Below are 72,089 nucleotides of genomic sequence, written 5' to 3' on the forward strand. Positions count from 1 at the left end.
AAGGTGTTAAGTAATAAAATCCTTCATTGAATTTTTATAAAATTTCGAAAAAAATGAAGTAAAAGAACATTAGTGGACACAATTAATATTTACGGGAGAAAAATACAATGAATCAGTGCTGAAGAAGGTAAGACTGAAAATATTAAAACCAGTTTGATTGCCAGAGGAAATAGAAAGAATGCGAACTGTGATTATTATAAACACCACGAAATTTCATCGTATTGGAGTTAAGCATCGTATTAAGTTAATATTTAGAGTTAAGCTTCTCTTTGTTAGATCAGGCAATCAAACTCGTTTTGATGTTTTCAGTCCTGATTCCTTTGTTGTATTTCACTAGATCTTGAAACTATTGGTTTTTTTTAATTTTTATTTTTATTGCTTGAACATTAATCAATCATTCCTTTTTAATCCTTTGTATACACTTTTTAGCACTTTTTTTTTGCAAGATTCTAAAAATATATATTAAGGGTAGTAATTATGCAATCACTTATGTATTTAATAGCGAGAAATTTTAAAAATTCATATTAAAGTGTGTAATATAATTTTTCTGCACATTTTTTCGTTCTTTTATATTGGTGGAATAAAGTATGTAAGCAATGTATGATGAGACGAGACAAGAAACAGCACGCGCTTCTAAATCTAACTTTAATCCTCTTTGTTTACACACACACTGAACAACAAAATTAATAGAAAGAATAAAACATGAATAATAGCGCCCTCTAGTGATGAGGCAAATTGAATTTAAGGCCGAACATGCCGCCCACCTTGAAATACTATTTCAAAATTCTTAAATGTGATACAAATGCAATAAGGCATTAAATGAATTGTTTACATGAATACACTTACATAAAGACAGTACAAATTACAAATAGTATAAATTTCTGCTTATTTTGGTAAGAGACACAATTTTGTTACATTTCTTTTAAATATGCCATCTGATGTTCTAACAGTTACAACTCTAACATGGTTGTCAATACCGGGGTGTAATTGAACTACTCTGCACATTTTCCACTTGGTAGGTGGCAAATTATCATCTTTTAACAAACACAAATCATTAATTTCGATGTTTTTAGTTGGCATAAGCCATTTTGGTCGTTGTTGCAGTCTACCCAAATATTCCTTGTGCCAACGTTTCCAAAACTGCTGTACCATTTTTTGGATTATTTGCCATCTTGTTAGATAAGAAATGTTAGATTCGGTGTAATTTGGTTCGGGAATGCTTGTTAATGGTCTTCCGATTATAAAATGACCTGGTGTTAAGGCCGATAGGTCGTTAGGGTCACAAGATAAGGCAGTTAAAGGTCGAGAATTGAGACAAGCTTCGATCTGGGCTAAGAGGGTCTCAAATTCTTCGTGTGGTAATTTGATATCACCCACAACCCGTTTTAAATGATATTTCGTGGATTTAATGCCCGCTTCCCATAGGCGCCCCATGTGAGGAGCGCCGGGCACGTTTAGATGCCAACGTATTCCCATATCAGACAAAATTTTGTCAACATTTTGATTATAACCCTTTGAATTTGCTAGTCTTTCATATTCCATTAGTTTACGCTTAGCTCCAATAAAATTGGACCCGCAGTCACTGTATATGTCGCTACACTTACCCCTACGTGAAATAAATCGCTTTAGGGCTGCAATGAAGGCATCTGCAGAAAGATCAGTGACTAACTCTAAATGGATAGCTCTAGTTGTAAAGCAAATAAAAAGAGCTATATATGCCTTGAATGTTTTAGAGCCCCGTCCTTTAGCTGCTTTAATTTGGAACGGGCCTGCATAATCAACTCCACATCGTATAAATGTAGGAGCTGGTGAAATTCGACTGGATGGCAAATCACTCATCATTTGGTTAGTGACAGATGCTCTAATTCTACAACATTTAACACATTTTCTAATTAAATTTCTGATAATGTCTCTAGCACCCATGATCCAAAAAGTTTCCTGAATAGATGATAGTACAAGTTGAGCACTAGCATGTAATAAATTTTGATGATAATGTCTAATAATGAGATCAGTTAAGGCATGCCTTTTTGGCAGTAAGATGGGATGTTTTTGGTCGTATCCGATATTTGCATGTCGCAAGCGACCTCCCACCCTAAGTATACCTGAATGATCCAAAAAGGGATTGAGAGATAAAATTTTGCTTTTGCAAGATAAGGGTTGATTTTTTTGAAGAGCATTGATCTCATTATTAAACTCAACAGATTGAACTAATTTAATCAATACATTCATAGCATTATTAAGTTCATCAGTTTTTACAAAACCAGTTACCTTACTTTTGGAGTTTCTGCAATTGTGAATGAATCTTAAGCAATATGCTGTTACACGTTTAAGTTTAGAGAAAAAGGAGAATTTGTTTATCAATTCATCTGCTTCAGATGAATCTCTGATTGTAGCAATTGACTGCACAGTACACACTCTTTCTTCAGGCACAGGCTCACACATTTGAGATATGAGCATATTTGTTTGGAAAGAAATCGGTTGATACAGAAATGTTGGACCACTAAACCACTGAGATGTTAATAATGTTGATGATGACACACCACGGGTTGCGATATCTGCTGGATTTGTATCACCACTAATGTGATGCCACTGATTTGGGGAAGATAAGCTTTGAATTTTTGCTACTCTGTTGGCAACAAAGGTTTTCCATCGGCTGGATGGCGATCCCAACCAAGAAAGAACGATAGTTGAATCTGTGTAGAAGTGAGATTGGGATATTGGAATATTTAATGAACTGCACGTAAATTTCATCAGCTTTGCTAGAAGCAAAGCTCCGCATAGTTCTAGTCTTGGAAGAGATTCATTCTTTAGTGGTGCAACTCTTGTTTTGGATACAACAAGTTGAACACTGATTTGTTCATCATCTAGCACTGAGCGACAGTATATGACAGCCGCGTAAGCCTTTTCTGAAGCGTCGCTGAAACCAAATAATTGAAATTGCTTGTTAGGTGACAAGAGTCTTGGTATTTTGATGTCTTTTACGAGCATCATATCTTCTGCAAGCTTTGTCCACTCTTGTGAGATATTTGGAGAGATTGTGTCATCCCACTGCAATTTATGCTTCCACAGTTCTTGCATAATTAGCTTGCATTTAATTGTAATAGGTGCCAACCAACCTAGAGGGTCGAATGTTCTGGCAATAGTGGAAAGAAGTAGGCGTTTTGTCAAGGTACCTTCAAAGGATGTTGGAGTAACCTTAAAAAGGAACACATCGTCTGCTGGGTTCCAAAGAACACCTAAGGTCTTTATGATATTTTCACTGTCTAGATCAAGGGATGTATTTTTCAAGCACAAGTCTGCATCAATTGTCTTCAAAAATTCATTGCTGTTTGATGACCATTTCCTCAGACTGAAACCAGCGCTTGATAACATTTGCATTAATTGTGTTTGTAATTCATGAGCTTCACTGAGTGTCTCAGCTCCAGACATTAAATCGTCAACGTAGAAGTCTTTCATGACTGCATTGGAGGCCAAAGGAAAATTATCTGCTTCTTCTGCTGCTAGTTGTTGAAGACATTTTGTAGCAAGATAAGGTGCGGAAGCTGTGCCGTACGCGATTCTAGTGAGTCGATAATCTTGAATAGGCTCAAAGGGTGAGTTACGCCATACGATTCTTTGAAAGTCAGAGTCCTTCAAAATAACCTGTCTGTACATTTTCTCAATGTCTGCTGTTAGAGCAATTTTATGTGTTCTAAATCTTATGAGCAATGTTGTTAAGTCATCTTGCAACTGCGGTCCTACCATCAATTTGTCATTAAGTGAAACACCAGTTGAAGATTTTGCAGAACCATCGAAGACAACACGGAATTTATCCCCGATTTTGTTTGGAACTGGATGATGAGGGAGATAAAAACTAGATGTGGCTGGAACGTCAATGTCCGTTTCTGGTATTAATTCCATGTGCCCGAGATCTAAATAATCTTGCATGAATTTATGATACTGCATAGAAAGTGACTGATTTTTGACAAACCTACGTTCAATTTGTTGCAAACGATGAATAGCAAAATTTCTAGATGAACCAAGTTCTTCAGATGACTCACGAAAAGGAAAATTGACAGCAAATCTGCCAGTAGAGTCTCGAGAAAATGTTTCTTTAAAATGATTTTCGCATGCAATTTCTTCCTCTGAATAGGACTTTGCTTCTGTAATTTCTTCTAGCTTCCAGAATTTATCTAGCTGATACTCGACTGAGTTGAAACTAGCGTGGTTTGATACAATTGTATTAGTTATAGTCTTTGTTTTGCCTAGGATAATCCACCAAAAAATAGATTCTAGAGCTGTTAAAGAATGTTCAGGAACCGAAAAATGTCCATTTAGCATGATTTCTCCAAATACATCTGCTCCCAAGAGGATGTCTATTGGACCTGGTTGAATGCAATTTTTATCTGCTAGTGGGAGATGTTTAAAAGAAGTTAAAGCTGTCGCATCCACTCGAAATTGAGGAAGGTCACAAGTAATTTTGGGAATGATTAATGCCTCAACAGAAATACACGCGTTTTTATAAAATTGTGATGAAATTTCTAACTGAACGGAACTTGCAACCTTACCAATTTTTTGGGAACTCAAACCATCTACGTTAACATTTGTTTTAGAACGCTTTAATTGTAATAAATTTACGCAATTTTCTCTAATAAATGTGCCTTGACTAGCTGAATCAATTAAAACTCTGCATTTATTTAGCGCACCATTAATGTCTTTAACGTAAACAATCGCAGTAGGCAATAATACGCCACGAGATACAACTGTACTATTGCTAGTAATGGTGAGTTCATTGCCCTCAGTTTGCGAGTCTGATTTGTTTTCGCTCGTATTTTTTGAACATAATATTGTATTATGTGGTTTCGAACAATTTTTACACATGCTAGCTCTACATTTAGAGAGTGGATGACTTCTATTATCTTTTAAACAATTAGAACATAAACGGTTTCTTTTAATTATTGTCCATTTCTCTTTAATCGATAAATTTTTAAAGCTATCGCAATTAAATAGTTTATGATTCTCTCCTTTGCAAAACACGCATAAATTAGAGACGATCGGATGAGAAACTTTCTTCTGCCTATAACCGCAAAACGAACTTTGACCTTGTTTTTCTTTCTGGCAATTAGCCAAGGATGCGAGCACATTTGCTCTTTTTAATATAAATTCTTTAAAATATTGAAAAGAAGGTTTAATTTGTTTTGATTCTTCTAACGACCAATTTTTGAGTGTTTCGTGATCTAATTTGTTGCGCAATAGAAATATAATTATTGTATCCCAATGCTCGACAGGTTGTTTGAGAATTTTTAATGTGTCGATACATTGTTGTGTGCTGTCAATAAGTTTTCGCAAACCAGTAGCTGATTCATGCTTTAGATTAGGCTGCGAAACTAATTTGCTTAAAGCTGCATTTGTTATTTCTGATTCATTTTCGTATCTGTCTTTTAGAATTTGCCACGCTGTGTCATAATTATCATTAGAAATTTGTATAGATTGCAACAAACCAAATGCTTCGCCTTTGACTGAAAGTTTAAGATATTGTAATTTCTGACTTTTACTTAAGTTATCGTTGCCTCCAACGCAAGCTAAAAATAGATCTCTAAAGGAAATCCAATCAATGAAATTTGATGTAAAAATTGGCAATTCAACTCGCGGTAATTTTACATTGTTTTGACAGTTTGAAGTATTTAAGGATATGCCATTGTTAGATGCAGTATTGTTAATAGTTGTACTATTATTTTCGTTTAATTTTATCATTTCATCTTTTAAGGTTATTTTTAATTTATCTAGTTTTGAAAAGTTATCATGCATTTCCTCTTCATAATTGTTATAATCTGTATCTTGACATGTGCTTAGTATGTCAATATTCAATTTATCGATTTCGATGTTTATTGTGTTTACATTATTTTCATAGACTTCAATTATTGAAGTAGATATTGTTTGATTGTTAAGTAAGTCAATTTGATTAGTTAATCTAGTTAGCTTACCTTTTAGGATCCTTTTTTGCTGTAGTAATTGATCCATTGTGTTTGTGACCTTCTCAATTAACGAGTGCGATGGTTTCGCTTTCGATTTGCTTTTGGGTTTTTTTGAATGTTATTCCGTTGATTTAGAAGTTTCGTTGACTGTGTCACTGTCATTCATCTTAACAATTATATGCTGGGGCTCGGACGGACCATTTCGATGATGAGACGAGACAAGAAACAGCACGCGCTTCTAAATCTAACTTTAATCCTCTTTGTTTACACACACACTGAACAACAAAATTAATAGAAAGAATAAAACATGAATAATAGCGCCCTCTAGTGATGAGGCAAATTGAATTTAAGGCCGAACAATGTATTATTTTAGTTTCTCTTCCTTGTCCCTCCTTAGCCATTCCCAGAGAAGCGTTTTCTGAGAAGAAATTTCTACACTGCAAACAATGACGGAATTAACTTTAATTAATCTAATTATAGTTGATTAAAATATTAGAAAGCTAAATTTAAGAAAGCAAAATTTAAAAAAGTTAAGTTTTGAATAAAGTTAAACTAATAATTTGAAAGGTAAATATAATAAAGGATATTGATATAAGAAAGTCCAATTTCTTTATTACAAGAATTTACAGTCCTTGTTGTAGAAATGAGGTATTATTGATAACTAAATAGTACCAGTAATTATTCAAAATAATACAAAGGAAATATAGTTTTTACATTTCTATTAATTTTAATTATTAAAATGGTTACAAAATATTAAAGAAAAAAACTATTTTAAATAAACTGAAACTTATTCAATTAAAATAAGTTTTCAGTAATTATTTGTGGAAATAATTTCAAAAAATAAAGTTGTAAATTTAAATGTTTTTCTTAAATATTTTTTGAAAAATCAGTCAGTAATTAAAATTTATCTTTCGTTTCATCTAAGCGTAGTTACCATAAGCTAATTAGAGCAACAGTTTGAAGATAAGAAATTAAGTCATGATCAACAAATACAGTCTTCTGTAAGATATTGATTCAAAACAAAATTCATTCAAAAGTAAATTGCCCTTTCATTTTTAAAAAAGTAAGAAAAATAATGTAGAAAAACATTGAAAATATTTGCCATTTAAATTATAAATGAAGAAATTCAGATAAAAATGATAAAAAATTAAGATATTAAAAAAATTACGTTATATTATATTAGCTACATAAATTTACTTCGACGTTGTTTTAAAAGTGAAAAATATTCTGCCAACTTATCAAGCTTAATATTGTCAACATTATCTTTTTCTGCTTTGAGTAAAAGCAGTGAATTTAGGCGTTCAGTGGTCATTGTTGTTCGAAGATGGTTTTTAATCAATTTCATCTTGTTGAAAATTCCTTCATTTGTCGCAACTGTCATTGGTGCAGTTAACGCTAATAGATTTAACAATAAAAACTTATGAAAGCATTTATGCTAAAATGATTATTCTGCATTTTTAATACAAAACTGTGAATTGAATGTTTACATAATTACAGAATTATTAAGTTTTTTTTTACTAATAATTAACTTAAAGAAATGAAAAAGTGTTAACTTTAGTCAAAAAGATAATATAAAAACATTAAATACATAAGAAATACAAGAAAAGAGCTAAAAAGAATTATTTATCAAAAAAAAAAAAAACTGAAACTTTTCTATTTTTAAACACCTTACATTTTCAATAAAATAAGCATTAGTACATTTTTTTTCATAAAGGATTGCAGTTTGGACTTATAAAAACAAAGCGTACGAACAAATATAGAATATGATATTTGAAATTTCAATTAAATAAGATCTATAAAAAATAATTTCATTTGAAAAAATGTAAAAAGAAAAAAAAATGCTATTTAAAACTCAAAATAAAAAGCTTAGTAAAAAGTTGTTGTTGTTGTTGTTAATTTACGCCGCACTAGAGCTGCACAATGGGCTATTGGCGACGGTCTGGGAAACATCCCGGAGGATGATCCGAAGACATGCCATCACAATTTTGATCCTCTGCGGAGGGGATGGCACCCCCGCTTCGGTAGCCCGACGACCTGCGCGCGAAGTCGAGCACTTTACGGTAGCACAGTTTAACGAGGATCAATACCGCACACCCTCGGTCCCTACGCAGACTGATCCAAGTGGTCACCCACCCGCACACTGACCGTAGCCAGTGATGCTTGACTTCGGTGATCTGCTGGGAACCGTGTCTTAACGATCAGTCCACTGCGGGACCTTAGTAAAAAGTACAAAACGGAAAAAGAATTCCAATTTTCGGAATTCAAATGTGATTTATTGGCGATCGAAATGGGCTGCAGGTAGCGTAGAGCAGAACTCTTTTCCTATGGCAACACTTCACATGCTTTCCCCATTAGCGTGTGGAAAGTCATAGAAGAAGGAAGTACGTTAGTTTCTCTCTTGATTTTCATATAGATTGAAATCTTTTAACTTGAAAAACTATATGGAACTGAAAACTACATTAAACATAGTTCTAAAGAAAAGTATTATGGAAATTTTAAAAGATATTCTTATTAAATAAAAAGGAAAAATATTACGAAAAGGGAAAATATCGTAGTACATTCCTATACAACTGAAAAGAGGAGGAGAGGGAAGGGAGAAGGGCTAAAGGCATGAAACCGGTCTCTCCCCAGATGGCGTATTCGAGTGTTGCGATCGCGAATCTTCTTCTTGTGATTTATCTTACCCTAGCTCCTACTAATGAATGTAAATAACATAAAACTATTAATTGCTCTTTTTTCTTTCTTTTAATAATTTTACTGCACAAAAGAGATTAAAAAATAATTTTAGCTGCGTCATGAAAATCAATTTTTACCCATATATATATATATATATATATATATATATATATATATATATATATATATATATATATATATATATATATATATATATATATATATATATATATATATTTAAAAAAAAATTCTTTTTTGAGAAAGTCTTATACCTAAATTTTTAAGCAATAATTGAGGAAATAATTTAATTGGAAAATAATAACACATTTAATGCAATTTAATTAAACTTAATATTTAAGCAATAAGACTGCAAATAATAAATATGTATTCATAAAAAAAATTACACTTACATTCAAAACTTAAGAAGCTGCTGCAGATTGGAGGATCGTTGGCTTGTGAGCGGATTTTCTATGTCATTCTATATAATATGAATTTATAAAATACGCTTTGAATAGCTAAGTACCCGTACTAGACAGTTAAAGGCAGGTCAGTGAAGTAATTGGTACCACAGCTGCATGTGCATTGAGCCCCGTCCTTCCCCTTCTTAAGGCGGTCCTAAAGTGGATTCTAGCCTCAAACTTGAAAACTAGATGGCGCTGAAAATCACACCCCGCCTCAGGCTAAGATCTAGTTTAGCCTTTCCCAAAAAGATTCTTACTCATAGTTGATTGGCTACCTCAAAAAGAGCTATTCTACCTTTTAACAGTTTCTAGATGTAAATAAATCAATGTATCGCAATGATGTATATTGATGTAAACATGTAAAGAACGACTTCTAGTATCGTAAAATAAATAATCTTAGATTAATAAATGAAATGAATTTAACTGGAGAATTTAATTTACACTTAAGTTTAAAATGATTTTTAATTAAATATGAGCTGAAACACCATAAATTATTAGTAATTATTTATTCATGTTTGCATGAACCAGTTTGTTATTCTAAAACATTATCCTAAAACAACAATTTTTTATGCTTTATTCGACAACAAATATTCAGTTTGAAAAATGCGAGGAAGTTATCTAATATTTGCAATTTTGTGTGCTTAAGAAATTAAATACATCGGAAATATGTTTCTTTCCTTTGAAATAACTTCAATGTTTTTCATAAGTGAGCATTCACACTTGAATATATGTTTAAATTGATTGCTGACATTGTCTGGGCATGAATATATGGTCAAATTGATATCTCTTATTCATAATGACTAGTATAAATACATAATTCTTGTTTATGCTCAGCTGCAGCCACAGGGATCTTTTAACTTTAGAACAAACATTTCTATTCTATAAAGTAATTGTTAAAAATAATTGCGGAATTTCTACAAACTACTGTTTGTTTTTTTTGCACTACTCTTTTTTTTTCTTTTGAAAAAACACATTATGCTACAAAGTACACAAAAAGTAGCAATTATTGTACATAGTTTCACTACTTGTAGTACATTACTTCAGATCTCTGTTTTTTCCCTATAAAAATTAGGTAAATATTGTTAACCCATGTTTATTGACAGGTAGTGGTTTGTTATTTATAACTGATTGGAATATGTGATTTCTATATAGTAGATATGATTTCTTTCTACGTATCATTTATTGAATAAATAACTACTCAATTTATTGGTAATATTATTTAATATTTTTGCATGTCCTTATCAGTCTTTCATGAAAAGAAAATTTTTTGATATTTAGTTTTTTAAAAAAAAATTCTGCTTATTAAAGCTTTTCTGCTATTTGAGTGTTTTTGTGTATATTGTGCAGCTGCAATAAAGTTATAGTGTCCAATGATACATACAAGGAGATGTTCACAAAAGTGGCATAAACAATAAGACTTTGTTCTGAAGATGGTAAAAACCATAAGAAAATGATTTATTTTACAAAACAACAAAAACTATGGGAAATCTTACTTTTTTATAGAGTGAAAAAACTATACGAAAACATGGTTTTTCCTAGGACCGTAAAAACTTCATATGGTCAATACTGCTCTGAACCATGCATCTGCACAGAATCTTGCTCTCCCTACAACAATGCGCAATAAATAAAATTGCATCTTGCAAATAAAAGTTGACGAAAAAAGAGCTTTATGTTAATATATTTTTCTTAATGTTTGTGTTAGGGCACCACATAATGAATAAAATATGCTGATTATTTTAGTCTTTGGTAATTATAAAATAAATTTCTTTAAAATAGATTGTGTAGATAATTGCTTATATTTTCTTTCTTTTTAATGAAAAAAACTATCTTATGAACCAAATGATGCAATGCAATAAATTTTTATTTATTTCTTGAACATTTGTTATAAACTTTAAAAGTATTTGTACTCATGTTAAGTAAAGGAATATATTAAGTACAGAGTGTCTTTTAAATGTACAGAGAGTTCTTTTAAGCGGTTTTAGTTCTACTACTTTTAAGCATTGTTCGACAACAAATTTATGGCTTAAGGACCAAATGTATGGCATTTGAGAAATAATTACCCTTTAATTTTTTCAGGCAATTACACATATTTTTATATTTTTTAATCAAACTTCCTTGTTACAGATTTAATAAATAATATAAATTTTTCACCTAAGTAACCTAATAGAATATAATTAAATTTAAGAATATAATAAAAAGTAGCCTTACATAATGTAATTAAATATAAAAAAATCTATTAGGTGCTTTTGTAATAAATATGTAAAGCACAAGTTTGTTCATTTAATGGTTGAAATGAATAATATAATGTTATTTTTTGTAATTGTATATATGCTCTAATACCTTAATAGATTATTTTTGAAAAATCGCTTGCATGCATAAATAACAAATGATGCATTTTTTAAACTAAGCTAGATAACATTAAATTTACATAAAAAATTATGTTTCATGCCGTAACCACTCTCCTTTCCTAAGATATATGGGTTATTTAAATAAAATTTTAAAGCCATAGTCATATCGACAAAATTTCATAAGATTCATCTTTATTTTGATGAAGAAAAAAAAAATTCTAAAAAAAAAATTAATTGCACAATAAATTAAGATTACATTACACATATCTGTAAAAAGTAATTTTTAAGATATGGAAAAAAAAAATAATCATATTTTTTTAGTTAGTTGGCTATCTGTTGATCACAAAAGCAAAGTATTACAAGTGGTGAACTTCAAAAAAATTTTTTCCTGTGGTTTTTTATAAAAGAGTTTCATATTTTAATCTAAAATAATCACCCTTTCAAAAAAAGAAGGAAAAAAATGAAAAATACATAAGTTAACAATCAAACTCTATATGAGTTTCAAAAAGGAAAATTTTTAAAATTTATTCAAATAATAGAAAGTAAGAGGACACTGTCTCAAAAAATCATTAAGAATCATTAATAAGTTTTTCAAAGCTTAAAATCAGTTAGGTTAATAAAACTAATATTTTCCAGTCGGTGTCATTAACAAATCAACGAGGCTGTTTTAGAGATTTCAAGTAATCAAACTGTTTTAAAAGAAAAAAAAAATCTGATTTTTTTTAAATAAAAAATATTTTCCTCGTTTAATCATAAAAAACCATTCTAATTTCATACTACTTTATTTTCATGTGGACATAAAAGTAGAATAAATGCCTATTTTTGACCCTCGTAAGATAAGAAACTTAATTCCCACATATTAGAAATGCGAGGAACGTTCTTTGATGAAGTTTATCGAAAGAAGTAAGGTTGAGGGATTTTCGGTGGAGATCAAAGTTATTTACGAAAGTGGTACGCCCTGTTTTTTTGTCTACCAAAAATTGAATTATTTCCTTCGGTTTAAAAAAAAAACTTTTTTAAAGAATATTTTATTTATTTCTTTTTCAGTTTTGTATCTGATAGGTCGTTCATGAAGGAAATAGGTTATATTTCAATTAACAACAGAATGTAGATAAATTGTGCTCGAGGCATTTTGAAATAATTATACAATATGGGCATTTTAGCTTGTCTTAAATTTCGATTTACCATAAATATCAACTGAGAGAAGGATTCTGATTGTAACGGTCAGAAAACGAAGAATACTTGTATTATCATCTAATAAAATTTCTGAACTCTAGCTACAGGGAAAGTGATAGGAATTCCGATTGCGAGAAGCCATATATAAGTCTTTTGACAGATAAAATATGCAAAAGCGTACACGTTATCAGTTCTTTAAAAAAGTTCTTCTTTACAGGTTTTTGGTTTTTCTTAAAATTGATACACTGATTTGTAATCAAAAAATTAAATTGATTTATAGTTGTACTTTTAAACCTAGTGTGCACATAAGTTGAATAGAAATTATGTTTTTTTTTAAATTTTTAATGCGTAACTCTACCCCTTAGATTTTCAATTTAAAAACTGACACCGAATTAAGTGCATATCAGTTTCTACAAAAATAAAAGAAATGAAAAGTTATGTTTCTCATTTATTAATTTTATAAACTATGTAGTACAAGTAGTCAAAAAAAGAAAAAAATTTATTCTTTTAGACGTTAGTCACTCACTTCGAACAAACCACTTTCGTAATATATTTCTATTAACGGCGAACATTTATCCCACAATTTTTAAAAACGATTCGCCCCACATTTTTTATTTTAGATCTGATTAAATATATTTTCCCATTTTTAGCCTACTTGTTTTTAAGATATTTACTTTATTTTCCAAGTTGTAAATTATTTATTTAAAATTTTTAAGTTATTTTTTTGGATTCTCTTATAGAAATTTCATAACTCATTAGTTTGATTGAAAAGTTGTTCAAAATCTAACACAGTTCTGATTATTACTAAATATTTAGAAAACATAGATTAATTAGGCTAAGGTTGGAAGTAGAAATGTAATCGCTTCGGCTAGAGCTCCTAAAACTTAAAAGAACTTAAAGAAATTATAATTTTTTTCTGAATAATTTAAAGGAATCGCGTCAACCACTTATATATTTGTTATTTAATCATCTAATTGTGAGCCAATGGACGCTATTAACACACTCTATTACAACTTGTCAAATAAATCATACATTACATTCAAATTAAACAAAAATAGGATAATTCGTTTCAAATTAAATTTATTGTGCAAATGGGTTAAAAGAATAATTTCTAGTTTCAGGGAATAGGGACATAATTACACATCGTCTATGAATGGAATTTAAATACACTTCTCCCTCAGTGTTATTGTTCAAAAACAGGTTTTTTTACAGACATTCCACCCCACTTCCTCTGACCTCGAGGATGCTACTTGCCAAGAAATTTACCTCAAGCAAAGCTCATATTCTTTTCGTTCCTGTGTTGAACATAAATCTACCTAAAAGTACCTAGAACTTAGATTATTCGCGTGAAAGTTTTCAATAAATCAACGATTCTTTCTTTACACAATTTTTTTCCAATAAAACTTTAATAGAAAATATAATAATTTTTGTAAAAACAATTAAATAAACTATCTTAATAATTGAGTGTTAGGGTTTTAATAAGTCAAGTACAAAATTTTTTGCAAAGCCTTATAATTTAGAACTTCTAATATTTTTCAAATCGATATATAACTTAAAGTTTCTGTGTCTTTTAGTTCCAATGCTAATCGGTGGCGTAACTAACTAGTGGAGAACAAGATAGGACTCCTATCCCTGAGCACCAATATCTTGAAAATGATTAAAATTAAATTATAGACTAAAATGCTCTTTTTTAAAAGTTTAATTTGCTAATTATAAGCCTCATAACTTCTTCAAATTTCTATTTTCTTTACCAAAAAATTGAACAAGATGTTTATTATTATTGATGTTTATTTTGCATAAAGAGCATTTTCTATTATTATTTTTTACAAATTGGTAATATATTCAATGGAAAATGTCTTTAGGAAAACCGCATATCGTTCAATAAAAAATATCAAAGTATAATATAAGAAATACATCAGTATAATATACACTGTTTAATTTTAAACTAAATCGAATTAAAATTGATTAAGTTACTTAAAAATCACTGTGTAAAGCTGCAACATTTTATTCAAAGAAAAATTTAAAAAATAATTACAATTGCGTTTTATTTAAGTTTTAACCACAAGTAGTGCAAAAACTTAATTTGGCCTTGGATGCCCAGTTAGTAAAAGTTCATACGCTGGTATTTTATTAATTTCACAAAATCATATGACTCATTGAAACTAGCTTGCGTACAGCCGAGAAAATCTTTTATTATGTATTTCGATTTTTCGGAATAAAAGATACAAAATCAAATTTTGCTCAAGCAGTAATTTCTACATGAAGTAAAGATAATAAAAATTTTTTTATTTCATTCACGCTAAAAATGCATTTAAATTTTTGACGTGGCATTATTTTATTATAAATTTTAATAATGCTATTTGCTGCTGTAAAAATTACAATCCAAATATTTATATATATATCTGTGTGTACACACTATTTTTAAAAATTAAATTAAAGCAAATTTAACAAAAATGAATTTATAAACTGCCAAATTAAACGGTTTTTGCAAATAATCTGTAATGGAAATTAATTTTTCATGTAACGCTTTAGAGCAGGGTTTCTTAACCTGTGGTTCATGGACCCCTTAGGGGTCCATGCGTCATACTTTGGGGGTCCGCCGACTATTTTTAAGACGATTGGATCAATAATATTTAAATAACATTGATCTTTTTTTTCTTCTAAAAGATGAAAATACATACATATTTGAAACTAGGTGATTGAGATACCCCAAATTCAGTGCGGACCCTCTAATATCCCTGTCATATTTTTAACATTCTCCACCAACCGACTTTCAGTTTGCAGCAGCAGGGCAACCCCCTGATTACGTCCGATTTGTTATTTTTATAATCCTCTATCAACCCCTCATTTTTTATGAGCCGTCCCTTTGCTCTTAAATATGCCAGGAATCCTCCATAATGTGAGGAAAAGAACATTCGCAAACCATAAAAAAATTTCACATTTTCAAAAACACAAAGTAGCCTTCGAATTTTATTTCAATTGAAAATAAAGTAAAGTAAAAATAATTAATGATTTTTGCAATAATTTTTTTACAGGGGGTGGTCTGTGACTTCTTAAAATTTTTTAAAAAGGGTCCATTATACCAAAAAGGTTAAGAAACACTGCTTTAGAGTTTTCAACGCTAATCACATATTATGTATCCTTAGCTTCCGAGCTAAAATAATTTTGCCAATTCTAGTGTTTAATTTTTTAAGAAAATCTCTAGCTCACAAGTTATTTTCATTTAAATTCTGTAAAATATATTTTTATTCAAACTTTCTGGGTGTTCTTTGATGTTTTCTAATGTACTAATGTTTGCTAAAAATTAAGTAAAAAAGATGTTTTTATTGTGGATTTGAAGTTAATATTCATGTTTAAAAAAAAGTATCGAATTTTTATAAAAAATACAATAACATACAAAATCTCGATTAAGTATAAAAACGGAATTAATTATCAATGAAAAAAAAACAACTCTTTTCTTTTATCACCGAAAGGTTTATTATTATTAATAACTGAATTAAATTGCGATCGAAATTTATACTACTTTCCGACTAGCTACAGTACTCGTATCTCTTCCGGAGCTCCTGAGCTAATTGACAACACAAATCGTTCCCTGATCACAGCAGAGTTTATTACCATTTTATCCGCAAATAGAACAATCACCACTAAATATCTTGAACTCTTTCTGAGAACCAAAGTGCTCTAAATGCAACCATTATTCTATTGACAAAACAAGCTGCGTTATCTCCTAGATCATTGGTTCCCAAACTTTTTTGTCTCGTAGACCCCTGCTTACCTGATATTAATTTTTTGTAAATTCATCAACTTCAAATGTATTTTTGACAGCTGGTATAGTGCTACTTACTGTGACAGATATAAATTTTTAACTGTAGAGAAGTGTAGTGTGAAAAACTTAAGAAAAAACACATGTTAATTTTATACATTTATTAATTAAATTCAAATTAAAACGAGTCAAATTAAAATTTATTATCTGTTATATAAAATAACTAAGCAATAAATAAATGCTTTTAGAGGGAGGGATGAACCTGATACTTTAATAAGTAATTATCAACATTTGGCATCAGTTTAGTAAGGTTTAATCTCAAATCTCATCAGTAAATGACAGGGCCGGATTTAAGCTTGGTGGAGCCCTTATAAGTTCAATTCTATTTCTGTACACCTAAAGTAAACTGTCATTATTTTTTATTGTTGAGTATTAACATTAAATTTTTTTTAAAAATTTGAGTTTACTTTATTGTTAAATATATTAATTGTGATGAGACTATAATGTAGAACCTTTCTTTTATTGCACATATTTTTTGAACGATAGAAAAAAGTTACAACAGAAACAAATTTTAAGCACAGAGTAAAAATTTGGCATGCTGGAAGGGCCACTATATATTTAACAGAGTTTTTTTTAATTTAATTTTGAATATATTTTATTTGCAATTTTTAATGATTTTTTGCTAATTTTTTCTCAATTGTTTTTTCTTTACGATTCTCAATTGTTCACGACTACCAATGTTTAACTCGGTAGCCTTGTAATTTTGAACCGAAGCCAGAAGACAAGGGAACTGCTGGATCAGTACCCAGAGGTATTTCTTATGAGAACTTGGAGGACTTTGTGACCCCAACAGATTTAACATGCGTCAGTCACCATTTTATACATGGGTATTCTTCTGCCGGCTGGATTCAAACTCCAATTCTCACGAACACGAGTCAAGAGCCCCATCAACCAGGCTATCCCGCCCACATTTATTAATTTATTTTATAACAGTCATTGCACAGCCAATCCAGTTTCGAGTTTACGACTACTAATATTCAAATCAGTAGCCTTGTCAATTCCCAATCCAGCAGTCCCTACACCCTGGAGCAGGTGAGGGCCGTTATATTAATACTGTTTGTAAAAATAAAAAGAACATTTCGTAAGCTGATATTATTTAATTGATGTTTACATTAAAAATATTTATTCATTACTTTTGCTTTCTTTTTAATTGTTTCAAGTACATTTGTTAAATTTTAGTGCAAGAATAAAAATTGTCATTATTTATGTAAATTTTTGGCTTATATTTTTAAGGATTTATTAAAGGGTCTATTAAATATCAGAGAGAATAAATGTAATACGGGTTTGAAGTATCAGCTCGTCTCTTTGTGTATAGTGGCTAGGATGTGCAAGAGCAGCATCCAGTCAAAACGAGCATTCAACATATCAATGAAACACACTAATGCTTTATATCAATTAGTTTTAGATAATTACAATTGTAGAATATGGAATGAATTTTATTACGGAATGGAATGTTTTAAAAGACAACTATCTGTTAATGTTAAACATTTTAATCAACGAAAAAACAGAACCAATATTGAGAATAAATGTATTATTTTTAATTACTGATAAATTTTGTGACAGAAAAAAAATTAAAGCCTGATAGATTTCAGAATTTTAGAAACGCCTTCTAGTTTTACCAATCAAATAGGTTTCGATGTCTTTCATACCACCTGTCTCATTTGTGATTCAACATTATCATTTCTGTTTCGTTCTTACTTAATATTAATATGATTGCGACAGTTAATTTGCATACCTCTTTTACTACATTTTTCGAGGAGTTTAAAAATATAATATTGAGGATTTTAACTGAAATTTGCTTTTTTTGTATGCCTCTTTCATTACGTCATCATCACATCCACACGCAACTGTCTCCTCTAAATAATGCTATATAAAATGAGATTGCAAAACAAACGTGTGTAGTTATTTAATTTCATATTCAAAAGTAGTTGTTTTTTGAATTGACAATTTCAGTAATTTTAGATATTTTTAAGTGCTATTTAAAACTGCTGCATATCACATGAAAGCATTGAATATATAATTTGTACACTTTTAAAGTAAAACAAAAGCAAAATTCTGATCCTTAGAAACAGATATTAAATAGTCTAATGATCGAATGAAGGGGTTAAAAAAAAAAAAAAAAACTTTTTTATCTCTTAAACTAAAAAATTTATTTATAAATAATTTATTAATATTTAAATTGCTTGAAAGATGATATGTTTCATTCTAATGACAATGAAGTTTTTTGTTTTATTCAGTCATTTATTTATATTTATTAATATTGTATATATTATATTTATTATATTATATACTTGGGGCCCCTTGTCATCTCGGGGCCCCAAGCTACAGCTTATACGTAAATCCGGCCTTGGTAAATGATGTCCAGTCTGTTTCTTTCTTTTTTTGTTAGGAGATTAGCAATTAAATAAGAAATGTTTTAAAACATTAAGCTAATGCATTACTATATTATTTCATATTTTTAACGAAAGCTGCTTATTATTTCTTGTAACAGCATATTCCATTATTCAATATTATGAATATTTCGTTTTTTTGTTTTTTATACTTATTATTTAAAAGATAAATACAGAAAGCATCACTATTAAAGTAACTTAAAAAATTATTAAATTAAAGATATTAAAATATGAAAAAATTATCAGTTTGTGAAACTAACAAATCTTCTCTTTTTTTTTAAACTTTAATTTATTTTAAACGATTCATTTCGCAACAAGTCACTACTCACAATTATGTGAACCAAATAAATAATTAGGTGATCAGCAAATGTCGTCGAATACGGAATAAAATATTCGGAAAATCAATAAAATAATACGTTTGTTTCGTGTCCTAATTTTTTTTAAAGTACCACTTTTATTTTCGATGTTGAGCTGGAATAAAAGATTATTACTGATGTAACGAATGTTTGAATTAGAGTTGTACCATATCCTAAAATTTTACTGGGTTTGAGTTTAATTTTTATGGATTTTACTGGGCCCATAAATAAAGAAAAGAAAAGAGAGACTTTGCAGTGAACGAGCCATTAGACAATGCCAACCTTCATCTATCAAAAGGTATCTCAAAATTGAATCAAGTTATCATGTCTTATATATAAGTGAATTGATGTTAAAAAATAGTAGTGGTAGTTACGCCACAATTCATCCCCTCAGTATTTGTGAAAGACCAGGAGAGCTGGATTAAGGTCACCAGGTTTTGAGCTTTAGCCATGAGAGTTGTATTAAGTTCATGGCTGTGTGTAGTCGATGTTTAATAATCATATTGGTAGTTACACCACATGTTTTTAATAAATTTTGTGATTTAAGTCTGTTATTAAACACACCAAAATAAAATTTATAATTTTAGTTCCAAATTGCATAACCTAAGGTAAAAAATATAAATAGAGACAAGTTTCCTAATATAGTGAAGATTTCATGGAGAGGGAATCCATCAAAGCTAAAAAATAATCATTTCACAAAAAAAAAAAACAAAAAAATAAATATTCAATTTAAATATCAAAAAAAAAAAAAAATTTCAACAATTTCAGTTCAATTGTTACAACTTTGATCAAGACATAAAAAGTACATCCTAAGAAATGAGATTAGAAATATGATTTTCATAACCATATAACATATATTTTTGGTCTCAATTCCTTTAATTTAAGGAAAACATTTTAATTTAACTCATCATTTTGGGTAAAAATAAGGTAAATATTTTGAATAAGAGGTAAAAACAATCTACCATGGCAAATAATTTTAATAAAATGTTTCTGATGGTCAATTGAGCTAATACAAAAAAAAAAAAAAAAGTCAACTATATTTCTGGACTGCATTTCTTAATTAGTGGTTACATTTAAAACTTTTGTTACATTTAAAAGAATAAAGTTTTTTTTTTTAAAATAAAAACATAAAAAAATTACCAAAGGAAGTAAAATTTTAAATTATATAAAAACAGGAAGACTGAAAAAGAATTTCGTAGTTCGAATACAAAACCTAACTTTCGTCACTATTTGTATAATAACATTTACAGGATTTAGATTGGTCATTTTATTCAACTATATCACTATATAAAATTATTTTGAAAAAAGTAGTAAAGAATATTTGCAGAATTCTAATGCAAAGAGTGTTAATTTAAACCTCTTAGGCTTTGATCGAACTGCTGCAGAATTTTTAAAGTTTTTGCTATCAGATAAACAACACTAAATATGTATATAATGGTTATTAAACAACAAATTATTTAACATTATTATTTATATATGGTACAATTTGAAGGTTTCATGGAGCTTTTATTAACAAATACTAGTATCTTTTTACATTTATCAGTTAATTTTTGACATCAAATAATTTACATACATTTCTTTCCTTTTTGTTACTTTAGATACGACTTTTAATATTGATAAAATCAAAATTTAAAAAAACTTAACAACACTGTGAATATAGGGATAAATTCTGCATTAAAATTTTTCTTTTTTCTCAAATGAATGTCTCAAGAAAAAAAAGAATCATGCCAATCCTGGATAAAACTGAAGTTATATAATCGAAACTATCTAAAATAGATAAACTTTTTTTAAACATTTTCTTAATCAGATGGAATGAAAAAACAGTCATCTGCAAAAGCACTGGTAATACAATTCTATTCTACCATTTAGCAAAACTATAAAACATCAGTCATTATTAGACAATTGTGTTTCTTTTAAAAAATGATATTTTAAAATTGAAGCAATAATCAACATTTATAGACTGCATGTTTTAATATTAATTGATATTAATAATAAACAAAGGCTTTCAAACTGAAGGTATTCAAATTAGAATTTGACATAATTAAAAACCTATCTTATATAAAAGGGTTTTAATAATCTTAGTTGGACGAAAATAAAAGTATTATTCGAATTTCAAAAGCGCAAACAGAATAATCATAAATTTTTAATATATTCAATTAAATGCTACTGCTTTAATGTCACTTATTTTGAAGGATATACTTATACAAAAATCTTCTATATTACATTTAAAAGTGTAAATACTTTCAAATAATTTTTTATAATCATAAACATGGTTAATTTGAACAACCAAGGGCTGAAGGCACAAAAATCACACAGTGTGTGTGTGTACTCTACTCAATGCCATTATTTCAAAGGAAGTGTGTATACTTGTGTAGAAAATTTCTTTTAATAGGGTGCAGTAGGAATGTATACAGGAGCATGGCATACTGTCGTTTGATTGTTTTTGTTATGATAATCATAAATTAAGCATTTTTTATTAATGCAAAATTGCTCAAATTTTTTCCAATATTCATCTATATAATATAATTTAAATATAATAAAATTTAAATGGGCAAAAAATTAATAAATGTATGTGTATGCATAAGGTAACAACTCTTTATTATTATAATAAACTTTAAATTATGTTATAAACAGGGACTAATATACTGTTTGTCTACGATAGGTACTCTGTCCGCCATTCGTCTGGAGGGGTGGCGGGGACTATGGTAACGAGGTATGATTATTTCAAGTAGGGGTGCGGGGTCCCTCTTTAAGACTGGTTTCGGTGGGAGAAAAGGAGACTTCTTTCTTCGATCTATTGTATTAGCCCTAGAGTTAAGAGAAATGAGCATTCGCGCCTGAAACATCGTTTAGAGCGTGTGATTCCTTTTTTTTAATCTTTTCTCTTTTTCAAACGCTTCTGTTTTAGAAAAAAAAATTTAAAAAATTTATATGTATGTATGGAATATGTATGGAAATTGTATAAAATTGTTTAAAGCAGCTCAATGTTTTATTAATAAATAACTCATCTATAAATTTATCATGCGTAGTAAATTGGTTATTAAGAAAAATATAAATTTGCTAATAAAAACTGTTTTTAATAAATAGTGAAAAAAACTGTACAGGTTACAATAAAATATGAATAAGAAAACGTAATTTAAGCAAAAAAAACTTCTGATAATTTCAGATGGTTTGATGGGTGCTGATAAAAATCATCGTTGATAGTTTTAGATTTCATCCTAGTTGCGGTCACTTGCTTTCAGTTTCAAAAAAAAAAAAATAAATAAATAAATAAATAAAATATTTAAAAATTAATAATCAAAACAAAGATATTTAATATTTCTCCGGCACAGATAACGTGAACTATTTTTATTTTCAGCAAAAGTTTTATCTCCTTTTAAAATCAGAGTTATTAAGTTTAAGCTCTTCACTTTTTCCAGAAAATTCAAGTAATAAAAGAAATTAACTGCTTTAAAAAATGTGCAAGTTTAGAAATTAAACCATCTAACAATCAATGAACATTCATAACAAATATCGTAAAATTAAAAAGTAATATTAAAAAAACCTGTACTACCCTTAATGTTAGAATTTGTTCCCTTTTTTTCCTTTGTATTTAAAAAATAACAACTGATTGAATCGAGAGAATTATTTTAAGTAAGAAAGAAATATTCATGCGAATCTCAAAAAAGTTCTTGAATCAGATTAAATAAGTCTCCTACTGGTGGCTGAGTCAGCCAATCTGGTATACTCCCCATACAAGCTATCATCGAAGCCACCCTCCCTAAAATGCTCTCTTCTTGTTTCCATAGCACCAGACTGCCGCAGACTTTGTGGCGGACAGAGTACCTATCGTAGACAAACAGTAGGGGATATCTTTATATCTATGGTTATAAAACAAACAAATAAATAAAAAGAGTGAAACCACTGTAACCAGGTTCTAGTTAAAATTAGTTGCAGTCAAAATAAATTGCAAAAGTTCAACATGCTATTTTCAGAAGAAAAAAAAAGAAAGATCATATTTATAAAATTTGTAAATTTTAGTTCTCTCAAATTGCAAAATTTGCCATCACAATACTGCTTTTTGAATAAATAAAATACTCAAAAGTAAAGCTATATTTTTTAATTAAATTATCCGTACTCAAAACTCTAGTAGATGCTTTTGAAGAAAAAATGCTTGCAAATTTTAAAATTCTTTTGAGAAATTCCAGTTATGTCGTAAGTGGCATCAACACTTAATACACAAAAAGTGAATTTAACACTTTAATCGTTATATATATATTTTTAAAAAATTATTAATAATAGGTCATTAATTAACAGGATCATCTATTTTATTTGATAATAATAATTTCCAAATAATGCAAGATTGAAATTGATTTTTTGTGTACTTACTAACATTAAATACAATTTTTTAAACTTCCGATTCTTGAGAAAACAAAAAAAATATTGAGCTCTTATTCGTTTAGAAAATATAACGATTTTGATAGATATATTTTAGTAGCGTATAAATATTAGTAAAACTAACTAGCAGATAATTTTATTTTGAGACATTTGCCAGAAATTTCAACAGAGTATGTAGATTAAATTATTCTTATGTCTCTAAGTTTTAACACCTTTGCATCTAGATTTCCAACGATTTTTCTTTGGTTCAACTTTCAAGTTTATTTCGAATTTAAATGTGAAGAAACAACATAAATGAAAGATCCGTGATATCAATGTATTGTAAACATTAAAATTGCTGATGCTAGTCGCTAAATCCTGAATAACTCTCTTTCAAGCGCGTTCGTAAACAACTGAAAAAACAAAATATTCTGATTTTCGATGCTGGAAAAATTATTAATTAGTGACTTTTCTCCCGAACAGTTAAACAAATTAAATACTGAATAAAATGTTTTAAAACTGCTATTGGAATAAAGCTAACAATCTGTATTAATACCTAAAACAAAAAGAATTTGCAATTAATGAGAATATAAATAAGTATTTTATGCTTTTTTTCGCAAATTGTCCTCACTAGCGGTAAATTCACATTTTTCGTAGCCTTGTAGCGCCATCTAATTTCCAGAACCAGAACTACAAAATCAAATGTAACAAAACTTTTATATGCTTTTAAAAATAATTCACAACCTAATTTTCCAAAAATAAACATTTTAGGTTCTGGCTAACAAGATTCTTGAATGTCGTGAAAAATTTCGAGACCCTTAGAACGCTATTTAATCTGTGTAACTGTTCGGCGGTTTTTAACATTACAGGTATACGGCTTTAGGACCACCTTAACGACATGGACAAAGATATTGTCTTTATTCTTAGAAAGAGTAAGAGAAAATATAGCTTAGGGCATTTCTAGCTAACCACTTTTAAAACCCCCTCTATTTTTCAAGCTGACAGAAATATCCGGGGTTTTGTCTCCTGCTTCACAAGATAAGAGTCGCCGGACCATCCTTTTTTTTTGCGCCTTTTCATAGTGCCGGTAACGGCTTGTTCAAACAGAATTGCCACTTTTCTGTGAATACTCGGAATCGAAGAACCGTATTTTTATTGAAATAATGAATCCAAAACTACAACATTTAATACTTTGAACTCGGCAACCATCCACAAATTGTGTGAAATGATTGAAGTGTCGATTCGGTTGAGTATAACTCAATTTAATGTTTCAGATTTCTTAGGATTCTTGAAAAAGAATATTAAAAGTAAAATATAATATTTTATTTTCAAAACAGAAATTTTTATAAAGGTGAATTGAGGATCACATATATGATTACTATTTTCCATAGAGAATATCAAATTTTGTTGTGATGATTAATTATTCTAAAGATATGAATTGGTCCATGAACAATTTATTTTAGGTTAAAAAATTTTTAACTCAAATAATAATCCCATCATCATAGAATTTTAAAAGTTATGAACTGAAGGGTTGTTAACCAATTAAAAGCTTTTTTTTTTTTTTTTTAAAATGATTAAAGTCCTTTGGAGTTAGTAAAATTCTTCATAGTAGAAAAATAGCTTTTACTAATTGAAAATATAAATAATTTAATAATTTGTGTTGTTCAAACAGAATTCAACAATTTAAATAAGATATTGTGAATAATAAAAGTACTCTTATTTGCAATTTTCCCCCAATATTTTGAAAATAAAAGAAGAAAAAAAATAGGTTGCATTATCGACACGATTATTTCATTTAAAATTTATTAATTCTTTAAATGTTTCTGGGATCCCGAAATGGACGAAACTCAGATAACATTGAAATCCGTTTAAATCTCATCACCAATGAAATATCCGATAATAAAAGAATTTAGGCAAAGTCGGGATTTTGGCTTGTATTATCGGTCATCTTGGTTTGAATTATTATAAATGACTACTCTTGGAGGAAAAAAAAACTAAATTTAAGAGCAAACAATCTTTAATAAAAAATAAGAAAAAACAAGCATTAGAGATTTGTCAGAGAAACTAAAGCAGAAAAAATGAAATGATAAGATGAAATTAGCTGTAAACCTCAGAATAAAGTCTTAAAATCTGTGATGAAACTACTAATTACCAGCATAGAGGGAGGGAAATGAATAATAATATCAAGAATTATAAATAGCTATATTTTCTGATAATTACGTTAAGTTAAAAAAAAAAAACTTTACCTTGAAATATAAACTCTATTACCGGTAATCGTGATTTCTCCATTTTGAAATAATTTTTACGAACAGAAATCGGGTTGGAGCACTATTCATTATGGTATGTATGATAGATAATCTGATTTTTTGTTTCAATTTTGCATGTATAGCCATCGATATTGATACAACTATTTTGCATTGCAGAAATATTGTTTACAGATATTCTATGTACTATATTTGTTTATACATCTATATACTGTCTGTTTGAATGTATAATCTTGATAACGATAATTTTTTGCACTTGATAAAATTTTGTAACAGAAACTTGTCTCAATCTGTTGTTAGTTTTAATGAAAATCAATAAATGCTTTTTCTTTCACAAAATTTTGATATCGTAATTTTTTTATTTTATTTACATCGATTATTTTGATACATCTTCATATTTATTACAGTGAGCAGCCTCATAAATCTAAATCTTGAAATATAAAAAAACATAGAATTGTTTTATTTTGTTGTTTTTAAGGATTCTTCGAAATGATCTATTATGTTATTATGTTATAATTTATTTTTACAACAGAAAATACTATTTATGAACCAGCAAGACTGAAATGAAAGAATTAAATCAATTTTCCTATAATTTTACTTTTACGTTTAGAAAATTACACAGCTTATCAAAGATAGCTTTTCGAAATAAGTTATTCCTTTGAAATTTATTTATTTGTCATGTCTTTTTTTAACGGTATTTACAAATAAAGTGCTTTTATTATCCACTTTTAGCATTATTCTCTGTTATAATTATTATGGTTATTATAATTTTAACTTAAATGCCTAAAATTAAAAATGACGTTCCTTCATTATATAAGTAATCACAAGACATTACTTAATAATTTAGTACTATTTGATAAAAATATTAATACCGTTTAACAACAAAAAGCAATAAGTTATATTTTTTAAAAAAAATAGGCTTCATATAAGACTATGCTCTCTCAAAATATGCAGTGTAATAAATTTATAATAAATAACTGTTTTAGATCAGTAAAAAAAAAAAAAAATCTTATTATTGTTAAATAATATTTTTGGCGATAAGTTTTTAATGTAACAAGTTACTTAACACCCCAGTACACGTATCCCCCACCAAAAAAGTAGGGGAGACAGTGAAACGGGTTTTCAATTTGACAGCTTTGAATTATTACTCTCGCGGAAGGAGGCTGGAGGTGCACTATATTTTTGTTGCCACTCTTACTGAAGACTAAAATGGAAAAGATCGGGCCTCTATATTCTGGTGGCCAAGGTTAGAGGATTACTCAGACGATGAATCTTTAAAAGCTACTTCTTAACTTAACTCTGATTGGATGAATGAATTCTGTAAACGAATAAAAGTTTTAATTATTTTAAAGCAGGTAAACTTGAACCAATCAACACCTACCATTTCTTCAGCATTGATACTCTATAATCTTAGCTGTCAAGCAAGTTGTTTATGTTATTCTTTTGGATTTTCAAAACTTGCAATGCATCTTTGATTAAAACATTCCAGCTTGATCTTTGATGAGCGATGGCGGATTTGGTAGATGAATTTTTACGTTATGGTTTGTTTTTTGGAGCTATATTTCAGTTAGTTTGTATTGCAGCTGTGATTTTTATTCCACCTAAAGAGGAAGGCCGGGTAAGTTCTATTTGTGCTTGAAGAGGTAAAATGACAGGTCTTTATTATTGAGTTATTATTATGGTAGCTTGCTTTCATTAATTAAGTTAATTTTTTTATTACATATAAAAACTGAAAACTGCAATTATTTTATTACAGTTTAAGCAATTATTTTATATTATTTATTTTGGATTAATAAAAAGGAATGTTTTTAAATGAATAGCACATTTTTCAATTTCCATGGGCTTGATACAATAGTAGTGCAGCATTTTTGTGTAGCTAATTCAGTTCTACGCATTATTATTGTATTGCTGATTTGCTAGTTGTGCGTTATGAATGAGGAATAAACAAATGTAGCCTGAAAAGATTGTCTGAAAGTACTTTTATGAAATGACACTTCAATTAATAATTTTAACTTGTAGTTTTATTCTGGAACAATGAATACTATATTATGCTTAATTTCCACCATCTAATTAAATTTATTTAAAATTTTTATTTAATATTTAAAATTTTTATTTAATGTTAAAGCAAAACAGCATGAATTATGCCCGAAAAAAGGATATACTCAGAGCCGGCTTATGCATGTCGCGGCCCCTAGGCAATGCTCGTCTTGGCCCCCCCCCTACCGTCTTCTAACTTCCTAATATATTTTTTCGTTAACACAACACTTTATTCATAATTACGCTGTTTTTTACTACATAGGTATATTATCACATTATTCAATGAAAATATTGAATCAAACGAAAAGAATATAAGTAATTAATATATGCATTTAAAAAAAATCATACAATAAGCTTAATTTAAGCTTATTGTATAGTTTTTTTAAAATTATTAGGTAATAGAATATGTAAAAAATAATAAACTTACGTATAGTAATTTTAACTTCAGTTTACACTACACGGATTTTTACTCGTCGTTTCACCGATTTTCTCGAAGCCCGAAGCACTTCTGCAGTCTTTATAAATAAATATCCAATACTTAGCTCTAAATTCGTAAGTTTTGAAACACAAACTGTAAAACTCTCTTTTCATTCACAGCCGTAAAACTCGCAAACAAATTGCACGAAGTGAAAATTCAACGATTATATCAAAAATGTTGTCTATGACACAATACAACGTATGTATTTAGCGGATCGGGGAATTCCCCAGTCATGCGACGAAAGAACCAGTACTGCAAACCTTATTTTTACATACTCTTTGGTAGCTTGGCCATAGAATATACACACCTATGGTAGGTACCAGAACAGTAAGTGTGCATTCACAACGTAGAATTTTGCGCGTTTTTCAAGCGTGTTGTGTTAAAAAAGCTGCTCTTGCTGTATAGTCATCTGATTAGTCGGCGTTAAAATTACCGCGATAAAATTGCTTGCGATTATATTACTGCGTTATATGTGAACTAACTACCATAATATTAATATCTAATTTGGAATGTGTTCAGAAATGTACTAAAATAGCGTCGATGTAATGTACCGAGCAAGACAATCGTCATTGAAATTTCGAATTAAATTTTTACTGTTTAAGAAACATTGTCAATTTTTTCCTCTGTAGCACAGGGCCCCTGAACGTGGCGGGGCCCCTAGGCAGTTGCCTACAGTGCCTAATGGATAAAACGGCCCTGGATATACTACAGTTTTATGGCTCAAAATGACAGGAAGAAGTTACAAGATAAACTCAAGTACTCTTCGAGGAGTTAAAAAGTAGGATAACTTTTCATCCACTTCGTTTTTAGAAGATGGACAGTCAGCTTTTGATGATAAGTTACCCTTAGTAATTGGCAACGATGACAAAGGAAATTTAAAGCTTGAAGGAAGCGGCGTATCTCTATGGAATTACAGATATTTACAGTAATGAACAGGCTTCACCCAGAGACAGAATTCTCATAAACTGTCTTGGGTATAATTTAAAATTTTTTTTTTTTAATTTTCTTTACAAGTAGGAATTAGAGAACGTTATATCAATTTTTTTTTTCATGTACGTCCTTTAATTGACCTAAATTTATTATTCGTTTATGTATTTTATTGGTACTCTATCTGGCCAAAAATATCTGGACACCCAGTGGTATGGACTTAGAGTGTCCTGAGGCTCATATTAATATGATATTTGTCCCCCTTTTGCATCGATGACAGTCTGCGCAAGTCTTGGAGGATTTTTCTCCAGTTTTTGTTTGGTGGCCATAGGAATTGACCAAGCCCCGATGTGTGAAGGGAGCAGTTATCCTGCTGGAAGAGAAATGGACTTATCCTGAAATATTTCCATAGAGTTGGGACTGCAGCATTGTCCAGAATGTTCACATGCACCTCAAAGTTCATGTTTCCAACAGCAGGAACTAATAGCCAAACCATGAGAAGCACGCCCACACCATTATGCTTCCACCACCATAACAATCGATTCTCTGGATACTTTTGGTCAGATAGTGTTTCCGGTAACTTCGCTGCATAATATATTTGTTTCTGTTCAATATGGCTTCATACCTGTCTTTGTGTTACGTAATAAATAAATCAAATCTCTCTTTAGGAAAGAATATTAAGTATGTCATTCATCAGATTTTTTTTTATTGAAGTAACAACACTCTAGTAAAATTGTTTTCTTTTTGCTGTGGGAAATATTGGGACTATTTAAGATTAATATTTATTTTCATTTGAGATATGAAGTTTATTTTGTTTCATAGGATTGTGGGGACTCTAGTGATGAAGATATTTTACCAGATGGCCCTATTCACCAACCATCTCACCGACATCATAGTCATCATGTAGGTCGCCGTAGTCGGCAAGAAAAGAAGAAGCGAAGATAATTTTTGGTGTGTAATTGTCAAGGTAGGGTAGTAAGTTTTCTAACATAGAGCCTTTCTTCAAGCACATTGCAGAGCTGCCAACCTGGAAGTTTTAGCTCTGTATGTTATTTAAAGTGGTTGTGAAATTTCACCAATGGTTCTTAAAATTTCACCATCACCTAACGACATACTGTTTGCTTTTCCAACATTATATATATATACCTTTCAACTATTTATTGTGGTGATCAGAAACTTTTTAAATCAAATCTTAAAACAGAATTTCTGCTTTCACTTTAAATACTTGGAAAAAATCTCTGGCTAAAAACCGGGGAAGTTGGCAGGTCTGACATTGGCTATAAATAAGTAAAATTACTACTTTAAAGAGTTGTGTGGTTATTAGGAATGGGTTTATCAGTATATTTAATATTTTTTATATTGCATTTACAATACCGATCATAAGTACAGACTCGTATTTATTTCAAAACTTTCAAAAATAGTTAAATAATTCTGACTTAAACGTATAATAATATATCAAACATAAACATCAACAAACTTTGCAAAACACTTTCCACATAAAAAAACTGTTCATTATTTTTTCATGTGCTTATTTTGAAGTTGATCACAAAATGAATGAAAATGCCTGCAAATACCTATTCTATAAAAATTTAATTTATTTATAAAATTTCATTGATTTGTAGTTAATAAACAATTAATTTATTTTTGTCTTCTTTTCTAAGGTTAATTTGGTAAGTTCATGTACACGACATATTTAAATTATGTCATTATAGCATGCTTTTGCAAGAATAACCGGTATATATTAAAAACAAATGTTATAATTTTTTTGCTCAATCTATTATATAAATATGGGTCAAAAATCAGAAATAAGTGTTAAAACACATGGAGTTATTGCTGCACTTCATGAAGAAGGCAAGCCGACAGATTGTCTCTAAAATTTTTGTTTTTATGACCTCTGTTCTCAGAGCATTGAATATGAAGAAAGAAACTGACCAAATTAACAGCCTCTAAGGCTTAAGGAGACTTGGAATAATATTCAAATGTGAGGATAAGTTCAGCTGCAGTTAAAGTAAGCGGCAGCAGATTTGGACAGCTCTAGTAATCTGCAAGTAATTCAATGGTACTAGGCAGAAAACTGTTAGTTACTTCTGTATAACGTCAACTTTGTGACTATGGTTTAAAAAGTTGTGTAGCTGCTAGAAAACCTCTCTAGAGATAACAAAACATAGTTAAGACTGCAATGAACCAAAAAACATGTTAACTGGTCTTTAGAACAGTAGTTTGAAGTTTTGTTTACTGACAAGTCAAAATTTGAATTTTTTGGAAACAAATAAAGGCAGTATGTTTGTCGTTTCGTTGCTGGGCGTATGACAAATTAATGTATGCTCCTAACTGTGAAGCATGGGGGAGATTCAGTCATGGTTTGAAGATGTTTTGCTGGTGACAAAGTTGGAGATAAGAATAAACTTGTGACATCTCTCTTTTGTGAAATGTTTTACCTTGGTTCGCTCAATTATTCACTTGCAAGTATAACAAGAATTTTTTATATATAATATTTTAATTTAGCATTCTTGATTATCTACATATTTACAATTAAATATCAACAGGTACATAAACTACATTACATAACTCCCAAGCTCCATTGCTCCCTACTGCCTCTCTACTCTCTCTCTCTCGCCCAATCTCTCTTCTCTCCACATTCCATTCATATTTAATAATCCTTTTTTTCACAAAAAATGTCCTTCACTTCTTACTCCACCCCCACTCTGGGGAACAACACTTCTTGTGTCCGTCACCCTCTGACCTTCAGGTCAGGGGTCAATCAAATGCATGGGAGAGGAATCAGAATCCTGACAAAAAGGAATTAATATTATCGTAGAATATTGCAGTGTTATGCTTTCTCATGTGGACAGAGGATTGTGAGTCAAGGATTTATTTTTCAGCACCCAAACATTCATCAAATTGTGTAGAAACTGAATTGCATCAAAAGTACTAAAATATATAAACACCAAGTACTGAAATATATGGAGTGACCCCACTCAATTCCCTGTTCTTGATCCCCTTCAACTATAATTTTGCCATTTACCTTCCATAATTATGTGCATTGCTTAAGAAATAAAAGGACCATCCTAAATAACTTTTGATCTAATGATTGGATCTTCACGTTCTAGGACTCAATCTTAATTGTTCAAGGGGGGTGACCTCAAATATGCTAATTACTTAGTGTAGAAAATATTTTAAGTTACCAAATCAAACACAAAAATGTACTTTCTCTGAATAAACATATTTTTTTCAATGATTTTAGATTTTTCATAACTTAAAATATTGTCCGCAGTAATGAATTAGCATATTTGAGGTCACCCCCTCGAATCATTAAGATTGAGTCCTAGAATGTGAAGTAGTGTTCTCCCTAAGCATTTTTAGACAGGCACCCTGTCTGCCCTTTGATCCATATAAAATATGCACCCTGCTTGACTTCTTTGTGAAAACAAGCCGTCATCCCTTCAAAGCACTGCCTTTTTATTTTATTTTTTCAGGAAAAGGCTGTTTTCTTAAATTTTTTTGTTATTTTGAAAATGAGTGAGAATTATTTTGTGAAATATATACATAAAATAGTATAAAAAGGTAATTTAAAAATTGAGCATCAAATTCAGTTATTGCAAACAGTGGTAGGTGAGTGCCCTTTAAAAACTCCAAGTGCCTTTTTCTGTGAAGTAGCACCATGCCCTCTTTTATTCATAGGAAAAACTCTGCTTGAAGATTAGATCAAAAGTTATTTGGGGGTCATTTTTTTGGCACACTGTACTATTTTAATATAATCTGATAAATTCTAAGTTAATTTTTTTGAATAATTCTGAACATTAAACTCTGTTTAACTTTAGGAAAAGTTTGTGTTATTTATGAAATAAGTTATTTCCATGTACTGATTTTATGGCTTTGATAAAAGTTACCATTTAAAATATTCTATCTTGTAATACTTCTTTGTGTGCTAATTTTTTTTAAAAAAAAGTAATTCTTATTATGTTTAAATTATATTTAAAAAGGAGTTTATACTATCAGTTTTTTTTTTAAATGTTGGAGAGTTATTATTTGAAGTAAGACATAGCTTTGGTTCTGCTTTATCACAAACATTTATAAATTGAGTTGCTTCCTCTATAAATGTTATATTTTGGTGGTTTGTTAAATTAGTTATATCATCTTCTAATAACTTTAATATTCAACCTGCAAAATTTTATACAAGACTTTTCTCAAATACTTATAAAATGAATTCTTATTTTTTTCTCATTTTCTTTTACAATAACTTCTGTATGTTTTTTTTTTCTTAATATTTTGATAAAAATGACCATACATTTCATGCATTTTTTCCTCAATGGCCAAGAGCCCAGAATGACATTTGGCTTTCTCAAAAATTTTTTTTTTTGGATGCAGTCTTCATCCATTCTAGCAACGTAGCGTGCCTATTTTATTAATTGTTTGGGGAAATTAATGATATCAAGTTCAGTAAATGAGTGATAAAGTTCTAAATTTATTCTTCTTAGCCACATGCTATTTTTTTAAAATTCCGTCAAAAATAGCTCTTTTTGACGATACCAATCATGTTTTCATCAGAATCGGACATGGACCAAGCATCACAAGCATAAGTTAAAATAGATTTTATGAGACTTTTGTATTAAAACCTTTGTTTTCTTTTGATTACATTCGATTTCGGATATATTTATATTCCATTAAAATATCTGTTGGCTCTAATAGTTTCTCTTTTGTGATTTCAGTTGTAGTATAAATTTTTTTTTTTTGGTTTCAGATCCTAAATAAGTGAAGCTGTCAGCAGCCTCAAAATTTTACTCTTCAATTTTAAAGTGGGTAATGTTTTAATTAGATTTTGTGCAAGGCATGTATTTGGTCTTATTCTGAATTATTATCAGATCCTTGTTGGAATCTTACCGCTTTTCCTAATTCTGGAGGAAGGCACAGAAGGAAAGGTGTTCATCACGCTGTTGAACACTTTTTTTTTACCATAGGATGTGATAGATTATTCTGTATTTTGACCTTAATTTTAGCTTCATTTTATGTCAGGCTTAGCAATCATATTAAATAGTTAGGAGTTTTAAACTTTCTCATGGCTGTGATAAGAGCCTTTCTATTAATACTATCATAAGCGTTTTTGAAGTCAATATGCAGGTAGTGTGTATCAATTTTAAAATATTTTGTCTGTTCCAAAATCTCTTAAATGTTGAATGTTGTTCAGTGGTGCTCCTTTCCTTTCAAATTCTGTTCTAATAATCTCCAGCTGTTTTTTCCACAAATGCAGAAAGTCTGATAAGTAGAATGTTTGAGTATTCTCAAGTTTCATGCATTAAATTAAAGTAGCATTTCTATTATTTTTACAACTATTTTTTTCAGGAAATAAGCGTGAATCAATGCAAACTTAAGTGAATAAAAGGTAGCAGAAATAATGATATGCTTACTTTTTTGTGTGTGCTCATTACTGCTGTCTTCACTTTCTTTAATACAACACAAATAAATAGTGGCTTACTCAATAAGTTGAGGCATTAATAATTCAATGAAATGCCTTCTAAAAAGTGAGTTTATTCTTAAATAAACACAATTAGTAATTATTAGTTGTTGAGCTAGTGCTCTTAACAAGATGGAGGGTGTATGAGTAGTAAAGTGAAACTTATTAAAGTTATACTACATTACATAATTAATTAGTGCCATCCAGTTGTTAAAATAATACACGTTGAATTGAAAGATACTCATAATAAGATAAATATATTTTATAGCAATAACTATGCCAAATATGTTTTGTTTGAGTATTTGCTTTAACTTATATGGAATATGCTCCACCGCCGTGGTTTCGCCACAGGTGCCCACTGGGTAACGAGAAGAGGGTAGCAGTTCTGGCACTTTCTGAGGCCAATGGACAATAGTTCCAAGTGCCCGCTATTAAAAAAAAAAACTTCTATGCAATACATTCAGTCATAGTTAACATGCCAACTTTCTATGATTTTTGAGAAATTTTTTTCCATTAGAAGCTAAGTTTATTTTTAATGTGCTGATTCTTTGTTTTGTAAACATGATAAGTTATTTCCACACCACTTCATGTAAAGGATACAAAAGTCAATATAGTAAGTTATACCTTTATATATTATATTTTATATATTTAAAAGTTAATATAATAAGTCATGCTTTTGTTGTTAAAATATTTCAGAGCGTTTTTGTGTTCTATTTCTTTAAACAATTTGGTTAGTAAAACTAATATGTTGACAACGTTATTATAACCTATTTTAAAATTCAATAAACTTAATGTATCAAATATTTATACACTTATCTTGTTTTATTACATTCTTTCTGTTGATATTCAAGCAGTTTACTAATTGTATAACAAAATTAGTTTTGTGATAAAAGAAAAATAGAAACTGAACAATAACATTAAAGGCAATATTAAAAATAATAAATATGTTATTTCAATATTTGTTTAGACTTTGTATTATATGTTTTAAATATTTTGCAATATTATTTTAATATATTGCTAATATAAATAATACTGGAAATAATATTTTGTAGTATTATTTACAAAATCAAGCAATTGCTATCATCAGTTATTCTAAACAAATAAAGTAACTACATCTTTAAAATTATACTGACCTTCTCGATAAAAGGGTGTCACCCTATGTGTGTCAATAAAAAATCTTTATGTGTGTGTGTGTGGGGGGGGGGATACGTGTTTACAATGAAACATGACTTATTTAAATTTTTTTTTCCAGGTTCATTTTGTGTTTCATCATCTGAATTTTTGTTGGATCATTTTATTTGATCCTTTTGGAATGTTCTGTAAATTTGTTATAATTTTTGCACAAATAAAAGGTTTTGTATGAAAAAGTAAAGCTATTTAGCAAGTGTAATTTTTTTTCTTACTTTGCTTTAAAAGAACAATATATAATCTGAAGCTACCAACTTTTAAGTATTTTGTGTAAAATTATGCCTTCTATTTATTTCTTCTGTTATAAATTTAATTTAAAATGATTTTGGATTTTCAGTGCACTTAAATAAATTAATCATATATACAATGAAACATCTCGAGAGTGACCACTCTCCATTCCACAGTAAAATGGTGGTTGATGGAGGTTGGTCAGTTTTAGAGATAACCTCCATTGATTTAAAAATTGTTATCGAAGGTACATTGTTTTTTCTAACAATTTTAATTTAAGTCTGTGTCGTTTTCATGGTACGGAAATGCACTTCTGTTGGTGTTAGGATGGATCTATGAATAAAATTTAGCTTCTATAAAAATTATCTCAACTGATATAATTATGTGTAAAAACAAATTTACCAATTATGAATGATAAAGCTATTTTAAATAAATAAACGATTATGTTTTTTGTTTAAGTTAGCATTTTATTTTATATCATAAAAATTAGATAGCTTTAAAAGTAGAGAAGACATTAGTTTATTTGAGATGCTTGTTTTTTCTAAAATAATTTTTTTTTCTAATTTAACTTTCGACTCTAAAAGTAAATCATTGATAGCATCATCTTTTGTGCACTCAGACTTCAACATGATGTTGTATCGTCAAAAGATAAGATCCTCGCGCAAATGTTTTGAATACATTTTAATCTACTTAATTGTTTTGTTAAATTTTTTGTTTTTATATTTTTTCGTGTTTCCTTATTTGACCTTTTCTGTATTTGGTGCAGATATTTTTTGGATCTCTGGGAGAGGTTTTATTGCTCTCTCCTAAAGGTTTTCTTCAACACAAAATCTATGGGAATTATGTGCCTCCCAAAATTGGTTTTAAATAGAGGTGGTCTTTCCTGCAGGTTTCACTGTATATAGCCTAATCCAAAGTTTTGGGTGTAACATTTACACAAGATAAATTGGTCATTAGTTAAACCTTATTTTAAAGCATTAGTTTAAATTTATATGGATTTCGCTGTTGACCACCTTCATATACATTAGTACAAATCTGCAAGTTGCCTTGTGTTTAATTTATTTTTAAAAAAAAACCCCATTTGTTGCGGTACGATATGAAAAGGGCATGTATTTTTTATCTTTCACTACTAAAGTTCAAAATTCTGTGAATTATAACAACTGTGTGAACTGTGTTTTTTATGCAATAATGATAAAGTAAGTATCCAATGAAAAATTAAATTATCTTAATTCTTGCTTGTATTGGAAATATTCAAAGTTTCTTTGTGGTTGTAACATCCTGTTGCTGGTGTGACTAGTATAACCAATGCAATAATGACTCAACAAATTTTTACAAAGCAGATTTTTTTTAATAAATATATTAATGAATGATACAGTAATAATATTTTATTAAAAAGTAATAATATTAATTTTTCTTGCCTCACATTCTTCCTTTGTCACTGTAATTGTTTTTCTTTCTTAGCTGTTTTTTTTTTTTAAAAGATTTTCTCCTTACGTTTACTTCCCCCCCTCCCTTTTGTAGATCTGCATATTTAAGGGGTTTTCTTTAATCTTTTTCCTTTTGTGTTATCCTTTCTTCTGAAAAAGAAATTCATGAAAAAATTGAATATAGCACTAAATGTCAAAAAAAATACATATTTAACAAATTGTAAATATTTTTATTTAAATGATTTAAAAAGTATATCTTAGAAAAAATTAAATGCTAAATTGTTTTGAAATTTCAAACTCTGTATCTATATTTTATGCTAACTTTATAAACATTTAAATAACTGTTTCTCTGATTATTTTTTTCTTATTCCTTCTTTTTATTTAATTTAAGTAAAAATAGACGGGACATCTGCTCCTAATATTATATTTATTTAAAAAAATTAAAAAATTTTTTTTTTTTTTTTTTGAATTTCACCAGAATTCTCACTTTTTAATTTAATTTGTTTATCATATATAATTTTCAAATTTTTTTTTTTGAGGAAGCAACAACTTACAATCTGAACTGAATTAAATAAACAATTGTACACAATGCCACATGTTCAAATGAGGCTAATATTAATTTATCAGCTGAGGTTCTCAAAATAAATCAAAGGGTCAATCGCAACTAATTCAATCAATCGTTATTGTTGTCATTTATATATTTCCAGCACATTTTTTCATAATTTTGCTTAATAGTTTGTTTAAATTGCATTTGTGCTTATTTTAAAATAAAATTTTGTGGGCCATAACATGTCATGTGCCGGCCAGGTAGCCGAGTGGTTAGCGTGCCTGACTACGAAGCCAATGGCTGCGGGTTCGAATCCCGCTCTGGGCATGTGTCTCTCTCTCTGTTGTTTTCTGATGTGTGAATGTATGACTGTGTCCCACCCTATGAACGGGTATTTGTGGCAGTGTGGGTAATGTTGCTCGCCTCCGTGACTTTGGTTCACAGGTGCCCACTGGGTAACGCTAAATGAGCAACACTTCCGGCATCTTCTAAGGCGAAGAACGAAAGTTCAGTGCCTGCCGTTATTAAAAAAAAAGAAAAAAAAAAAAAAAAGAAAAAAAAAACATGTCATGTTTTGTGACAGGAACAAGTAAATATTTTAATTAAATTATTAAAACATAAAATTTTATTTTGTTTCTGTAATTCAAAGTATCTTGATAAACTATTTTTGAATACTAAGTATCAAAACTTAAATTCAAATGAATTTTTCTGTAGAGGTATAAATGTAAATTTCTGTAGCCAATGTAACAATAATTAAGAAAAAAAAATTAAATATGCTTACTCTCTTTGCAGGAAAAAACTCTCAATACTAGCTGTCAGATTAAGTATACAAATTTAGAGATTTGCAGAATTACTTGATCTTGATCAGCTATACGAGATCTGAAACATAAAGATTTTTGGCGCAGTTTTTTAACACAGATATAGTATGTCTTTATAATTTAAAATAAGCAAGTTAATGAGAAAAATTTCATTATTTTTCATAAAAATATGAAGTTTTACTTTTACAATTAGAATTCAAATTTCAAACATATCAAAATTTCCATAATTTCAATCCCAGCAGATTACCGAAGTCAAGCATCACTGGCTACGGTCAGTGTGCAGGTGGGTGACCACTTGGATCAGTGTGCGTAGGGACCGAGGGTGTGCGGTATTGGTCCTCGTTAAACTGTGCTACCGTAAAGTGCTCGACTTCGCGCGCAGGTCGTCGGGCTACCGAAGCGAGGGTGCCATCCCCTCCGCAGAGGATCAAAATTGTGATGGCATGTCTTCGGATCATCCTCTGGGATGTTTCCCAGACCGTCGCCAATAGCCCATTGTGCAGCTCTAGTGCGACGTAAATTAACAACAACAACAACATAATTTCAAACATATTTAAATTTTCCTCCTCATGTCCACTTTTTATGGGAATTGAGCGATGTAAAGGTATGATGGCGCATTTAAGGTCTTATAAACTGGAAAAATATATATTTCTGTATGTAACTGTAATTCAATTTTAATTTTACAACCACTTTGGAAAATCCCCCAAAAGATTAAAAACTGGCAAGTATGATGATTTTTCACACCTAGTATAAATTTTAAAGCTTTTTTTTTATATAATATTTTTTGTGAAATCTAATCAGGTTGTCAAAACATGTCACTCTTATGCTGATTGCGATAAAATTATTATAAATTCATATGCATAATTTTAAAATTAGCAAATTTATGAGTATCTAGATACCTGCGACGATCAGCTGGTATGCCTTCTTGAACTCGCCGCTTCACGGTTCCACATTTCGTCAACAGGAATGTGATTCTTCCTCGGATTTCCTCTTTTTTTCAGATTTTTCCATTTCCTCGGAAAATTGTTTTTTGCACAAGTTAAAATATTTTATTTATATTTAATTTTCTGCGGATCAAAAGTATTGAAGTCCTCATTCCTCCTTCTGAAGTTTCTCTAAAAATCATTTCCTTGGGATAAAACTGGTTGATAAGGATGAGATTTTTACGCTTTTGTCTCTCGAATTTCAGCCTTTTTATCAAAAACTCCGATTCTCTAAAAGTTTCGGTTTTTTTAATGAATGTCCCGCTTTTTTTTAAAAAAAAATTCAGTCGTTGAAATAAAATAATTATTGGCGATCGAAATGGGCTGCAGGTGGCGTAGAGCAGAACTATTTTCCTATGGCAACACTTCACATGCTTTCCCCATTAGCGTGTGGAAAGTCATAGAGGAAGGAAGTACGTTTGTTTCTCTCTTGATTTTCATATAGATTAAAATCTTTTAAGTTGGAAAACTATATGGAACTTAAAACTAAATTAAACATAGTTCTAAAGAAAAGTATCATGGAAATTTTAAGAAATATTTTTATTACATGAAAAGGAAAAATATTAAGAAAAGGGAAAATATCGTAGTACATTCCTATACAATTGATAAAAGGAGGAGAGGGAAGGGAGAAGGGCTAAAGGCATGAAACCGGTCTCTCCCCAGATGGCGTGTTCGAGTGTTGCGATCGCGAATATTTATTTACGATTTTCAAAGATGAACAGAAAATTCAAACTACGCCCTAGCTGCTAACCCTTCCGCATTTTTACTTATTTTAGCTATTTTCTCCGATTTTAAGCACAAAAAATAAGATTTTCCGTATTTTTATCCGTAAGCCGGATAGCTAGTATTTTCGTAATTCGGACGTCACTGTTTCCGGTTTTCTGGCGTGAAACGTGAAAGCAAACTGAAAAAGAAAAAAAAAAAAAATAGAGGTGGATTTGCAGTGAAAATATTTATTTGCTCATTCAATTAATCTGGTAAATTTTTATTTATTATGTCTTAACAAAAACAATACAAACAAGCCTTTTAGAAATCCCAAGTCCAGACTCTGCAAATATCTCGATTCTTATTCACTCGATTTTAATATCAATCATCGATTTTCATACTTACCCGATTTAAAAGTTGCGCATTGCGATTCTTATTTACGCTATTTAAATATCGTACATTATGATTCTTATTTACGAGATTTAAAAATCCAATATCGCGTTTTGTATTTACACATTTTTAAAATCGCGGTTTTATTATCAAACATCGATTTTCGTGTTTACCTGATTTAAAAGTTGAACGTTGCTACTCTTATTCAGGCGATTTAAATATCGTACATTAATATTCTTATTTACGAGATTTAAAAACCCAATATCGCGATTTGTATCTACGCGCTTTTAAAACCCTGTGTAGCGATTCGTATTTATGCGAGCTTAAAATCCAATGTCGTGATTCGTTTTTGCGGTTGTAGTATCAAACATCGATTTTCGTATTTATACCTGCTTTAAAAATTAGACATTGGGATTCGTATTCGCTCGATTTAAAAATTATGCATCGTGATTCATATTTACGTGATCGAAAAATTACGCATCATGATTTGTATTTTCGCAAATTTTAAATTCAATATCGAGTTTCATATTCACGTGATTTAAAAGCTTCATATCGGGAATCACATTCTCTCAATTTAAAATCATGCATGTGATTCACATTCATATATTCATGTCCCGCAGTGGACTGATCGTTAAGACACGGTTCCCAGCAGATCACCGAAGTCAAGCATCACTGGCTTCGGTCAGTGTGCGGGTGGGTGACCACTTGGATCAGTCTGCATAGGGGCCGAGGGTGTGCGGTATTGGTCCTCGTTAAACTGTGCTACCGTAAAGTGCTCGACTTCGCGCGCAGGTCGTCGGCCTACCGAAGCGGCGGTGTCATCCCCTCCGCAGAGGATCAAAATTGCGATGGCATGTCTTCGGATCATCCTCCGGGATGTTTCCCAGACCGTCGCCAATAGTCCATTGTGCAGCTCTAGTGCGACGTAAATAAACAACAACAACAACATCATATATTCATACAATTTTAAAATTAATCATCGGGATTTATAATTACGTGGTTTACAAGTTTAAAAATCGCACTATTTATATATTGTTGTTGTTCTTGTTGATTTACGTCTCACTAGAGATGCACAATGGGCTATTGGCGACGGTCTGGGAAACATCCCTGAGGATGATCCGAAGACATGCCATCACAATTTTGATCCTCTGCAGAGGGGATGGCACCCCCGCTTCGGTAGCCCAACGACCTGCACGCGAAGTCGAGCATTTTACGGTAGCACAGTTTAACGAGGACCAATACCGCACACCCTCGGTCCCTACGCAGGCTGATCCAAGTGGGTTCCCCACCCGCACACTATTTATATATATATAAACACAAATTAACATGAAAAACAAGAATAAAATAAAAAATTAAATGGAACAGAAACAAGAATGGTAAAAGCAAATAGTCGTTATCAAGACACATCTATTGCTATAAATGCGATATTTCTGAATAAAGAATAATTATCCTAAGATAAAAATTATTCTTTATATGTGTCGATATCGCAAAAAACCTTATGTTGTAAAAAATCATGAAATCAAAGAAAAATGTAAAAAGAAATCAAACTTACCGGCGTGAATTAAAACGCGGTTTAGGTTTAAAAGTACAATAATAAAACAGTTAACTAAAATCGCGAAGATGTAAAATATTGGAAGTTGTGCTTATAGCTTGAATCGAATAAAATAAAATTAAAAAATATACTTGATCGAAGAAGAAAAAAATTTTAGGTAAAATATTAGTGCTGCCATGTATGAGAAACAATTAGTAAAAATGTAATAAAATTGAAATAATAATAAAAATGTTTAACGGATTGATTAAATTAGCAGACTAAGAAAAAAAAAAAAAAAAAAAGAAAATCATTTATAGGGAAATTAATTTAAAAGTCAGTCTGTCAGGATAGAAAGCCGTTTATAGACTTATCCTTCATTCATAAATCCTTACATAATTTTACAGAATACACATATCCATCTTTCATAGGGTGACTTATTTAAAAATCAGAGCCTGCATACAGGAATAGAAAACCGTTTATAGGTTTTATTCTTCTTTCATACAACCTTACATAATTTTAAAGAATACACGTATCACCTGCATTCATTTGGGGTGGTTCTTTACGAACCAGAGCCCATTCCACTTATACAAAAATAATAAATAAATAAATAAACTGTTTATTATACTGGACAATTAAAATTAAATTAATTTTAAGAGGCTACAAATATTAAAAAGTAACTAAAAAACATTTAACTAATCCAGTATAAAAGGTCATACATCCAAACTATTCCGTCCAGTGGCTTTAGGAATAGTTTATCATAGTTAGTTCCTACCTTGAAAAAATCAGAGCTTATTCTTAAAACAGGAAAATTAAATAAAAATTAAAAATTAATGTACCAAGTTTTTTAAGATATTTTTAAAATAGAATTTAAGAAATGAACTAGGAAAATGGCTATTAATTAAATCGTTTTTATATATATCAGTATCTAATAAAAACTCGTTATAGTTAGAATTATTCCTGTAAAATCTATGAATTTGATTGGCAATAATATTAGAAAAAACCTTATTGGCTAAGTTAGAGTTAAAATTTATGCATTTTTTAACTGGAAATTTAAAATCATTTCTTTTGTCAAAAAGTTTAAATGTAATATTTTTATCTGCATTAATATTAAGAGTCAAATCTAAAAAATTTGCTGAAGAATTACTATTATTTGTTTTATTAAGAATTAATTCATTTGAATAAATATGTTTTGCTAGAATATCGAAATCATTAAAATTAATAACTAATAGATCATCAATGAATCTGAGAAAGAGAGAATCAATTGGAAGATTAACATGTGATTTTACAAATCTATATTCTTGTAGAAAAAGAAAAATATTGCAGATGTTAGTACTAAAATTATTTCCCATGGGAATACCATTAATTTGTTGAAAAAGGTGGTCATTGAAAAGAATATAATTGTTGTTAAGGTTAATATGTACTAGAAAGTTCCAGTTATCTTCATTAATAATATCACTGAGATTAAACATGCTATGAATTTGAAGAAGGTCATCATGAATTTTATTAGTTGGAAGGGAAGTATAGAGGTTTTCGAAATCAAAACAGTGAATTGAATCTACATTTTTTAAAGTTTTTAGTGTATTTAAAACCTGAATGCTATTTTTAATATTCCAATTTAAATAGTTATTATTTTTAGTAAGTTTATTAATTTTGTTATAAACTTTTTTAAGAATGTTCTCAAAGTAAATACCGATCTTTTTCATGTTACTATTAACGCCACTTGCAATAAATCTGAATTTGGTTGGAGTCTTATGGAATTTTGGATTGGCAAAAAGAAAAGGAAAATTGTTAATATTATTTGGTTTAATTTTAAGTCTTTTATAGATAGCATTAATTTTATTAATAATAATATCACTGTTGGTGTTAAGTTTTTTGTAGGTAATATTGCTAAAAACACAAATAATAAAATAAAAATTGATATAAAGAAAAACTAAAAATGGGAAAGCCAATAGTGGTTATCAACACACATCTATTGGAATAAATTAATGCGATATTTCTGAATAAAGAATAATTATCCTAAGATAAAAATTATTCTTTATATGTGTCGATATCACAAAAAACATTTTGTTAAAAAAGAGCATGAAATCAAAGAAAAAAGTAATCAAACTTACCGGCGTGTAGCAAAATGGGGTTTAGGTATAAAAGTAAAATAATTAAACAGTTAACAAAATTCGCGAAGAGGTAAAATATTTGAAGTTGTGCTTATAGCTTGAATCAAATAAAATTAAAAAATATATTGTATTTGATCGAAGAAATTTTTTTAAGTAAGTAAAATATTAGTGCTGCCATCTATGAGAAATATTAATAAAAATGTATTATTCTGAACTTAATTTATTAAAACCCAAAAATGGAGAAAATGTTATTAAATTTATTACAGTAAAAAATTGCTTAACGGATTAATTTAATTAACTGACTAAAGAGGAAAAAATCATTCATAAGATAACTTATTTAAAAGTCAGAGCCTGCACATATAGATAGAAAGCCGTTTATAGACTTTATCCTTCATTCATACACCCTTACATAATTTCAAAAACTACACTTATCACCTACATTCATTTGGGGTGGTTCTTTATGAACCAGAGCCCATTCCATTTATACAAAAATAATAATAAATTAATTAATTAAATATTAAACTGTTTATTATACTGGACAATTAAATTAATTTTAAGAGGCTACAAATTGTTAAGAAGTAACTTAAAAAATATTTAACTAATCCAGTATAAAAGGTCATACATCCAAACTATTCCGTCCAGTCCTATATATATATATATATATATATATATATATATTCATTCTTGGATTTCCTCTTCTTTACTCTCATCCCTGCGTCTACTTGAACTCTTCGCTTCGCAGCTCCACGCTTGCTCTTGCTGCTTCGGCAGAAGGACTCTGAATAACTGACATTAGTACATTGGTGAAAACAATTAACGCTGTTTTTCAAAGCTCTGTCGCTAGGAAAATAGAAAAGCCATAGTTGAAGTGCTTTGCACTTGAAGCAATGCGATGATTTTAAATTATATAATCTTGCCGCGAAGAACTATCTGGGCTTTAGAACAGACAAATTACTTAAATATTTAAAAAATTATTGAACTTTTTAAAAAATTGCCAATTTGGCGAAATTTTTCCACCTAGATGAAAATTATCAAAATGACTGCCTCATTCTCAGTTTTTGCAAATTTTTAGGTTCCAAGGTAATGTAGCATTGGAGTAAGTTTTTATAAATTAGACTACAAACGCTTTTCAGGCCGACCGGCCTGTGTAGGGGGCAGGGAACTGTCCTTGCATCAGAAAAGTCCTGGGTTCGAATCCCGGGCAAGGCGTGGATGTTTCTTTCACTCTTTGTGTGTTCTTTGTCCTTTCTCCTTTGTGTGTGAATAGCGTGGCAGAAGTCGAATTCCTGGCCTTAGATGGCGCCACTGAAAAACAGGAACAATTGCACCCCCACTGCCTAAACAGGCATACGACGAAAAAAAAAAAAAACGCTTTTCATTTTCACAAAACTGACTTTTCTCCATATTGTCCTTTCAAGTCATTTTCAAAATAAGCGTAGACAGCGCTGGTTTTAGCTAGGCTAAACTTGACCTAAAAGTGATAAGTAACAGTTGCAAACTCACAGCAGTTATTAAAATAGCATATTATTCACAAGAAAGTATTTCACTTTATGACGGAGCCTTCGAATAACAGCCTTAAATTGACAAATGTTTTTGCAATAAAAAATAAAACCAAACTTCGGCCAAAATACCATCCGATACAAGACGAATATAACCTGTAAACAACCTGTGCTCTATAAAAGGAAACTGGTCACTTGTTCAGCACAGCAGCTGACTAACATTTTTGTCTATCAGAATGAAACATGTCTAGTTGGGTGTATGAACAACTCTAACACAACTAAACAACTCTCGCTTCTGCATTTCATATTGTTTATCTAGGTCCTTATCAACCCCTGTGGCAACCGGACCCACTCTTGCAACAAGGCCCCTTGAGCTCATCGATGATCGTTGGAGCGGGTCTTCGAGCTGCAATTGAGCGTCCATATACGTTCCATACGTTTTTGATGGGATTAAGGTCAGGAGACATCGCTGGCCATTTCTATTGTCGAATATCTTTCTAATGGAGGTATTCGTCCACCAACTGAGCCCTAGGTGGACGGGCAGTATCGTCCATAAAGATAAAATTTGATCCATATGTTCCGCGGAAGAGTCTCACATAGGGTGCAAGGATCTCGTCCTTGTACAGAGTACCTTTATCGAACACAGGAAGGTCAGTAGGCCGGCTATCATGATGCTTGCCGCCTAGACTATCATACCACCTCGACCATAGTGGATCTTTTCGACATCTGGGTTCTTTCCAGATGAGAGTAAGTTTCGAGTCGCTGTCCAAACTGAATCGCGACTCATCACTGAAGAGAACTCAAAATTTTTAAGAAGCATTTGTTTAGTCCAAACCATGCTACGTTAAGAGCATATATCTATATATAGTTTACATAATGGAGAGCACTTAGGGAAGTTTTTATATTTTTTTTGCAATGAGGAATTCATTTGAAACTTATTTCAAATTAAAAAGTGAACGTCATTTTTTATCTTAAAAAATACCAATATTTTTCAGGATTTAAGTACCGTCATGTGGGGCTACTTTGTGCAGGATTTCGCAGTTTTTAAACTTTGACATGTAAAAAAAACTATGTTAGTTCAAACTTTAGTAAAATTTATCGATAATATATTCATAACTGGACTCAGACGAGTGAATTTGATCAATATTGGCATCATTTGTATGTAATATTTACAAATAATAAGTCAAAACATATCTTGCACAAAGTAGCCCCCAAGTGGGGCTACTTTGTGCAGCGATAGGAATTCAGTTTAATAATCATGTTTTTAGTAAAATATTGATATAAAATTGTTAAAAAAATTAATTGTTGACATTTTTAATAACAAAAATATCAAGATATGTAAAGATATTAGTTTGAAAATAATTTTCAGCGTTAAAAAACCATTTTTTATAAAGAATTTTTTTCTTAAAAAGAATGTTTATTTCAAAACATTTGAGTTTAAACAAAAGGAAACCATATACAAAACATTGAAATGGATGAAATTTCAAAAATAATAATTATTACATATTCATTAACATTTATAATATTGATAAATTTGAACATAACATGCTTGAATGAACATGACAGAACTTGCTCTACAGTTTCTATCAAAATCACCTGATGTCCTATGAAATATATTTTTATGTGTTAAATCGTTTGATTAATTCATTAGAAAAATCTTTGTGGAAGAAAAGTAATAGTTTACCAGCACGTTTCACGTGTTTCTTGTGAATTTTATTACAGATAGTATTTCTGTGGATTTTGTACTTGCGAGAAGCTTCTGCAACCGACATACCACCAGCAACTGCTTGCAAACATTGTTGCAGATTTTCTAAAGTGTAATCATGATAGTTTCTCGTTCCAGGTATTTTTTTTTATAACGTCTGACAATTTTTCTGTTGAAAAAAAAAAACGAATGAAACTTTGCACAAAGTAGCCCCACAGGGCATTTTTTTTCATTTTCCGTTTATTTGTTATTAATTTTCAAAATTTTTTTAACTCTAACATGATATAATTGTTTATTAATATATGAATAAAAAATTTTGCACTTACGACAATTGTTTTATCAACGTCTTTGCATTTCACAGCTAAAGTTTCCACGCACACTTTTCGACGTCCGACGTTCTCGGAAAGTTGTTGACATTGGATAAACAAAACACACTCTGAGATTGTTTTAAAATTCGAAATTTTTTTTGTAGTAATAGAGGAGACTTCTATCTTCAAATTCCACACTTTTTTAACTTGAAAAAAACATAATACTGAATAGCAGCACTTGAAAAGTGCCAAATTCGAATTTGCATAAAGTAGCCCCACATGATGGTACTTAAACTTTTAAATAGGATTTTTTTTCCTCACGCTATGAGCATTTATTTATAATTAACGTAATGAAGGACAATTTAGTATTTTTTAAAAAAATTTTGCAATGAGGGTTTCATTTTAAATATGTTTTAAATTACGAAGTAAGCGTCAAACGTTTCAAAAATACCCATAGATATGAAAAAATAAATACCCAAAATTTTTAAGAAGCATATGTTTAGTCCTAACCATTCTACATTAAGAGCATTAATATAGTTAACATATTGAAGGATATATTGCGATTTTTTTGCAATTTTTCGCAATGATTAAATTACTTGAAATTTGTTTCAGATTACAAAGTGAGCATCCATTTTTCAAAAAATACCCATATATATGTCAAGAAATAAGTTATCAAAAGTGTTAAAAAGGATTTGTTTACTCCTAACAATGATGTGTTAAGAGCATATGTATAATTGATGTGAAGGGGGACAATGCGATTTTTTTTATAATTTTTTGCAATGAGGAACTCATTTGAAATTTAAGATAAAAAAAATGGGCGCCAATTCTTTCAAAAATACCGTACAAGTCAAAAAATATGAACTAAAAATTTTTTAAAAGCAATTTTCAGTCCAAGCAATGCATCGTTAAAAGAGCATATATGTAAAAATAAAGGAGGACGCTTTACGAATTTTTTATAAATATTTGTAATGAGGTATTCATTTGAAACTTGTTTCTGATTAATAAGTTGGCATCAAATTTTTCAAACATTAATTATTCATTAAATTCTAAGTCCATGTTTTATTTTTGAATCATTGCCATGTAGACGATCGATATAATTTTTAAAATATTAAAATTATTATCATCATCATCATTTATTTATTTTTTCTCCTAAAGTAAGACCAAAAATTAGAAAAATTTTTAACTGTCATTTTAGAGAATCGAAAATACAAGTAAAGTTGAAATATTTCTTGCTTATCTAAAACAAATTCCTTTTAGTATTGGCGATCGAAATGGGCTGCAGGTGGCGTAGAGCAGAACTCTCTACCTATGGCAACACTTCGCATGCTTTTCCCATTAGCGTCTGGAGAGTCATAGAGGAAGGAAGTACGTTAGTTTCTCTTTTAATTTTCATAGAGATTAAAATCTTTTAAGTTGGAAAACTATATGGAACTGAAAACTACATTAAACATAGTTCTAAAGAAAAGCATCACAGAAATTTTGAAAAATATTTTTATTAAATAAAGAGAAAAAATATTAAGAGAAGGGAAAATATCGTAGTACATTCCTATACAACTGAAAAGAGGAGGAGAGGGAAGGGAGAAGGGCCAAAGGCATGAAACCGGTCTCTCCCCAGTAAAGGCGTATTCGAGCGTTGCGATCGTCAATATTCCCCGCTGTTAACTGAAACGAATATTCCTCAAGACTGACTAAAGAGGAAAAGAAAAAGCCCTGATACATTTTATTTGACACTCTCTTTCTAAAATTGTATGCCTAGCTGGAATATCTATGGGGTCTGAACACCGCGGACTGCCCCCCCCCCACTTCAGCATAACCCTATTGTAGCTTTTGTGGGAGAAATTTGCGTGAATTCCCAAGTTGTTGGGATCCTGGGAAAGGGTGAAATCGCACCACTAACCGATTCATCTATACTGTTGAGTCATATGTTGAGTAGTCACATGATCTAAAAAGTTCTGTGATGTTAAAGATTTAAATTTGAGTCCTTGGTGGTGTAAGGCGGAAGTTTGAGTTAGATGATCATCATTGAGGCGGAAAGATCTCCTTGAGTATAGTATGTAGTAAGCTGAGCACTCTTCATTTTTTAGGAGCTCTTGTAATTTCTTCATTAGGGATACTAGACGATGAGCTGAAGAGCCGGGTGAAGTGGCTCTAGTCTGTGATCTTTTTCTATTGGGGCGGGCCTCGCACGCCATGAAGTTGGAGGTGTGATTTTTCTCACAGTTGCAGCATTTGGCTGGAGAGTCTCTGCTTTTTCCGCTCTGGTATGAGTAGTGCCCTTCTGCACATTTCATACATCTTGGATTATTGGAGCAGGAATGCTGTGTGTGGCCGAAGCCTTGGCATCGGAAGCACTGTAACGGCCACCACGGAATCTTTCGACGCTTATAGGAATCTGCTTGATACTCGTGGTGGAGTGGATCCTCTCATGATTGGCTATTTGTGGCGTGATGACGAGGAAGAGTTGAAGGGGCCCACCCTCTTCTTAAACTGCACAATTTTCATGATTTCTATGTCTAATTTCCTTAATTCAAGGGAAATTTAATCTGTGCTGAAATCATGAGGGAGGCCACGGATGAGAACTGTTTTGAAAGGCTCTATGGCTTTTCCTCAGTAGTTTCCGATGAAGCAGTAGTGGTAGACTCCGGCGGGGAAAGAAGGAGAGAGGCTGCTTGTAGTCGTGGTAGTTCGTTGGCTATTCCCAAGTTGTAATCTGGTTTTGTTTCACCCATTCATCTCCTTCAAGAGTTCGATAGACCTCCCATATCGCAGTTCCTAAACACCGATATCTATTATAGTCCTCCCTTCAAAAAGACCGACTGTCACAAGAGACAAATTGCGTGAAGATTTATTGAAAAAAAAATGATGAAATCAGAAAAAAATTAGAATTATCTAGCCATTAAGTCGTTTTCCTTAAATCCTATCTCTTTTACTCTGCTCTGAAGACCTTGTAAGAAAGAAAGAAAAAAAAAGATTATATCTTTGGGACATGCTGAAAATATCTCTATTTGTGCGGATCAGTGATTTTAGAAATAAGGATGTGAATTTTAGAGAAATTAGTGCGTGGGAGAATGGATTTCTGTGGAAACAGATGTAAGGGGACACGCGGGTATTTTTTTAGGGAAGTGGTGGTGGGGAGACGCGTCACTCCGCGCGTACTTGCACTTCTGTCACTGATGAAATTTCTCCAATACCATTGAAATAATGCTGGAGCTAATCCCGCACTTTTTTGACAAGGCTAATCCCTGTAAGGCAATCTTTCTTAAGTTAAAGAAAGTAACATTCAGGAAGTCTTTCCAGCTTGTACAGTGGAGGAATATATATATATATATATATATATATATATATATATATATATATATATATATATATATATATATATATATATATATATATATATATATATATATATATATATATATATATATATATATATATATATATATATATATAACGTCGTTGCCGAGTGGAAGGATTAAAACAGGTCATAGGTCGGGAAGGAGGGTACAAAATTTATTTATTAATTATTAGACAAGAGCAGTCATGAGAATGAGTAAAAGTGCACACGAAAAGTTGCGCTCCTTGGTTATATGTTAGGGAAAATCTTGCAAAGTAAAATCCGTAAAATGTCTTAATTTAGGGAAAGAGGGAAATCTTAGTAGTTGCTACTGGTTTATGAGATAGATCGAATGTTTCCCACACAGAGCAAAGGGAAAAAATGTCCTGCTCTTAATTAAATGCATACTTGAGCCAAAAATAGATTTAAGAACAGGATGTGGCTTTTAAAAGTGTGAGAAAGTATTTCAAATAGAATAATTAATTAGGATGAAGTTTTATAGCAAAGAAACTAACATAAAAAGATTAGTTGAAGCTTTTTATGTTACATCCCCCCTCGCCAAAAATGTTTTGTTACAAACCAAAAATTTTAATAATTTTCTATTTGCAAAATCTTCCCTATGGTAGAAGTACAATTAAAATGAAAAAAAACAAAAACAAATTTGTAATGTTAACATTATATAATAGTAATATAAATTATAAAACATTTACATATGTTCTCATTGTAAAAATTTTAATACAATTAAAATTCTGTTGTAGCATCATCAGCAAATTTAAAATTTTCATTTTCAACAGTTTTTTTTTTTACTTAACAGTTTTTTCAGTTTCAAAAATCTTTTGTTTAAAAATCACAACACAGCTTTTTCACTATAAGAAGTATTCTTCATAAAAACACTATTTAAGTTAACTCTTCAATCATGATGACAAAAATTTATAAACATTTGTTAGAAATGTGTAATTTAAAATGTAAAACACAAAATACAAAAAACATTTTTCCTGGAAAAATTTCAATCTGAAATTAGATTTGAGTTTTGTTTACCTTGTTTGAAAACAAAAATGACACAGTGGTTGTTATTCTGAAGTCCAAGATTTCAACATTGTCTTTATTTCACTTTATTTACCTTTCATTTTTTGTCACTTTATTAGAAAAATATTTGGAAATTTTTTTTTTCAAAATCACCTGAAGTTAGGAATTAATTAATTTTCTTGGATTTGCACAATTCTGTCAACATAATTTTGACAATGTTACGCACCATTATCATATTTAGTCTCAAGAATATTAGAAAACACAAGATCATTTTCAATTCTGCTATTTGAAAATTTTTTTTTTTTATGTCCAAAATTTGCCTTCTGTAAAATTTTTTCTTTTCCTTTTCTCTCTTATTTTTCTTTCTACTTTCTTTTCTTTCTACTTTCTTTATATTTATTTATACTTTTTCTTTATTGGTATTTTTATTGCAATTATTAACCCGGATTTCAGGAAATATGTAAAGACAAATTGCTTTTATAATCAGAAAAGATGATCAGTCTTCTCAGATTTTACACTACAACCCGTTTAACACAATTTATCACTAATTGAAATCCAAAACAAAGCTTTCAAATTTAATATGGTATTAAGGTAAATCAGTTTTTAATTTTTGACTGATCTAGCTATTTTCCTTATTTTTAATCTGAAGTGCAAGTTTGGTTTATTTGCAAATTACCTTTTATCTATTTTTTTTTCATTTATATCTTTTTTTCTTTCTTTTTGGACATAATTTTTTTCTTCTTTTTTTTTTCAAAAATTTTAGTTCGGACATTTTTTTAAGTAATTTTTGTGTAGAGATTTTAATTGGTAATTTAATTTGTCACAATTGTTAGGGAAATCAAATATTTTCATTTCTATTTTAAACGTGTTTTTGAAGTGTATTTGGTTACTAAATTTTTCAATTTGTGTTTGATCATTTTCCTATCTGTATGCTGGAATTAAAGTTCAGAAATAAAGAAACGATTTGTTTATGGAAATTACTGAGCTAGAACAGAGCTATGAACTAATTACCAACGTTGGACTAAAGCATTAGTGTCTGGTTGTACTTCAATTTAAATTCTAACAACAAGTATTTTATTCATTTTTCCAAATTATTTGTCTGAGTTTTAACATTTCTTAATTTAATTTTTGCCACACCGTAATTGCATTCACATATCTAAAATAAATTTCAATAATTATTGCAGTTACATTACGAAGAGAAAAATATTTAAATAGCATTTTCATCTTAACCCTAAACACTACAGTAAAACAAAAACATAAATTAAACTAATCAATAAATCATAGAAGCTGTAACAAATAAAACAATAAATTTGAAAATAATTTCTCGAAACATTTCTTATGACAATCAATTCACTAAAAATAAAAATTTCAAGAAAAAAATTTCAACAGTAAATACGATTAATGTATAAAAAATAATTTTTCTATTGAAACATCAAGAATGAAAAAAAATTTAAATAATAATCAATAAAAATTCAAAAAAATTGTTTTATGAGAATTGTAAAAAAAAATAAACACAAAAGGATACATGAAAAAGTTCGAATTAGTCCCAGATATTTTGAAAATCACAACATCAGAGATGAGAGTGCGTTGAAATTCCGTGAACACAATTCCAAAACCAAAGACGAGAGCTGCTAGGGAAAAAATTTGTTTCTTCGTTAAGATGAATCGTAAATTAACACCAATAGTGACGGAGAAATTGAAGCTTATTTTTCTTTTGAATGTCGAACATCTAAGGAGACCATCGTAAATTATTCCGGGGTGTGAAAACAATTCATCGACGATAAGATCCAGCTCAGCACTTAAGAGTGGTAAAATCAACGCTTTCTCAAAGGGATAGGGTTTCAATAAAACATTTTAATCATCAGGAGTTCGATGCAGTTTTTCTTTTTAGTCCAAGGAAAGAAATTGAAGCTCAGCTTTCTAGTAGTCTCAGGAACGTAGACAAAATAAGCAGCATAGACATATGGAAAACCGATGATCGTTTAGTTCCACTGTGCGTAGGTATCATTTATAATAACAAAAAGTTTTGAAGAGTTTATTTTTTTGATGAAGATACTGGGTGAATTAATTATTGCCTTAAGTTGAAGAAGAATTTGACTGCTTATTTACCAGCTGTCCATTTGAATAAATGATTTGAAGTTATTCCATATTTTTGAAGTACCCTCTTCCGAAGTTGATTTATTTAATTTTAAATGAGAGATATTCCATATCGTTGATGTACCGTACCCCGTTCCCGACCGTTTAATCCTATCGACTTATAACGTCGTTGCCGAGTGGAAGGATTAAAACAGGTCATAGGTCGGGAAGGAGGGTACAAAATTTATTTATTAATTATTAGACAAGAGCAGTCATGAGAATGAGTAAAAGTGCACACGAAAAGTTGCGCTCCTTGGTTATATGTTAGGGAAAATCTTGCAAAGTAAAATCCGTAAAATGTCTTAATTTAGGGAAAGAGGGAAATCTTAGTAGTTGCTATTGGTTTATGAGATAGATCGAATGTTTCCCACACAGAGCAAAGGGAAAAAATGTCCTGCTCTTAATTAAATGCATACTTGAGCCAAAAATAGATTTAAGAACAGGATGTGGCTTTTAAAAGTGTGAGAAAGTATTTCAAATAGAATAATTAATTAGGATGAAGTTTTATAGCAAAGAAACTAACATAAAAAGATTAGTTGAAGCTTTTTATGTTACATATATATATATATATATATATATATATATATATATATATATATATATATATATATATATATATATATATATATATATATATATATATATATATATATATATATATATATATATATATATATATATATATATATATATATATATATATATATATAATAAATAAATAAATACAAGAAAACACGAAGAAAGTTAAGAAAAACAATAAGTTTCCTACTACTCTGAAAGCAAAAGCGAAAGCAAACCATTTTCTGAATTGCATTCTATTCCCGAAACCTTACCGTCCTAAAAAGCGTGTGATGGTAAAAGATGCAAAACTTGCCCTAATATTGACAAAAAACATACTGTTCTTTATAACGTTAGCTCCAAATCTTTTTGTAAAATTAAAAATGTTATTTATATGTTAACCTGTGGTTTCTGTAATATGAAATATGTTGGACAAACTAGTAACTCACTTAACATTCGAATTAATTAACACCGTTCTGATATTAACAGTAATAAGACAATCAATAACCTGGAATTGAATCATTTTAGAGTTAAAAAATATAACAGTGTCAAAATTAATATTTTAGATATTATAGAGGATTTAGATTTAAGCCTCTAGAGAGAAAATTACTACATGCTTTTATACAAAACAATTTTGCCGTATGGGCTAAACGATAGCTTCCAACATACACAGATTAACTTTAATAACTCATCAACTTATTCACTTTTTCATATTAAAGATAAGCGTACAAATCGAGATAAACGGGGTTCAAGAAGTAATAGAAACTCTCTAAATAGTGACAAATTAAATATAAATTTTCTTTCTTATATGGAAAAAGACTTAATAAACAATATAGCATTAAACCATTTAAAGATTTTGTCTTCTCCCTTAAGAATTATGAAGTATATAAGTTCTACGATCTTATTATTAAATTTTCTTTCATTAATTTACATTTCAGAATTCTTTGTTTCGATCTCATGAAAGCCAAAATGAGCAAAATTTCGCCTAATAAAAAGAAAAGTTTAGATAATTTATATTGCGTTATTAGCTTTCAAAATCCTATTTTCGATAAGATCAAATTTCACAACATTTTTGAAAATTTGAAAGCTTTATTTCCATTAAAAGATTTTAACATAATTAAAAGTTTTAAATATAACAAATCTCTTGGTAGAACCATATTTAACTATAATGATATAAGCAAAAATTTAGGGAGTATTAATATATCCGATTATGAATGTCACTGTGGGGAGGATAAATATTTTGATTTTGTTGATAAACTACATAAACATATTATTACTGGTAATTTAAATATTATAGAGAACTTGGAACATAAGAATTTAATGATAAGAGGCATAAAATTTAGTCCCATTTACCATATATCAATCAATAAAATTCTAAGATACTTTCTTAATGATCTCAATAGTTTTTGTTTAAAGATATCAAATAGATTCTCTTTACCTTTAGGTATGCTAACAGAATGGAAATGGGGTGTTTATTATTATTTTAAAAACTTTATTTTCAATAATAAGGATAATGTAAATAAGAATAACAATTCAACAAATTTTCTAATATTGTTCTATCAATTAAACAACTTCAAGAAAATTTTGTAATTACTCCCATAGACAAAGCTAACAATAATTATGCTATATTCTGTAAAAAATTCTATGCTGAACTTTTAAATACAAAATTAAAAAATAGTAAAAATTTTAAACTTAGTAATTTAAATAATAATATTGCCATTAAAAAATTTTTAGCTTTTTCCAAGAGATTAAAAATTAAAATTAGCAATATACAATTTCCTTTCTTAATTATCAGTCCTAAATTTCATAAAATTCCAGTAAAACTTAGAACTATCACATGTGGATCTAATACTTATTCAACTAAACCTGGCACAATTTTCTCTAACTACTTAAATAAGATTAGTAACAATATTACGAAAGAAGGTTTCTCTTGGATTATCACTAATAATCAACCGATTTCAGATTTCATTAAACATAATAAAATTAATTCTATTGCGACTTTTGATCTCCAGGATCTTTTCAATAGCATTCCCCTTTCTAAACTAAAAAATGTCCTTTCGAATTATTACTATGATTTTAAAAATATCCTTTGTTGCGATTTTGATTATTGGGAAATAATGATTAACTTTTGTCTTTTTAGTAATTATCTTCACAATGGAAGGGATATTTTTCTTCAAATTAATGGAATACCACAAGGATCTAATTATTCGTCTCTCTTAGCTAACTTATTCTTGCATTATTATGAAAACAATTATACTCTTAGTATTAAATTTGTTTTTAGATATATTGATGACTTAATTATCTTTAATTTCCAAGATTTTACTATTTTATTGAATGATATATACCCTGAGGAATTAATCTTACTTCGTAGTCATGATGATAATATTAATTTCAATTTTTGGGATTTGGGTATTATACAAGTTGAAAATATCTGCTTTGTTGATTTATACGATAAAAGAAATGATTTTAATTTTAATATTAATAAACTAATTTCTTGGAATTCTAATGTTTCTAGGAGCATCTATTTAAATACCACTTTTAATGAAATGAACAGAATTAAAAGAATATGTAGTAATATTTATTTATCCAAAAAACAAATCGATAAACTCTTTCAAAATTTGATAAAAAACAATGGATACCCAACTAAAGTAATAAAATGTTATATAAAGTCATTGAATTAATCGTATATTTTTGTGGATATATTTACTAAACATTTTTTTTTGTTAATTTATATAATTTTCCCATGTGCAAATCCATTTCGGGTAAATCCATTGCCAAAATTATTTACTAAATAATTTCTTTGTTAATTTGTATAATTTTTCCATGTGCAAATCCATTTCGGGCAAATCCGTGGTTTAAATTATTTACTAAAAAATTCCTATAATAAATAATTTCCTTTGTTAATCTATACAATTTTTCTATGTGCAAATCCATTTCGGGCAAATCTGTGGGTAAAATTGCTTTCTAAAAATTTCTTTAATAATTTATACAATTTTTCCATGTGCAAATCCATTTCGGGCAAATCCGTGGCTAAAATTATCTACTAAATTTTTTCTTCGTTAATTTTTCCATGTGCAAATCCATTTCGTGCAAATCCGTGTTAAAATTATCTATTAAAATTTTTTTTCTTTGATAATTTATATAATTTTTCCATGTGCTAATCCATTTCGTGCAAATCCGTGGCTGAAATGATTTGCAAAACAGGCAATTTATGATTCTCTTTTCTATTTTATATTTTTTCTTAAATAAACATCTATTTTCTAAAACTATTTATGGTCAATTTTTAAAATTATTCAGTATAATATTACATTGCGCACATCCATTTCGGGCCCATCCTTGGGAACTAACAAATCACTTCAGCAGTACAGTAAGAACGGTACTTTAAAACCCTCTATTTACACTCAATTTGGTCTTTTGTTTTCATATTTTGTAATCTGGCAATCGTTCTGCGAAAACATTTTTAAATAATTCTTGAAAAATTTCCCAGTCCATGTAAGTAGATCTGATTTTGCTACTCGCTTTATAGTCCATTTTTTATACTGTTTTTTCTTTTTCTTTTATTTTATTTTCTGTTTTTGCATGTTATTTTTACTTTTTGTGCTCTATTTTATTTGTTGTAATTTTTGCAAAATTTTTTTTTGAGTGCTCCTCACACTATTGTATTAATATATTTTGCTTTGGCTTTATTGATACAATATCAGAAAGCACTCTGTTTTGCGGATATAATCGTGTGGGCTGATGAAAAGATTATATCTTTTTTTTCCGGTTTTTTTAAATAAAATTTCATCCTTTTTTTTATTTATTTTTAAACTGTTGTTTGTTATTTTTTTACTTATTATTTCCCCCCTTTTTTCTTATGTCTATAATTTTTCTTGGTTTTATCTTCATTTTGAACTTATATATATATATATATATATATATATATATATATATATTCCTCCAAATGTTTAAATTACTAAAAATATGAAATCAATAATGATATGTTTTTTAAAATTACATCCTACTTACCGTACAATAGTTCATTAATCAAGTAATGTATAATTTTGAAGGGGCTTTTGTCCCCCAAACCTTCCTCAAAACTGCGCCACTGAGCGTGTGAGAGTATCGAAAACATAGTCTTCTCAGCAAATTGTGGAGATAGCATGACACCAGCACATATTTAATAGTTTTGGCTACTGATACGTCTGAAATAGAATTAAATATTCTGAACCTGGCTGCCAAGAGCCCAAAAGCTTTCTCCAATTCGCACGAGATAACCGATAACTGAATATTCCTTGATATTCCTTAACCCTCTGCGTTCGGCTCAGTTTTTATACTTTCCGGTCCTGATTTTTAAGTTACTTTTAGTTTAGTATTTTTCATTTTAAGTAATTTTTTCACAATTAAATATCAAAAATTATAAGTATGATATGAAATGCAACGTTAAAGCATATCAATCTACTGGTTACGATATTAAAAAGTAGGCGTTACTATCTTCCTTCAACGAATTTTTGTATATAATTTGCGAAATTCCCGAACCCCCTAGTGCCACCTAGTAGCGAAAATAAGCATCAGATGATGGTTTTGGATGATGGTCGTACACGGGGAAAAGGCGGGATCCGTATTGAAATCAGGGGAAAAATTTCTTCGCCCGCGATTTTCACGTGACCCGTAGTAGGGGACGAAACAGATACCCTGCTTAAATCGCGGGATCCGTACGCGGAGGGTTAAGCATTTTAGCAGGGTATACCTTATCCTGGTAGTCAGTGGAAGCGCATCATCCACCACTATTACACAAGACATCATTTGAGATGTACCAGCCAAATTTGAAATCCCAGGTAGCTTTAATAAGTTCTGATCCAATGCGTGTTTCAATGAACATTCTTCCACCAATTATTCTGCCATTGGTTTCAACGTCCACATAAAGAAATATTGCACCTCCAAGAGAACAATGCTGAAGGTTGCCTCATAATTAAGACTCTGATTGAGACGGGGTCAAGATCTTCACATGCTTTCCACCCATCGTCCCGATACACTTGGGGGAATTCCAAAATTTCTCCCAGCAATCTTCTCCCATTTCTGTCTTTGTTGTTTGGGCATTTCACATAATTAGACTGTGACTCCCCAATTATGACAAAGACAGTGCTTTGTGCAATTCTGCTGAACTGATATGCGAGTGAAGCTTGAGTCTCACTTGAATTACATATAGAAAAGTAACATCAGCACTTCATTAAAACAAAGACACAAATTTTCAAATTAATACTGATACTGCTAAACTATAAAGAAAGCATTAGTAAAAAATAAGCAAGAAATATAATTTAATAACCATTAATTTAGCACAAAATATTGAGCCTGGTAAATATCGCATCAATTAATTTTTTTGAGACATTCGACTAAACTGAATAATTTCTATTTAGCAAATGGTTCATGTAAAGGAAATTTGTTAAATATCAAGTAATGAAATACAATTTTTATAAAATGTTAAGATTTATCTAAATTTTATATTAATCTACAAAGATAAATACAGCTATTTATAAAATTAAAATCTTTTTTTATCTTAAAATATTGAACCAAAATCTAGAGATGAATAAAATATAAGAAAATAATGAAATTAAAGAAAATTTAGAAACATTAAGTGAAGTTGAAAATTCTTTTTTTGTATTTTCCTTCACTGTAAGTAAAAATTTGATATCAGTAAGTGAATTTTATACGGCGTAAAATGAATTGAATGGCTTTTTAAAAATTACACAGTAATCTTCATCTGAGTCAACATTTCTGAACTATAACACGCAAGAAAAAAAGATTGTATGAAAGTATATGCATTAAAATAGGCTTTTAGGGGTTCAGTCATGGGTTAAAATAATTTTTCAAACAAGTTGATTTTCAATTACTTACAAGCAGTGTAATTCTTTTACTCGTATTTAAGCAATTATATATCAAGAATCAGTAAGGCAAACTAAATGTTTAGGTATTATGTGAAATAGTGATGCTTTCAAAGAAAATTTAAAAACTGCTATAGGTTAAGAGCAAAATAATAATGCTACATAAAGAATATTTTAAACTTAAATTAATAATATTTCCCTCATGCTGAGATAAGCAGTTTTAAATGGGAAATTTATTCAAGATTTTAGCGAAAAAAAAAATCTTTCAACACTTTTGCTTTATTTACTTTGTTTTTATTCACTTTAGTATTATCATACTCATATTTTATATTATGTATATCATTTTAAAATAACATCGATGTAAAGCAGATAATTATATGATTAATACTCATAACCGAGAATTTCTCAGTCATGAAAAAGGCTCATCACCTTAGGCATGAAAACAGTTTCCCGAAATGTTATACCTATGTCTGTGGCAATAACATTAAAGTCTATGACATTAAAGTTTTAATAAAGTCATAAGGGATTTTAATGTAATTCAAATAAAAATAAAGAGTTCAATGTAACGGCAGAGTTTACATTTAAAAAGGACAAATTACGAAAGGTTGATAACTGAGCTCTCAAACATTTTTCAACTTTCAGGTGTTAAGAAAAATTCTTCACAATTAGCATCCTACACTGTTTCATAAAGCGATCTTTGTTAATGGAACTAGTCGAAATAAATATTTGGTCATGCCTTTTCACCTGTAACTAAGAATCTTAACATCAACACAAGCGATATTGCTTTTCTCATATTGTATTTTTTTTCATATTTCATAATAGTTGGAGACTCCTTTTGAAGTGAAAATTAAAAGTGCATATATATATATATATATATATATATATATATATATATATATATATATATATATATATATATATATATATATATATATATAGGGTGATTCTAAAAAGATGGGAAAAGTTTTAAGAAGTGATAGTACACACCCAGACAAAAATTTTTTTATCAAAGAATGCATGGTCGAAAGCAAAACCCAAAACCGCTAGAGGGCGTCAAAGTTTTATGTTCTTATATGAGGCAAGAACACACAAAGAACGATGAAGTTAAGGTATAAAAGCAAATTTAATGGCATGTGATTACGATAAGTGTTCAAAACAGTGACCGGCAGCGGCTATGCTGGTACAACGGCGAAGAAAAGATAGGCGAACTTTCCCTGCAGCGGCCGTAAGCTTGGCGAACAAATAACGTAGCGCAGTAACTCGCAATAGGAATGGAGCTTTCTCGTTTGCATGAAAAAACTTTGCAAATGCGCCAGCACCTTTGCGTTTTGTTTTCGACCATGCATTCTTTGATAAAAATTGTTTGTCTGGGTGTGTACTATCACTTCCTAAAATTTTCCCCATCTTTTTGGAATCACCCTGTATATATATATATATATATATATATATATATATTATATATATATATATATATATATATATATATATATATATATATATATATATATATATATATATATATATATATATATATATATATATATATATATATATGGGCAAAGCAAATCTCTAGAGCCTTTAACTTATGTGTCTTCAAACTTTTCTTATAAATATATAACATAATAAGGGAAAATTAATTCTAATCAAATTACAGGAATAACTATGCATTACTAACTTTAAGATACGTATAGTTTTGATCGCGAGTAACTTGCTTTTGGCTTTTATTTCTTACTTCAATCCTACATTTGACAACTTTTCATGAGTGTCGCTTAGAGTGTTTAACATACTTTTTTTTTTTTTTTTCAATATGTATTCTGTTTAAAAAAAATAATTGAAAATCACTAAAAGCATCATTTAGTAGCTCAGCTGTACTATCATATTTTCCTGAATGATATTTTTCGTGAATATTGACGTTTGCAAACACTTAAAGTTTGTCGGCAAATTTTGGCACGTCAAATCGTAACTATCGAAAATTGAAAAAAAAGGTATACAATCCAATTCTGCGAGTTTTATGTTAGTGATATTCCAAAAGCTTATTTAAAGTAGAACAAACTTGTATCATTATTATAGATAAAATTTTTTATTTGTAGTAATTAAAATTAATCGAATTTATCACAAACTGTCATTCGGTGAGGTAACAGTAACGATGTCAAGACCGTAACCAGACGCAGATCTAAAAAGTAAATGTTAAAATCAATCAAAATTTTGAGCACACGTTTGTCATTGCCTAATTTATTTTCTGTGTTGTGTGCATCGCATTGCGTTGCATCTGAGTAAAGTTTTCGATCTATTCCCTAGGTTGTCCAGACCGTAACCCTGTCAAACCTTTACCTCAGGATTAATTAATTGAATTTAACATATCAGAAATTAGTTTTTTCCCTACATTTTACTAATTGAAGATATTTTTTGACTGAAAATAATTAAAGTAAGCCTTTTTATACATTTTATAACAATTTAACTTAATATTAAAATTTTTCAATTTATTTATGATACTAATAATTTTTGATCAAAAATAAAGGATAAATAAGGAAAATTCAAAAATTTTAATTTTTTGTTTATACTTATAAGGGCATCAAAATTTTCGATGTTCACGATTATTTTCTGATATTTCATACATTTTCAAACAATTCTGGAGGTGTAAAAATAGTGTGCCTACTATTTTTTAAATTTTTTGTTTTGTTATCAAAAGTTAAAGGTTCTAGAGATTTGCTCATATATAACGTCGTTGCCGAGTGGAAGGATTAAAACAGATCTCAGGCAGGGAAGGAGGGTACAATATTTTTTATTAATTATTAGACAGAGAGCAGCCATAAAAGTGATCGCGAAATGTTGTGCTTCTCCATATATGTTAGAGAAAATCTTGCAAAGTAAATCCGTAAAATGTTTCATTTTAGGGAAAAAGGGAAATCTTAGTAATTGTAATTGGTTTATCAAATAGGTCGTGCGATTCCCACTAAGAGCAAAGGGAAAAATGTCTTACTTTTAATTAATGCATAGTTGAGCCAAAAATAGATTAAAGGACAGGATGTGAATTTAAAAGTGTTCATAGTGTGTGTATATATATATATGTATATAGGAGATAATAATGAAAGCACTTCTATACAAACTGATTTTTTCGTATCTCTTTAGAAATGCTTAGAAAATTATTTTGTAAACGCGATTTCCCATACATATCAATAAAGTTTAGAGGTTTGAAGGACCAGCAATAAATTACGAACGAAAAAGGAATATTCTTTTGACTTACATTTTGTAACTGCCCTCCAGTTCCTTAGAGTTCGAAAGTGCTTAAAAGTATTTCTTAATAGAATACTCATGGTGGAGCACAAGGGCTGTGCCAGTAGGGGGTCAGGGGGGGGCGGCAATTGTACCGCTGTCGGGCATGGCCAGCCCCCCCCCCCATCGGGAAAAATTTAGAGTCTCGTCGGGAAAATAGTCCGGTCACATTTTTTCCTAAATAATGTCAAAAATTCATTTACAAATGCCTAATAAAAATTTTGTAGTTGATTTTTTATTTATTTATTTTTAAGAATTAGTAACAGCAATTAGTAAAATATATTGTAAATTATATGTAATTGTATTTTAACTGCACTACTTGTAACTTTGCTCATACATTGTTAAACTAGAGACCGGATGCGATTTGACATGGTTGAAATTGACGACTTTTTGAAGTCCCTTAGGAATCCTTTCCCACAGACAAATCTTCTTGGAAACTTATCTTTTAAACTACTATTTTTTCTTCACGCCTCTTCGCTGGGGGAATATCTGACAAAAGCCTGAGGGACAGAAAGAGAGGCAGGTTCTCTTCTTTACAAATTCTTTTTTTATGTAATGTGTTTATCATTGGTTTATGGGATCACATAATTGCTTTTTGAAATTTTCAAGCAAAATGAAAATATAAGAATAAAATAAATTTTTTAAAATTTTTTCATCTTTTTTTTTTAATACTTTTAAATGAGGAAAATCATTTACTTAATCGGATTCCAGGCTTATATTTTAATCAACGCAATAAATATGCAGTCGGGACAAAAGCAAAACAAACAGTAGCAAAATATTTTTAATTTTTTTTTTTAATCATTTTCTTTGTAGTAAAAAGATTGTTGATTGATTCAGAAAAGCAATTTAACTGTTCATATTCAATATCTTAAAATATATATTAATCAACATAACAGATTCTCATTGACTTATTTTATGTACAGTATATGAAATGGAAAAAGGGAACACCTTGATTAACTTTTGTTGTTGTTGTTGTTGTTGTTAATTTACGTCGCACTAGAGCTGCGCAATGGGCTATTGGCGACGGTCTGGGAAACATCCCGGAGGATGATCCGAAGACATGCCATCGCAATTTTGATCCTCTGCAGAGGGGATGGCACCCCCGCTTCGGTAGCCCGACGACCTGCGCGCGAAGTCGAGCACTTTACGGTAGCACAGTTTAACGAGGACCAATACCGCACACCCTCGGTCCCTACGCAGACTGATCCAAGTGGTCACCCACCCGCACACTGCCCGCAGCCAGTGATGCTTGACTTCGGTGATCTGCTGGGAACCGTGTCTTATCGATCAGTCCACTGCGGGACGATTAACTTTTGATTTAATCATACTTTCACGTACAAAGAGTTGATACCATATATTAAGTTACGAAAATGAGCAGAAAAGCGCATTCTGTTCTGGTTAAACATACAAGTTTGTCTACAGTTTTAGGTTTTTAATTTTCAAAATGCGGAAACAGCCGCAATCTGGAAGATATGGTCTGAAGTTATGGCAAGAGAGAGTTGAAAAGTTTGGGTCCTTTATCTTGAGAACTTTTTGAGTGTAATGAAAAATTTTTGCATAAAATTACAAAAAACATTTTACACACAAATTTTTAAGCAAAAATAATTTTAAATAATTACTTGCTATTTTTTATTAGTTTATTAAATAATAGTAAAATATATTGAATTGTATGTTCTACATATTTTTACATCCTTTCAATTTCAAAATACAAACTTTCAGAGCAATCGATCAATTAGTTTCTGAGTTATCAAATTTTGAAAACGTCAGTTTGCTTAAAATTTGGTCGAATTATTCAACCAATTTCATTCAAATATTGTATTTTATAATTTAAAATTACCTTCCATAAAGTTATATAAAAATTTGTATATCTTGTATATCTTTGTATATTCTATTTGTATATCTTTTAAACAACCGTCCCAATTTTCGGGTTTACGACTACTAATATTCAACTCCGTAGCCTTGTAATTTTGAACCAAGCCAGAAGACAAGGAAACTCCTGGTACCCCCTGAAGTATTGATTTGTTATGGGAACATGGAGGACTTTGAGACTCGACAGATTTAATGTGTATCAGTCGCCATTTACTACACGGGGATTTCAAAAATCGGGATTCAGAATTTTTCCAACGCATATTATAAATAAAAACATAAAAAATATTAAACATTTTATAACTATTTAGAATTATATTTTTTGCATGGCATTACCTCTGGTAAAACAAATTTTTGCAATTGTATGAAAATTTTTTCGATTCAATCAAAATGCAAAACGTTCTTGAGATATGACGAGATTGAGATATTATCATCATTATCACTGAGCTATTATTTCGAAGCTATTACTATGCAATTACAATGAAATTAGGAAAAGAGGACAAAGACGTTTTTATTTATTTATATCTGATATTAATATTGAAAGTGAACATCATTTCACCTTATTTTCCTCTTTCAATCTTAATCCTTAAAATTATCAAAGCATATATATATGGATAACCACCAGCTAAATTACCTTTCTATATAAAAATGAAAAAATATTTTGCTATTGTCAGCAATATTGACATATACTTCAAATGAATGTACAGTGTGCAAAAAAATAAATAAATGGATCCACCTTAATAAATTTAAATCTTAAGTTCGGATCTTCATGTACTAGGACTCATTCTTAATGGTTCGAGAGGGTGTTATCAAATATACTAATTAATTAGTCCAAACGATATTTTAAGTTAGGAAATTAGACATAAGAACGTACTCCGATAAAACATACCTTTTTTCGACGGATTTCTGACCCTCAATGTATAGTAATTTTAATCTAGAAATATTGTTTTAATAGCTTTTTCAGGAGCGCGCATGAAAGTTAGGACCCTTTAATGTTAACCTTAGTTTTTGCGTATTTCGCTATATTCCAATTTTTTTAAGCGAATTGAAAAAGTTTAGCATACAATTCCCATCAGATCAATCAATTCCTATTCGTTTTTCTAAAGATAATTTCATACAAAATAAAACTTTTAGTAAACATTTATTATTACTTTACTTAAGGGAAGCCGAGAAACTTCGAGTCAAGAAATGTAAGGTATACAATTTTTTCATCATTTTCAATTTTAAATGTCAAAATACAAAATTTAAGCAAAATTGGTCAAATAAGTTCCGAGAAATAAAAAAAAATCTTATTTTTCGAAATTTGGTCCCCTAACTTCTTAATTTTTAGTGCCCATTTTTTGTGACTTAAAATTCGTAACTATGAAAGCAAAAGCAAATTTAAATCGTAGAGGAAAGAATGTTTCGCGTTGATATGTGGTAAACAATAATTAATTAACTGTGTGTAATTCGTTGCAGGCGTATGTCAATATGTAAAAAGCTTCTGCAGGGCGAAACAGAAATCTTGGTATAGAAAGTGTGCTCTCAGCTTTGCAGAGAAGCGAAAACATAGGCAGACAAACAGCAGCCATGTGTGGCAATTTTTTTTAAAAATGTAAGCTAGTTAATATTCGTTTCTCGAACGCAAATTTAAAATTTGTTAATTGAAAAATAATTACAAATTTAAGCTATATTAATTGAATCTTATATTTTAAGCCGATGGACTTACTCTTTTTCTCAAATGGAGACATTAGCATTTTGCCGGACGTAGATGTTCACTTTAAAAGCATCTTTGAAAAGGAATCGCGAGGAGAAATTTTGTATTCAATTACAATATATATTAACATCGAGTCCCCCAGATTAAAATAACCCTTTTTTTGTCCGTAAAATTATAATATGTAGCAATTTAAAAAAAATCGAATTTTACAATTTTATGATCATAACTATTTCGAAGCTTGTTCAAAACGGGGCATGATATCTTTAGATAGAATACGTGGATGTAAAAAAATGTACTTAAAATTTTATTTTCAAAACATTTAAATGATTCAAAAGCCAATTGATGCATTTAAAAATAAAATTTTATATCAAATTGTTCTTTAAATGTTTTGCTAAATGTGTATGAAATTTCAAATTTTTATTAAACGAATAATTTTTGCGTTATGAGAGTAAGAAGCGTAGAAATTGTTTGAAACAGCGGTTACTGCTACAACTATTTTTCTTTATTACAGAAGTAATTTTCACGCTTACAATGTATGGTAAATAGCACCATACAGTACAAAATACATCGATAGCAGAAATAAAAATTAGATTTAAATTTACATTAAAAGGAATCTGCACATTATGGTATCAATATTAGTGATTTTAGATTCTTAGAAACACACTTGAAAAAAAATGATGTGAGAAAAAAATGTAAAGTACAAAATTCATTTTAATTTAAATACACTCTATAACAAAAACATCGACGCACCAAGAACGGTGTAAGACGCGAAAAATCGACGCTCGATCAGGCTGGAATGATGCCGACTGGGGACGTATAGTCTTTAGCGGCGAATCCCGCTTCCAACTGTGTCCTGACGATAATCGAAGACGTGTTTGGAGACGCACAGGGCAGAGGGGGGGGGGATCCTGCCTTCACTATTGCACGTCACACCGGCCCTCAACAAGGCATTATGGTCTGGGGTGCCATTTCCTTTGACAGCCGGGCCCCTTTGGTCGTTATTAGAGGTACACTTACTGCGCAGCGGTACGTTGACGACATCCTAAGACCTGTTTTGCTACCGTTCCTACTGCAGCGCCCTGAGTTGGTTTTTCAGCAGGAAAATGCCAGACCACATACGGCACGTGTTGCTATGAACTGTCTGCAAGCTTGTCAAACTCTTCCTTGGCCTGCCAGATCACCGGATCTCTCTCCCATCGAGAATGTCTGGGATATGATGGGAAGGCGATTGCATCTGGCACGGAATGTTGATGACCTTGTTCGACAATTGGATCGAATTTGGCAGGAAATACCGCGAGAGACCATCCGGGAGCTTTATTGGTCTATGCCACGCCGTGTGGCAGCTTATATCCAGGCTAGAGGCGGGTCAACCCCTTATTGAACTTGTTACTGTAACTCTGCAATAAATCATTCAATTGTTCTGAAATTTTAATCATTTACTATTCTGTACATTGTCTTCCTATCCACCAATTTTCGTTTCAATCGGACGATTCCTTCTTGGTGCGTCGATTTTTTTGTTATAGAGTGTATTTTGAATTAATTTGTTTGAGCCTCCCTGTCGGAGGAGACTTGACCCCTTGTCGGGCTGGCGCCATCCTTGAGTTCAAGAATAGTTGTTTACTATTACCCACCTTCATGCAAAGAGAGACTTCGATCAACTATTGAAGTAGAACGATTTTGTGCCAAAAGTTCCAACCAGAACTATTTTCATTTAAGTCTATAAGTCCAAAGCAAGAAGATACATCGACTGATTGTGTAGTTCAAGATTTCAAAGATATTTTCGAAGTATACAATTTGGAATGACCTGGAACGTACGAGAAGAATCAGCCGATAAGTGGCGTCAGCGGCTATTCCCTGTACGAACTCTTAAATCATCGGTCAAACACCTTTAAGCTTTCTTGCCTCTTCGTGGTTCGAGGGAGTAACGTCTTTGACGGCAGACAGAGGGGACGGCCGACAAGAAAGCGAAATAAGAGGTAGCGCTGATTGATTGAATCATTGATTGAGAGCTCAGAGGATGAATTTCCACCCGAGGACTCTGAGACCTCTTTCGAGGTTTGCCAAAAAGAGTGGTCAGCCACAGCTCAATACCTGTTGGAGAAAATAAATCGAACACTTGGCGAAATAAAAGGGAAATCCTTAACAGCGGCTGCAGTCTTAAAAATTAAGGGTATAACGCAAGAGTTTGTTCTAAATATGCAAAACAAAACGATGTCCTTTCGTTCACGAAGGGTGTGCAAGTCGAAGCCAAAAGAGCTCTAACAGAAATGATTAAGCTAAATAGTAAGAGAAAGAAAGCGAAAACATACGCAGAAGCTATGAAACTTGTCCAAGAGGCACATCTTTCGAAAAAAGCTGAAAGACACATACTCATGATTAAATCAACAGTTAAACTCTGCTCGCGATGGAGGAGACTTTGAAGGAAAAAATTGATCCAGAAGAAATCGAACTTAAGGTCAAAGAGCTGAGAAAAACACAAAAGAGCGAATTAATGGTCGAGTTAGAGACCAAACAAGATTTGACGCTGCTGAAAGAGAAAATTGAAGTAAAAGATCTTAACAAACGAATGTATTGCGAAGCGCCTCCAAGTCGCAATTCGCGCGTAATAATTATTTTATTTTATAACCGTCGTTGAACAGCCGACCCAATTTCATGGGTTTACGACTACTAATGTTCAACTCCGTAGCCTTGTAATTTTGAACCAATCCAGAAGACAAGGAAACTCCTGGATCAGTACCCCCAGAGGTATTGATTTGTTATGGGAACATGGAGGACTTTGAGACTCGACACATTTAACGTGCATCAGTCACCATTTACTACACGGGGAGTCTTCGGCCGGCGGGGCAACCCGAGACGTGCTCAAAATGTGATGAAGCAAGAAATCACGCTGCTTCTTGCAATGGCAAACCTAAGTGCATTTACTGCTATGAGTCGAACAAGCAGTTCGGTTCTAATTTGAGGACCGCCCATAGGGCCCTTGGAAAGAACTGCACTTCACAAAAGCGAGATATCCAGAGAATCCAGAGGGGTACTAACTGCTGGAGCTGTCCCGCAGTGGACTGATCGTTAAGACACGGTTCCCAGCAGATCACCGAAGTCAAGCATCACTGGCTACGGTCAGTGTGCGGGTGGGTGTCCTCTTGGATCAGTCTGCGTAGGGACCGAGGGTGTGCGGTATTGGTCCTCGTTAAACTGTGCTACCGTAAAGTGCTCGACTTCGCGCAGATCGTCGGGCTACCGAAGCAGGGGTGCCATACCCTGCGCAGAGGATCAAAATTGTGATGGCATGTCTTCGGATCATCCTCCGGGATGTTTCCCAGACCGTCACCAATAGCCCATTGTGCAGCTCTAATGCGACGTAAATTAACAACAATAACAACAACAACAACTGCTGGAGCTGAACCAACAACATCAATTGTAAGCCTCAAGACGATTCTCAATCTGCTGTAAAATCAATCCTGTTTCGTTTTGTTTCTGTTCAATGGTTGTAATTTTTAATAAAGTTTTTTTGGTAAAGAAATATTGAACTATAATTTTTGAATGAATGGTTGTAATTTTCAATAAAGTTATTTTAAATATCATGCAAAAAATATTGAACTATTCATTCTTTGAATAAAATTCGAAAAGAAAAATTGTACGAACTTATTTCCAAAATGGAGGGAAAAAATCCATCAGAGTCTTAAATGAGCCATTTATAGAGGCTCTCCACCGAAATGCAATAAAAGAACACGTAAAATATCTTGTCCTGTTTAGAGAATATCTTATTCAAAATATACTCTTCCCCATGCTATTTTATGACACTAAATTTTAATCACGTACACACGAGTTAGACAGGAACATTGGAACTAAATCATTCACACACCTTACTACGAAAAACTCATATGTAAGTCAAAACGCATGTTTTGATGTCTTGTAATAATAAAAAGAATATAAAAACAGACAATAGTACTGATTCATTTCATATCCTAGAAAACTAAAATTTGAAGTTAGAAAAAGGTTAATCAAAAGTGGAAAAAATGGATTAAAAAATGAAGTTAGGGACAATTTTTATTCCCAAAATTTTCTAGTCACTATTATTCCATTTATAGAAGTCATAAATACCTAGAAAATTAGTTTACCACGCATTTAATTTGTTAAAATTTTTAAAATGTATCGATTTTTTGAGTTAATTCATTTTATTTAAATTTTTCGAAAAATAGTT

At 30.2% G+C, this 72,089-nt stretch overlaps 2 protein-coding genes across 3 annotated transcripts; one reads left to right on the forward strand and one right to left on the reverse strand.

Moving 5' to 3' along the window:
• Positions 1 to 885: 885 nt before the first annotated feature.
• Positions 886 to 4,860, reverse strand: LOC147801200 (uncharacterized). Its single transcript, XM_087155183.1, has one exon. It carries the CDS (start codon positions 4,858 to 4,860, stop codon positions 886 to 888), a length of 3,975 nt encoding a protein of 1,324 aa, XP_087011309.1.
• Positions 4,861 to 26,950: 22,090 nt separating this feature from the next.
• On the forward strand, positions 26,951 to 36,070 carry LOC147801201 (uncharacterized). 2 transcript variants are annotated; one of them, XR_015430621.1, is made up of 4 exons: positions 26,951 to 27,422; positions 30,069 to 30,213; positions 33,988 to 34,042; positions 35,951 to 36,070. XR_015430621.1 is itself a non-coding variant. In XM_087155513.1 (3 exons), the coding sequence occupies exons 1-2, from the start codon at positions 27,312 to 27,314 to the stop codon at positions 30,189 to 30,191; spliced, it is 234 nt and encodes a 77-aa protein (XP_087011639.1). In that variant the 5' UTR covers positions 27,088 to 27,311; the 3' UTR covers positions 30,192 to 30,213; positions 35,951 to 36,070. The 2 variants fall into 2 exon arrangements, 1 of the variants encoding a protein (XP_087011639.1); XM_087155513.1 differs by lacking the exon at positions 33,988 to 34,042 and having other exon boundaries at positions 27,088 to 27,422.
• Positions 36,071 to 72,089: the final 36,019 nt, after the last annotated feature.

The sequence above is a fragment of the Parasteatoda tepidariorum genome, chromosome 11, assembly GCF_982258835.1.
Source record: "Parasteatoda tepidariorum strain Cologne lab strain chromosome 11, Ptep-v5.0, whole genome shotgun sequence".
Classification (NCBI taxonomy): Eukaryota; Metazoa; Arthropoda; class Arachnida; order Araneae; family Theridiidae; genus Parasteatoda; species Parasteatoda tepidariorum.

What these genes read in the sequence shown, in the direction of transcription:
- LOC147801200 (XM_087155183.1), bottom strand. Translation starts at nt 4,860, where the DNA reads ATGTGTAAAAATTGTTCGAAACCACATAATACAATATTATGTTCAAAA.
- LOC147801201 (XM_087155513.1), top strand. Translation starts at nt 27,312, where the DNA reads ATGGCGGATTTGGTAGATGAATTTTTACGTTATGGTTTGTTTTTTGGA. An exon ending in CACCTAAAGAGGAAGGCCGG is followed by an intron (nt 27,423 to 30,068) that starts GTAAGTTCTATT and finishes TTTGTTTCATAG; the next exon opens with GATTGTGGGGACTCTAGTGA.